Source organism: Eucyclogobius newberryi, unplaced genomic scaffold, assembly GCF_026437365.1.
Source record: "Eucyclogobius newberryi isolate DKJ021-1_F unplaced genomic scaffold, fEucNew1.0.hap1 SCAF_13, whole genome shotgun sequence".
NCBI classification, from domain to species: Eukaryota; Metazoa; Chordata; class Actinopteri; order Gobiiformes; family Gobiidae; genus Eucyclogobius; species Eucyclogobius newberryi.
In genome coordinates, this window is record NW_027315757.1 from 14,566,927 (window position 1) to 14,639,015 (window position 72,089).

The 72,089-nt window shown below is 42.1% G+C and overlaps 2 protein-coding genes across 3 annotated transcripts in view; one reads left to right on the top strand and one right to left on the bottom strand.

Moving 5' to 3' along the window:
• Positions 1-12,239, top strand: part of mmd (monocyte to macrophage differentiation-associated) — a 16,724-nt gene extending 4,485 nt beyond the window's left edge. The window contains exons 1-7 of one of the 2 annotated variants that reach the window (XM_072442125.1): positions 3,119-3,198; positions 3,758-3,839; positions 4,443-4,603; positions 4,736-4,810; positions 7,045-7,146; positions 9,791-9,860; positions 12,008-12,237. In XM_072442125.1, coding sequence (XP_072298226.1) covers positions 3,173-3,198; positions 3,758-3,839; positions 4,443-4,603; positions 4,736-4,810; positions 7,045-7,146; positions 9,791-9,860; positions 12,008-12,214 — 723 coding nt within the window. In that variant the 5' untranslated portion in view covers positions 3,119-3,172 and the 3' untranslated portion in view covers positions 12,215-12,237. Of the gene's footprint in view, positions 1-3,118; positions 3,199-3,757; positions 3,840-4,442; positions 4,604-4,735; positions 4,811-7,044; positions 7,147-9,790; positions 9,861-12,007 lie in introns of those variants that run through there. The other variant, XM_072442124.1, reaches the window with a different exon arrangement.
• A 7,613-nt stretch (positions 12,240-19,852) lies between these two features.
• hlfa (HLF transcription factor, PAR bZIP family member a) lies at positions 19,853-42,985 on the bottom strand. Its single transcript, XM_072442668.1, has 4 exons — positions 42,844-42,985; positions 39,268-39,621; positions 26,534-26,748; positions 19,853-22,089 (listed from the first exon to the last, which is right to left on the bottom strand). Exons 1-4 carry the CDS (start codon positions 42,956-42,958, stop codon positions 21,874-21,876), a joined length of 900 nt encoding a protein of 299 aa, XP_072298769.1. The 5' UTR covers positions 42,959-42,985; the 3' UTR covers positions 19,853-21,873.
• Between the last annotated feature and the right edge of the window lie 29,104 nt (positions 42,986-72,089).

The following is a 72,089-nucleotide window of genomic DNA, read 5'->3' on the forward strand; positions in this document are numbered from 1 at the left end:
AGACCGTAGTTAGACCGGGTTGGACCGGGGCTAGACCGGGGTTAGACCAGGGTTAGACCGTAGTTAGACCGGGTTGGACCGGGGCTAGACCGGGGTTAGACCAGGGTTAGACCGTAGTTAGACCGGGTTGGACCGGGGCTAGACCGGGGTTAGACCAGGGTTAGACCAGGGTTAGACCAGGGTTGGACCAGGGTTAGACCAGGGTTGGACCAGGGTTGGACCGGGGCTAGACTGGGGTTGGACCGGGGTTAGACCAGGATCAGTGTCCAGATCAATGACCAGGGTTTGACCAGGTTTAGACCAGTGTTAGACCAGTGTTAGACCGGGGTTAGACCGGGGTTAGACCGGTGTTAGACCGGGGTTAAACCGGGGTTAAACCGGGGTTAGACCAGGATCAGTGTCCAGATCAATGACCAGGGTTTGACCAGGTTTAGACCAGTGTTAGACCAGTGTTAGACCGGGGTTAGACCGGGGTTAGACCGGTGTTAGACCGGGGTTAAACCGGGGTTAAACCGGGGTTAGACCAGGATCAGTGTCCAGATCAATGACCAGGGTTTGACCAGGTTTAGACCAGTGTTAGACCAGTGTTAGACCGGGGTTAGACCGGGGTTAGACCGGTGTTAGACCGGGGTTAAACCGGGGTTAAACCGGGGTTAGACCAGGATCAGTGTCCAGATCAATGACTCTTGTTTCCATGATGACGGAGAACAAATGGCCTCACGCCTCAGGGCACCAGCAGAGGGCGCTGTTTCTTTGCAAACTGTGGATTTTACTGTACAGAAATCAGGGCCTGTCCATACGACTATGTAAGAAACAAATCACAATTGTGTTAGTCAGAAGGGCTGTCACTAAAGATTATCTTACTAGTCGATTATGGAAAACAAATATTTATATCTGTAAGTTTCAAGGTTCGACCGTTGCCATAGCAATTAACCTTTTTCAAAACAAAATATTATGACATTTGAATGGGAAAAAGTCCTTAATATGTTGAATAAAACAGGGAGCTGAAACTCATAGATACTTTGTGATTCTTTAGCAAATAAAGACTAAAATCTGGTTGGAGGCTTCTAGATCGAGGATGTTTATGAATAAAATGGCTAAAATTTACATTTTGATGTAATAACGCTGCTGTATTTGTATAAAAGTTCAGCTGAGTATGACCGTTTTCTGCCATGTCCATCCCCAATCTCATCCCCATTTCACGCTTTGCAGTCGTGTCTAATGAAGAGAACAAAAACATCTCAGGTGAAAAAAGAAAGAAAAAAATGTGTATTGTGCAGTTAACGACTAATGATCAAGCTACAACCATAGGAATATGTTTCATAATTGAGACGAAATGAGTTGATTCATCGCCGTTCATTCAGTCTTCTTTCAAGCGCTCCTGGACGAGTTTGAAGTGCATAATATGAACTGAATCCTGCGTTTTACTGACGATAGATGATTCAATAACGAGGTTCGTTTTGGTGCTATAGGCGGGTCCTGGGTCTCTAAGACTGGGTTCAATAGATGCGCTGGCGTTTTGAGATCGTGATATTCTTGATGTTTAGAGCGGATGGCCCCGTTCCAAAGATGTTTCTCCAGCTGCCAGATCAATTCAGCTTTGTTCTACGAGCGAATCAAAATCAACATTTGTGCGTTTGCCTTTTGGATATTTCACGGCAAAGTACAGCGACATCCATGAGGGAAGAACGGGCTTTTCACATCCACTTGGAAGCACGACGTGGACACTTTCTAGAACTGAGAACTTATGGGAGACGAACGAACTACTGACTGTAACTAACTGGACACGGGAGTTCAGGAAGGTCTCTGCGTTTTTTTACTGCGGCGTCTTCTGCATTTTCCACAGTTTTGACAGTCGCTCTTTGTGTGTCATAATAGGCTTTGTGCTTTAATCCTCTGCAAGAACCTGAACTTAAAAGTCTGGAAAAGAACAATAACAAGTGTGATTTCTCTTTACGAGCAAGCCTGAGGACCAAGTTTACAATAATAAGAACATTTTTCTAGAATAATTATATTGTAAACGAGGCTATAAATATTTTCTTTTTTTTTGTTGCACGTATTGTATTATTTGATTACATATTATGTCACCATTATGCTGATCTACTGATACAAATGGCCCTTTTTTAATTAAATTGAATATGACATGTCACTTTTCTAGATTTATTTTGGAATTAAAAAAAACGCTGACGCCGGCTGAGCTTGAAATCAACTATTAGTTATCAAAGTCAATATTGGATAAATCTACAAAAAATACTGTTGCAATTTCTCCCCCTCAGTTTGGCAATTTTGGTGACATTTATGGTACTTCCTGGTTGAACGTGAGCAGTTAATTCCACTTGTACCTAGCAACAATCATGTAAACACGTGCCAAAATCCATATAAATTACACACTGTGATCAGACAAACAGTAATACGCGATGACATCTTTACTTTGTTGAAGTTGCGTATAAATTGCCCGCGCTTCTTTCGATGGAGCGTCGCTCATTGATGACATAGACAGAGGGAACGCAGCGTCTACCTCCTGTCATTTTCCAACTTTTTTCTTCACAAACTGCCACTTGCCTGCTGTAAAACTATGACGCATATTTACTGCACTCAAACTAAGCACTAATTAAAAAAACAAACCATAAAAACCTGTTAAATGCACTTTAAATCCTGCTGTAAATGTCGCAAAGTCAATAAAAATCGTACAAACCCGAAGATCATGCCACTTTCACGCTTCCTCCCCAAACCCGCCTTCCTCGTCTCTGATTGGCCCGCGTGCCGGTTTCCACGTCGCTGATTGGTCGCACGTCGGCCGAAAATCAGTCACTGTTGTCGGCTTGGAGGCAACGTTTGCTCCGGGGTCGTGAACGCCGCTCCGCTCGCTTCTTTTTCGGCTTGTCCCGCGTCCCGGGCCTTTGTTTTGTCACATTTATGGACACTTTGGATGAAAACGCGTGGGAATGAGCAGTGTTTATCGCATAATGGTGCTGAGGAAACGACGAAAAGCGCGAGATTGTTGTGGGACGCTGCGATGCTAAGTCGAAGCTAACGCTAACCTTTCTTTTTTTTTTATTATTCAATTTTTGTTTGCTTTCTGTACATTCAATTGTGCATTCGGCTCTTTTTAACCAGTTTTTTTCTGGCTGGCAATTTTTTGTGTGTTATTTTGGTTGTAAAAGGCCCAAACATGAAGCGAATAAACAGCTTCAATAGGTGCGTATCAGTGCGCATGCGTAATGAGTTATTATGACGCTGTAACGGTCTTTATTGTTTGAAAAGATAAGATAAGATAATCCTTTATTGTGTTTTTGTTCAGTTAATCGCTGAGAATATGAGGACTTTTTTAAGATGAATTTCAGCTGTCAAGATCTGACAGGAATGTAAAAGAGTTTCTTTATCCTGTTTTAAAGATTTGTTTTCTGGCCCAAATGCTTAATTTGACAGGACAGTTGTCGTGTGAAATGGGGAGAGGGAGTGGAAAGACATTCGGCAAAGGTCGAGGTCACCACAGTGGTAACGACAGTACCAGAAAACAGTTACTCTAAATTAGTTTTCTGAATATGTTCTGCACATTTTCTGCACGTGTTCAGTTACTTTATTTAACCAGGTGCAATTCAAATGTTTATTATATGTATTGTTGTCATTGTCACTTGCAAATGTTTGTGGTTCTGCTGAAGTCACAGACAGACGCAGTCACAGAGAGACAGAGACAGAGACAGAGACAGTGACAGTGACAGTTCCTTTGTATTGACCCGATGTTTTGCTGCCGCAGGTTCATGAACAGACGAGCGTCCGCAAACTGCCGTTACCAGCCGACCTGCTATGAGCACGCCGCCAACTGCTACACGCACGCCGTAAGTCACGCCGCCAACTGCTACACGCACGCCGTAAGTCACGCAGCGCCGCTGACTGCTACATACACGCGGTAAGTCACGCCGCCAACCGCTACACGCACGCCGTAAGTCCGACGGGAAAGTACAGCTTCAAACACCGTGGAAACGCTCAGCACGTGATCGGGCCGAACAATCGTGGTTTTCAGTTCTGTTTCATCTCATAAAAAGCAAATGAAAATGGACACACTAAAGTCTGAACTCTACTTTTGTCGACAACAAATTAAAAGTTGACCATAAAAAGCACAAAGAGGAGATGCTCGCTCTGGATTTAAATTAAATCACTGACTAAGACTTGAAACCACAGTAAATAAAAAACAACCTTTTAATGAATGATTTTATTAAGCATATTCTCTAATATAAATCTCTAAAATAATTGTTTGTTGTGCTAAAATACACTGACTGATGTCCAGTCAAATAAGTAAGATATTGTGTCTATTATTCATCTTTTATACAAGAAATGACATCCGTTTTGTACCGAATTTCTTGGGGGGGGGGGACACCCAGACCCCCCTTGACCTTGTAACTCTTACATTGTCTTATCATGCCTGTTGTCTTGCGCTCCAGTTGCTGATCGTGCCGGCCTTCGTGGGCATGGCTCTGCTTCACCGACTCTCCGACACGTCGTGGGAGAGAATCACGGCGGTGGTCTACGGTCTGGGCCTCTGCGCACTCTTCCTCGTGTCCACCGTGTTCCACATCATCACCTGGAAGAAGAGTCACATGAGGTCTGAGCCACAATCACTGAGCCTTTGTTTAGTGTCATTGGGTTTGAACTGGTGGTTCTTGTTCTCTCCATGCGCCTGTGCCGTCCTGCTGTAAATGTGTTAGAAGTTAGAAGTGTTTTCTTTGTGTTGAAGGTCCATGGAGCAGTGCTTCCACATGTGCGACAGAGTGGTCATCTACTTCTTCATCGCAGCCTCCTACACGCCCTGGTCAGAAATCACAAACGCAACCAAAACACGTCTGAAATAACATCCCAAACGGGTGCAAAAACAAGCGCCAAGACATGCCCCAAAACACATCTTATACTTGTCCAAAACACACCCATAACATCCAAAAACACATCCAAAAGACACCCCAAAACACATCCAAAAGACACCCCAAAACACATCCAAAAGACACCCCAAAACACATCCAAAAGACACCCTAAAACACATCCAAAAGACACCTCAAAACACATCCAAAAGACACCCCAAAACACATCCAAAAGACACCTCAAAACACATCCAAAAGACACCCCAAAACACATCCAAAAGACACCTCAAAACACATCCAAAAGACACCCCAAAACACGTCCAAAAGACACCCCAAAACACATCCAAAAGACACCCCAAAACACATCCAAAAGACACCCCAAAACACATCCAAAAGACACCCCAAAACACATCCAAAAGACACCCCAAAACACATCCAAAAGACACCCCAGAACACATCCAAAAGACACCTCAAAACACATCCAAAAGACACCCCAAAACACATCCAAAAGACACCCCAAAACACATCCAAAAGACACCCCAAAACACATCCAAAAGACACCTCAAAACACATCCAAAACACATCCAAAAAACACCTCAAAACACATCCAAAAGACACCTCAAAATACATCCAAAAGACACCTCAAAACACATCCAAAAGACACCCCAGAACGCATCCAAAAGTCACCCCAAAACACATCCAAAAGTCACCCCAAAACACATCCAAAAGACACCTCAAAACACATCCAAAAGACACCTCAAAACACATCCAAAAGACACCTCAAAACACATCCAAAAGACACCTCAAAACACATCCAAAAGACACCTCAAAACACATCCAAAAGACCTCCCAAAAGACACCTCAAAACACATCCAAAAGACACCCCAGAACACATCCAAAACACATCCAAAAGACACCTCAAAACACATCCAAAAGACACCTCAAAACACATCCAAAGACACCTCAAAACACATCCAAAAGACCTCCCAAAAGACACCTCAAAACACATCCAAAAGACACCCCAGAACACATCCAAAACACATCCAAAAGACACCTCAAAACACATCCAAAAGACACCTCAAAACACATCCAAAGACACCTCAAAACACATCCAAAGACACCTCAAAACACATCCAAAAGACACCCCAGAACACATCCAAAACACATCCAAAAGACACCTCAAAACACATCCAAAAGACACCCCAGAACACATCCAAAAGACACCTCAAAACACATCCAAAAGACACCTCAGAACACATCCAAAAGACACCTCAGAACACATCCAAAAGACACCTCAAAACACATCCAAAAGACACCTCAAAACACATCCAAAAGACACCTCAGAACACATCCAAAAGACACCTCAGAACACATCCAAAAGACACCTCAAAACACATCCAAAAGACACCTCAGAACACATCCAAAACACATCCAAAAGACACCCCAAAAGACACCCCAAAACATCCAAAAGACACCCCAAAAGACACCCCAAAACATCCAAAAGACATCCCAAAACACATCCAAAAGACACCCCAAAAGACACCTCAAAACACATCCAAAAGACACATCCAAAAGACGCCCCAAAACACATCCAAAAGACACCCCAAAAGACACCTCAAAACACATCCAAAAGACATCCCAAAACACATCCAAAAGACACCTCAAAACACATCCAAAAGACACCTCAAAACACATCCAAAAGACACCTCAAAACACATCCAAAAGACACCCCAGAACACATCCAAAACACATCCAAAAGACACCCCAGAACACATCCAAAACACATCCAAAAGACACCCCAAAACACATCCAAAAGACACCCCAAATTATCCAAAAGACATCCCAAAACACATCCAAAAGACACCCCAAAACACATCCAAAAGACACCCCAGAACACATCCAAAAACACATCCAAAAGACACCCTAAAACACATCCAAAAGACACCCCAAAAGACACCTCAAAACACATCCAAAAGACACCCCAGAACACATCCAAAAGACACCCCAGAACACATCCAAAAACGCATCCAAATGACACCCGAAAACGCATCCAAAAACACGCCCCAAGAAATGCCCCAAAACACATCTAATAACATCCATACACATCCAAAACACATCTCAATGCAGCATTTCCACTATAAACACAGCGTTCCCATGGTAACCGCATCATCTCTCTCTGTTGGCGTCTCAGGCTGAACCTCCGCGAGCTCGGGCCTCTTGCGTCTCACATGCGCTGGTTCGTTTGGCTCATGGCGGCGGCAGGAACCATCTACGTGTTCAACTACCACGAACGGTACGACCCACAGCGCTTAACGGGTTTATTAGGCCCGAGCGCCACAAGCTGGCGAGAGGCCTATTAATCTCGTAAGGCCGTGCGAAGCACGGCTGCGAAAGTGCGCACGTAGTGCGCACAAAATCGAGCGCGAAGCGCTCGCCCACTTCCAAACACTCACTAACGCACTCCTCCACTCATGCACGCCCCGTGCATACTAATTAGTTGTAGGAAAATGGAACATTACCGTTGTAAACGGGCGAAGCCCGTGCAAAAGTTCGCACTAAACGAGCACTTTACATTGGGATGACGACCGCGAAGCGGTCGTCATCCCCATATAAAGCACTCATTTGCGCTAAGTAGCTCACGAATACGTTCCCCATCTCTTGCATGTTCCGTGCATATAAGCATGTAAGGCAAAAATTGAACATTATTACTGTATAGAGGGCCAAAAACACAAAGTGGGCGGAGCCCACTCAAAATTATCGAAAGTACCCGTCAGTGACCAGGGACCCACACCATGAGGTAGGAAAGCGCGAGCGCTTTCCGAAAATGTATAGTTTATGATATTTGAAAAATGGGAAACATTGTTTTCGCATCGGAATATTATTCTTTCTTTCTTTCTTTCTTCTTCTTCTCGGGACCAACCCCCCTATTTTTCACCCAGTGAACATTGACGAAAAGTCACAAAAATTTGCACGCCTCTAAAAATCGTGCCTCTCTACATTCTGGCTATTTCCCTTTTCTAAAATTAAAAAAATTGGCGCGTCAGCGCCCCCAAATGTACCAAAAATGCATTGAGAGATGGGAAATGACCCAAAAAAAATCTGATCGTAGAATCATGAAATTTGGCGCAGAGGTAGATGGTGACAAGAGAAGTAAAAAATATTATTACGGCAACGCCGTCCGCCCAACCAAATGTCGGCCATATTGCTTCAAAAATGGCTAAACATGACTTCGGAGTTTTTCCAAACGTCGTACTTTTACGAACTCCTCCCAGGGCGTTGGCCCTAAAAAGCTGAAATTTGGTGAGAATGCTACTGAGGAGTGGGACATCAAAAGTTATCCAAATTACATTGATACCTCTCACGGTCTCTGTGCGGCGAAGCCGCAAACTGTAGCTAGAATTTCAGAAATCTCCCATATTTAAAATTTCTGCCGTTTGCGCAGATAAAGTCCGAATTGCGTCAAATTAGAATCAGTTGTTAAACTCTTTGCCCTAAACCTACTTGAAGTGAAATAAATTCATTTGGCGCCACAGCGCCCCCTACAGATTTTATATGGAGGTTAAATGTTTAGTTTTGCGAAATTATATGAAATTTGACACACAACTCAATTTTAGCATCCCCATCAAAAAAGTCAATGACTCATGTCATAATTGTTATGGCGTTGCCGTAACGATGACCGAAACCTTTCATGTTATTCCAATGGGGAAATCGCCAGAACATGTTTACACTTTAGACTTTCACAAACTCCTCCCAGGGCGTCAGCCCTATTAACCTGAAATTTGGTGAGACTCATCTTCAAGACCATCAAAAGTTATCCACATTTTCATTCAAAGAGTCACGGTGTCTGTGCGGCAAAGCCGCACATTTTGCCAAGAATTCAAAATAAAATTGCTTTTTGATGGTAAAACAAAGGGGAGAAGATGTGACAGCGTCACAGATTCAGCAGTAGGCGTAATAAAAGGACAATTGGGGCGCGTTAGCGCCCCCTCCTCTTGCGGCGTGGCGGCGGTGTGGCGGCGGCGTGGCGGCGGCGTGGCGAGGGCCGATCATTGCCGCTTGCGGCTATATTTTTATTTATTTTGCTTGTCATGTCTCCCTCTGAATGCAGTGTAGGAAAGAACAACAAGCGACTATTTTAAATTTCAACTTGAGCGCCCTCTTGTGGTTGCCAGTGTGAAAATAAAGAATAAAGCGGGTTCCACACCGCCGCGGCCGAAGCGTCCAGTTTACGTTCAAAGTCTATGGTAAACGCGCGTCGAGCACGTAGTGCGTTATCCGCGGCACGATTTCTTCGTTTTTGCAGCGCGATTGGTGCGTTTTTTTACGCTCTCGGCGCTTTGAACGCGCGTATGAGCCGGCCGAGGCGACGAAAGAGGCTTACGCGACGCGTTCAGATATGTTGAGGTCTCTGCAGCTGAAGCGTAGCAGCCGCCGCAGCAGCCAATCAGAGCTGACGCTCCAGTGACGTACGTACGTACGTACTGCCCCTCGCATTTCCGGTATTCCCCGTGGAATTCCAGTGGCCGGGGCTTCGAGAGCGTGCGTCTGGTGCGTAAACCTTTCAAATGTACACGCGCTCAAATTCTGCGTCGGGCGCGATTAGGCAGGGGCGGTCTGTACGTAGCTTTACATCACATATAAGTCGCTCGCGAGTATAAGTCGCACCCTGCGACTTATAGTCCGGAAAATACAATAATTAAAATGAAAAATGATTTTGAGCTCAACATTAGTATTTGTCTGTTTTTAAATAATCAAACTGTGTAAACGTTGAAGCCGCTCAGATGTCACTGATAAACCCCGCCTTCTAAAGGTTCTACACTTTAAAGGAACGGTCCCAGTGCCGGTGTTTTGTCCTGGTTGATGGTTCCAATCTCTAACCTCATTGCTGGACATGAACTTTGAGGTGTTGGTTTCACATTTGGTGTTGTGTGTTGCAGGTACAAACTGGTGGAGCTGGCCTTCTACCTCACCATGGGCTTCTCCCCAGCGTTCGTCGTGACCTCCATGGTAAAACTCTCCTCGCTCTCTCGCTTTCCTCTTTCTCTCTCCTCTTTCCTCTTTTCTTTTTCCTCTTTCGCTTTCCTCTCACGTCTTTCTCTTTCCTCTTTCCTCTCACGTCTTTCCGCTTTCTCCTTTCTCTTTTCTCTTTCCTCTTTCCTCTTGGTAAATGTGACAATGAGGAAGTGCAGAACAGGAAGATGACTTTAAAAACTCTGAGGAAAAGACGAGATTGCGTCAAAACTAAACTAAAAAACGATGAAATCCAACACGTAATCAACACTTTTATTATTCAAAAAGCTTTTATTTTAAAGTTTTATCTTGCCTTAAGAATGAACAAATATAGATTATTTATTCATCTGTTCCTCCTGGAGGTCCCTTAAACGGGTTAAACTGGTGAGATATTTGTCATTTTATAGAGATTTTTTAAGGGAGTGTCTACAGAGCTGCGGCGCGCGGCCGAAACGACCATGTTATTTTGTGCCGCGGCTCCTGAAACTGCTGCACTATTTGACCACGCCGTTTTAGACCGCGCTAGGTTAAGGTCAGGGTTAGGGCTAGGGTTAGGGCTAGGGTTAGGGTTAAGGTTAGGGCTAGGGTTAGGGTTAAGGTTAGGGCTAGGGTTAGGGTTAAGGTTAGGGTTAGGGTTAGGGTTAAGGTTAGGGTTAAGGTTAAGGTTAGGGTTAAGGTTAAGGTTAAGGTTAAGGTTAGGGCTAGGGTTAGGGTTAAGGTTAAGGTTAGGGTTAAGGTTAAGGTTAGGGCTAGGGTTAAGGTTAGGGCTAGGGTTAGGGTTAGGGCTAGGGTTAAGGTTAGGGCTAGGGTTAGGGTTAAGGTTAGGGTTAAGGTTAAGGTTAGGGCTGGGGTTAAGGTTAGGGCTAGGGTTAAGGTTAGGGCTAGGGTTAAGGTTAGGGCTAGGGTTAGGGTTAAGGTTAGGGTTAAGGTTAAGGTTAGGGCTGGGGTTAAGGTTAGGGCTAGGGTTAGGGTTAAGGTTAGGGTTAAGGTTAAGGTTAGGGCTAGGGTTAGGGTTAGCCATGAGGCTATATGGCAGTGGGTTAGGGTTAGGGGTGACATAAAGTGACATTAGATGAGTTTTGGCCCAGTGTTTGCTGGGTAATTTCAGTTACAAACAGGAAGTGAAATTATAAACCTGAAAATGTGCTGTGATGACATTTTTATAATTTTTGCTAAATTCAAAACATGTGTATCTTAACTGCATTTTAGTTCAGTGAGTGGTTTAACCTGTAGGAGGCGCTTTAAACAGGCGAGATATTTTCCGATCACGACACACAAAGAGGAGTAAATGTGTAACGCTCCTCTGGCGTTTCAGTGATTATGAAACGCTGATAATCTCGAGTGGATTTAGATAAACGTAAAGCGCAGTCGCCACAGCAACGGTCAAAGTGCAGCTGTGAGGGAATGTTCCGCACTGATAAAGAATCAATGGTTCTATAAAAGAGCTCCGGTCAGCAGGAAAGACTGTCCAAGCGTCTTTTCTCGCTCTCATTTCAAATAAAGTCAAATGAATGAAATCTCATATTCTGAAGAAAAAACTTTAAAAGTATTACAAATTTTCATCGCAGAAATAAGGCCTTTTATTTGTAAAAACGATCAGAATTACACAACATTGAATATTGAATTACACATAATTGAATATTATTCAGGACGTTTAAATCTGAAAAATGGACAGAGCAGGTGTAAATGTTTGTCTTCATTTTGTTCGACCAAAGAAATTAGTCTTATTTCATTTTGTTCCTTTTTTGAGTTTTTCATGCTTTTGATGAGCTTCATGTCACAGCCCTGAGGACGCCACGCTGCCTTTACCGTAGTGTTCAGACTATAGAGCGCTCCTGAAAAATGAGCCACCAACCAAATGTACAAAGAAACAAATACATTTTACATATACATCAACGGGAGGCGTGTCCTAGGGAGGCGTGTCCCAGAGAGGCATGTCGCAGAGGAGGCGTGTCCAGAGGAGGCGCGTCCAGAGGAGGCGCGTCCAGAGGAGGCGCGTCCAGAGGAGGCGCGTCCAGAGGAGGCGCGTCCAGAGGAGGCGCGTCCAGAGGAGTCGTGTCCCGGGAAGGCGCGTCCCTGAGAGGCGTGTCCAGAGGCGTGTCCTGACAAACGCATGTTCAAACCTGCCGCTGTGTCCCCCGCAGAGCAACACAGACGGCGTGCAGGAGCTGGCGTGCGGAGGTCTCATTTACGTTCTGGGCGTGTTCTTCTTCAAGAGCGACGGCGTCATCCCCTTCGCTCACGCCATCTGGCACGTGTTTGTGGCGCTGGCGGCCGCCGTACACTACTACGCCATCTGGAAGTATCTCTACACCAGCCCACCGGGGTCCGACACGCCGCGCCAGACGTGACCCCTCCCCCCGCGGGGCCCCGGGCGGTCCACGGCGTGAGGGTCCGGTGTGAAGCGAGGCCCCGGGCGGTCCATGGCGTGAACGCGAGGCCTCGAGTGATCCACGGCGTGAACGCGGGGCCCCGGGCGGTCCACGCCGTGAACGCTGGGCCCTGGCGCCGTTAAAGATCAAAACTGACAGAATAAACTAATGTGACGCGGCCGTGAAAAGATCGTATTCCATTAAAATCTAATCTCTTTAAACTTCAGTATTAGAGAATGACTTGTGTTCAGTCTAAACTAAGAGATGAATAAATTGTCCAAAACGATTAAAACACCAGAAAAATATATAATGATGATAATAGTAATCAGGACGAGCCATAAAAAAGTAGATTTATGTTAAAAAATGTCATGATATTTCTGACATTTCAGTCTAAATTTTAGAGATTCTTTCCATCTGCCAAAACCTAAACTGTGAAATTTGTGGTACAATTTTACAAAAAGATTTAAATAAATCTTCTCTAGAAAAAGAAAACATTTATTCGCTCAGTGTTTTAGATTAAATCAGTTTATTTAATCTAAAAACATCAGACTGAAATAAAATTCAAATGTATTTCGAAAGTTAAATAAATCTTAACATTTGCCTTTTATATTGGTCACATTTTTGTAACTTTAAATGTTAAACAAAAGACACTTGAATAATGTGTTTAATCATTTCTCGTTTGGTGTTTGTTTTGACGATTCTGGAGTAAACCCAATCATGATAAATAATAATGAAATAATTAAGTTTTGTCAAATCGTTGCCAAATCCAAAGAAACGCCAAAACAAAAGTCTTGAAACTGCCTGAAGTTGCCACGGCAACCACGCCTTGTTTACTGTTCAACAAAAGCAAATGTGCGTCTTTATTTGGATTTGTACTAAACTTAATGAACACTTTGAGTTATGTCTCGACACATTTCAGTGTTTCAAATGTGAAAGATTCAAACTTCTGACGTGGATTTGCTTGTGTTTCTCGTGCAGTGACAAAAAGTGCAGTGTATTTTCTATTGGAATAAAATGGATTTTTTTGTGATGTTACATTCCACTAACGAGTCGGGACAAGCTCGTTACTGCTGCTGATGCTGATGAACCGCTGTGTTTGTGTTGAAAGTGTTTTCAGAGACAACAACATGAAACAAATTATTTATTCTGTATTCAGACTGGATTTAGACCTGGTTTAGTCCCGGTTTAGACCCGGTTTGGTCCCAGTTTACACCTGGTTTGGACCCGGTTTACACCTGGTTTGGACCCGGTTTACACCCGGTTTAGTCCCGGTTTAGTCCCGGTTTAGTCCCGTTTTAGACCTGGTTTAGACCTGGTTTAGTCACGGTTTAGACCCGGTTTAGACCTGGTTTAGTCCAAACTGAGATCTGAAGCTTGAACTGTGCATGGTACTCTGTTGTAAAGTGCTGTGGCGCCCTCTGCTGGTGTGGAAAGACGCTGGGTTTGTTCTGAGCCAAAGCTTCTTCCTGTGACTGTGGCGTTTACACGTTTGTGGTACTTTTACTGTGAAAAGAGCGTTTTATGACTTTTGTACTTTGTGATCAGGGCGTGGCATTAACCTGCTGGACTCTGCACCTCAAATGAGACAAATATCAATACAAAGTATGAAACGCGAGACACACCGGGGCAGTTTATACCGTCAAGTGAAGGAATAATGTCACGTAAAACCAAATGGTGTTTATTAGACACATTATGGAAGTGTTCTCATGTTTATTTATCGCCGGAGTTCATTTTCTCAAGCAATGTTTTACTAATAGTTTCAGTGTTCAGTCCACAAATGTCTCTGAGATAGAGTAATTTTCCAACTTTTTTTCTGTCACTCAGAGGCGTCAACGTCTGGAGCACATGCACACGCTCTGGTGGCATGATTAGGTATTACAAGTATAAATAGTAAACTCTACCAATGAAACGTGCCACTTAATAATAAACATGTTAACCTTTTGGTGACCGGTTGTTAATAAGATAACTATGAACACTCCTAAAACAGACTTATGAATATTATTATTATCGTTATGATAAGGCTTATTATTAAAAGACCAGTTCCCTTTGACCTTCTCAACATGTGCCCTTGAGCAAAGTTAATGTCAGGGGAGCACTTGCATGCTCTCTGGTGGCACAATTATGTACTACAAGTATGAACAGTAACACCCCTTAGATTGATGATTATGATGATTAATGGGCCAGGTGACCGTCTGAAAGTCTGCCCTCGAGACCTTGAGCCCTTGACCCTTGAGCAGAGTTAATGCCAGGCCTTGGGATCTGGTGTTCTCAGGACGAGTGGTGAAAACGACTGCATGAAACGACCTTTTTGTACAAATATTCGCTGTGTTCTTTCTACAAACTGGAACCACTGTGTTTTGTACCGTTTGTATATGACTGGACATTCTCTGTATTCTCTGACCGTCGTCCATCCTGGCGCTTTTGTCCTTTGGCTGTTTTACGGTGCTGCCGATTCGTGAATGCTCCTGTAACTTTCTAATATGACAATAAAACAATGTTCCCGATGATGTGGTTTTATTGTGGCGGGGTGGTTTTATTATGGTGGGGTGGTTTTACTGTGGCGTTTTTTTTTTGTTTTTTTTTACTGTATCAGGGTGGTTTTACTGTATCGGGGTAGTTTTACTGTGGCGGCGGGTTTTTATTGTATCGGGGTGGTTTTACTGTGACGGGGTAGTTTTACTGTATCGGGGTGGTTTTACTGTGACGGGGTAGTTTTACTGTATCGGGGTGGTTTTACTGTGATGAGGTGGTTTTACTCAGAGACAACAACATGAAACAAATTATTTATTCTGTATTCAGACTGTGGATTTAGACCTGGTTTAGTCCCGGTTTGGACCCGGGACTATGACAGGGTGGTTTTATTGTGACAGGGGTTTTTTACTGTATCAGGGTGGCTTTACTGTGAAAGGGTGGTTTTACTCTATTGGGGTGGTTTTACTGTATCGGGGTGGTTTTACTGTGTCGGGGTAGTTTACTGTATCGGGGTGGTTTTACTGTGTCGGGGTGGTTTTACTGTGTCGGGGTGGTTTACTGTATCGGGGTGGTTTTACTGTGTCGGGGTGGTTTTACTGTGTCGGGGTGGTTTACTGTATCGGGGTGGTTTTACTGTGTCGGGGTGGTTTTACTGTGTCGGGGTGGTTTTACTGTATCGGGGTGGTTTTACTGTGTCGGGGTGGTTTTACTGTGTCGGGGTGGTTTTACTGTGTCGGGGTGGTTTTACTGTGTCGGGGTAGTTTACTGTATCGGGGTGGTTTTACTGTGTCGGGGTGGTTTTACTGTGTCGGGGTGGTTTACTGTATCGGGGTGGTTTTACTGTGTCGGGGTGGTTTTACTGTGTCGGGGTGGTTTTACTGTGTCGGGGTGGTTTACTGTATCGGGGTGGTTTTACTGTGTCGGGGTGGTTTTACTGTATCGGGGTGGTTTTACTGTGTCGGGGTGGTTTTTCTGTGTCGGGGTGGTTTTACTGTGTCGGGGTGGTTTTACTGTGTCGGGGTGGTTTACTGTATCGGGGTGGTTTTACTGTGTCGGGGTGGTTTTACTGTGTCGGGTGGTTTTACTGTGTCGGGGTGGTTTACTGTATCGGGGTGGTTTTACTGTGTCGGGGTGGTTTTACTGTGTCGGGGTGGTTTTACTGTATCGGGGTGGTTTACTGTATCGGGGTGGTTTTACTGTGTCGGGGTGGTTTTACTGTGTCGGGGTGGTTTTACTGTGTCGGGGTGGTTTACTGTATCGGGGTGGTTTTACTGTGTCGGGGTGGTTTTACTGTGTCAGGGTGGTTTTACTGTATCGGGGTGGTTTTACTGTGTCGGGGTGGTTTTACTGTATCGGGGTGGTTTTACTGTGTCGGGGTGGTTTTACTGTGTCGGGGTGGTTTTACTGTGTCGGGGTGGTTTTACTGTATCGGGGTGGTTTTACTGTGTCGGGGTGGTTTTTCTGTGTCGGGGTGGTTTTACTGTGTCGGGGTGGTTTTACTGTATCGGGGTGGTTTTACTGTGTCGGGGTGGTTTTACTGTGGTAGGCAGGGTGGTTTTACTGCTGTGGGATGGTTGGCCTGGATCGGGGTGGTTTTACTGTGACGAGGTGGTTGGGCCTGGATCGTGATTTGTGGGACAGGACAGATTATAATTTAGAAAAACAATGACATTTCAAATCAGTTTAGTTTTATTACACTAAATCTGTTAAATGTCTAAAAAGCAACAGATGTCAGACAGTATTAATCTGAATAAATGTGGTGAGTCAATTATAATTTTGATCATTGTAATCACAAAAGTGTTAACAAAAAATAATAATTATACACAGTAGTAAACTTTATTTTATTTAAAATCCTTCAGCCACTCAATTTAAACCTTTATTTGGTGGATAATGTATTTTAAAAAGCGTTCTACTGTGAATGAAGTGCTGTGCAATGGCGCCATCAGGTGGGACATTTACATACTACAACAATAAATAAGTGTTTTACTTGTACTACGAGTCTGGACCGGAGTGATTATACATGAAAAGCTCATTAAAGGGTTTAAATTCCAGTCAGTGATGTTTCTGCTCCAACATGTTCGTAATGACACTTCACAGCTTACACCCAAATACACTGATACGGTTAGCAGTACTCTGTTTACTACAGTACATTTAACCTTTACTCCTCATTTGACAATGTAACTTGTCTAAAAGTGTCGACAACTCTAATTATTGCTTTTCTTGCGTCTTTGACACGATTTAGTCTTTAGTTTTTCTTTTTTCCTGTTTATCCGTTGAAAACCCAGATTTTGTGCATTTTAACGACTTCTAACGTCTAAATCCAAATTATAAATCAAGCGTTACGTCCAGACAGTTGCAGGTATTTGAGTGGTAGTTTCCCAAATACTTTTTTACTCTTTATTGAGTAACTTCTACTTGTTTAATATACATCTGAAGTCACTTTTCTCTCACTTGACCAAGTAAAATCTTTAGCTGAAATGAATAAATGGGGTAAAAAAAAACTTACACAAAACACGTCAGAAAAGATTTGGGATTTTATTTTTTGTCGACACAACAAATTACACAGAAAGAAAGAGAGAGAGAGAGAGGGCCGAACAGCACAAAGCAAACGCCTGCATCCTTCTCCTCCACGAGCTTCAAACAGTCCGCTGGTGTTGCCATGAATACCATGGTTACGGGTCGGGCGCTATGTCCCGAAAACACGGAATGAAGAGTCGTCTGTGACACGCGGATTGAGCCGCAAACAGGCCGTAAATGGGCCGCAAACGAGTCTTAAACGAGTCGAAAACGAGTCACACGTATGTTTAACTGGATTTACTGAGCGAGTTACGCTTTTTAAACCTGTTTGTTTGGTTGTACTGGTTTCAATTCGTTGCACTCCATCTGCCTGCGGAGTGACAAACTGCACGTCTAATTAAGTCGTAGAAATTCCACTCTTCTGGCAGAGTAATAATTAAACGTATTGAGACCAGTTGTAATATCCTCAACTTAAAAAACGGTACCACTTTATAATAACGCCTCATTACGAGCTTTATCAAGGTAGTAAACGTGTAGTTATTACAAACAGTTAGCCGAAAAGTCGTAGAACATGTTTTTTGCCGCGATCTCTGGTTTCGATGCCTTAAAACGCCCCGCGCGGCGTAAAAAAACGTGCGAATGTGTGACGACTTTGTGTGGAAACGAGGAACAGTCAGTGTATCCAAGGCACTGATGCTTGAGCGTGCACAGGGTTTATCCTTTAGCCGTATCCTTTAGCGGTGAGGTAGACGTTTCTTGGCGGCGGTGAGGTAATCGTGGGATGTTTAGTCATTGGCTTTTTCCTATGTTCATAATAAATCATAAATATATATAGCAGTAGTTCAAACGGAAACATTTGTATTTCGCAAAACCCGCAGTTTTCCTTTCTCTCTTGACTTTTTTTCATCGGCGCAAAAACAAACGAGGAAAAACGCAAACAGAACGGTCGCACGGAACACGCGATTCAAGCTAGTTTTAAGCTAAGACAAATGCACGGAAGTCTTCAAGGGTCAAAGCCAATTTCAGAAGATGATTCATTAAAACCGTAAGTAGTTTTATAATATGCCTTTGATTATTGGACACCGTAATATTGTTTGTCAAATGTAAATATAACACCATAGAGACATTTATTAAGATCTTAATAAAATTGGTATTGTCTTTTTAGTTGCATTGTGTCCTTTCGCAACTTCCGTACATTTGTCCGAAACGGCGAAAACGCAGGTTGTATTCAAAGTTGAGATGGTTAGCTAAAGCCTTGCGTCGCATCGCACTACAACACGTACAGTAGACGACAAGGACTCAACACGCTTTGCCATTTAGAGACTTACGACGGGAAAAAACAAAATGGCCTCCCAGTGTCCATCACTCAGGTTTAGGGACGAACTACAGCCGCGAGCCGCCCACACGCCGCATCCCTGCCCTTCATAGTAACGTCAGCCCGAAGAAACACACGCTAGCAAGCTGCGCTAAAGCAAGCCGCGCACAGAGAAGCTAGCTGTGACAGTGATTTTCATATGGAAACCCTAAGCAGCCATTTTGAAATGTTGGCATTGTTTGTACGGAAGCCAGAATGGAACAAACTTTTTATTTGCGTTAAAAGCTTAAATCGCTGAATACATTTTTAGTTTTACGACAGTTTAACACTTGAGGTTAGCTGCAGTAATAATTAGCCTAATCGCCAGAGAATTGCAGTTTTTTCCCTATCCTTTCCCCCCCACATTTTGACTACATAAATAATTATAAAATATGAGACTACAAATGCATCTCTAATGCTTTTCGATAATTAGCTCATGTATATCACCCGTTTTAGCCCTTTGAGTCAGACATTGTGGCAGTTTAGAGCTTCCATACGGTACATTCTTACCCTCTTCCTTCACCCTTTTGTCGGATTAAAGCTAACGCCGGCGCGCGCGAGGGTGTTCGTGTGAGTCAATGTTTTAATGCCCCAGAAAGTATGTTTGTCGTGTAAAACTAAGCTAAGAATATAGACAGAATATCAAAATACCACTATAAGCACTGCTATTTATTTATTTTTTCATCATATTTTTGGATCTGTTGTGCCTTTAAAATACATAAATGTGTAGGAAAAATACTGTACAGAAAGAACGATTTATACAAACATATTTTTGTAACCAATATAATTCTCTCTCTTGTGAGTTTTGGTCGTGATCGGGTGAACCACAGTATCGGACAACACCATCCGACTCTGAGCAACCGTTTACATTCATGCAGCCAAACCACGCCCAGAACACAGAGACGCACAGTGTCTACAAAAGAAAACTGCCCATCATTAGAGTCGTCAGAACCATGCAACGGTTAGCGGAAAAACTAAAATTATTAACAACAACGTTTAGCCAAAGAATAGCATTTATGAACGATTCAAAGGGACGGTCGCGGTTTTGATTGAAAAGGCTAAATCCTGCGTTAGCTTAGCCAAAAAAACAAATGTTTAAATTGTGTAAACCCACTCAAAGGTTCCCGCCCCTTTAAATCTGAAACAAGGAAGAGGCTAGACATTGACAGTTTTATCAATACTAAACAGTTATATCAACAGAATATATATTTATATACATATATATATATATATATATATATATATATATATATATATATATATATATATATATATATATAAACAACAATCTTCCATCTGAGAAATAAAAGGTAGATAAATACGATGCAGAGGAACAATTTTTTTCCCCCCGTTTTGAGCGTGAAAACATTGCACCGGTTCAGATTGTGACACACGCAGTAGTGCAGTTAACAAGATGACAGACAGGGGGAGCACTGGCAGAAAACGCATGCGCAAGTTCAAATCACTTCAAGGTTTTGCTTTTAGATCTATAATAATTTATTTTTTATTTAATTGTTTTATGTATTTTGACTCAATTTTCAACATATTCTGACAATTTAAGATGTGTTGTTCCAGGTACAAGAGTAACAGAACCCCATATATCCTGATATCAAGCTTTAATAATCTAAAACTGCTCAAAATTTGGAATTGAAGTCGTTTGAACTTTTTAAACAGACATTTTTTGCAGTGCAGCGGTGAAAGTGAAATTTTGTGAGGTTTTTTTGGATTATTGCACAAGATTGAGGCCGGTTTGCAGATTGCACATGTCACAAAATTAAGCACTTTGTATTAATATTACTGGGGTTTTGAAGGTAAAAGGAGAAGCAAGTTTGCAACAGATTTTTTTTTTCTTATTTTACTTTTTTTTTTACAGCATACAGTGAATTTGGCTAAAGCTTTACTTAAAAATAACAAACTGTGAAAGTAGCAAGCACTTTATTTAATCAAAACTGAGTCAAAAAGTGCTTTGTAATGAAATAAAACAAGAAAAATTGCGTATTCTGAGCTAGAAACACGATAAAAGCGTTTATTTACAGCTGCGTCGCCCGTTGCTTCTTCTTTAACAATCAGACCAAAGTTTGAGACATATTTTTGTAGAAAGAGAGAGAAACAGAGGGAATAGGTCCAAACGTCCCGTAGAAAATGGTACACGCTGCAAAAATACCTCTCTGTACCAGTTAAAATGACGAAAAGATGAGTAAAATTTACCAGTTTTGCCTCATTTACCAATAACTTCGTACATTTGACTCGATGATTTTTCACATGATAGAATTATCTATATTAATAAGTCAATTTCAAGTAGAATTTTGTTTGAAAATGTTTGATAAATATGGGTTTTATGGTAAGAAAAGGTCTATTTCAAGCAAACATTTGATTATTTTAAAACGAGCGACGCACAAATTCACTAAAGTCGAGAGTTGGAGTCATTTTAACTGGACGATGGTGTTTGTGTACTTTGTGTAGTTCCTGTAGTGTGTAGTTCGTGTAGTTTGTGTAGTGTGTGTTTGTGTACTTTGTGTAGTTCGTGTAGTTTGTGTAGTGTGTGTAATGTGTGTACTTTGCGTAGCGGACAGAGAGGAGGCAGGGCTGGCTGGTGAGAGGCGTGGCTCATTGGGACTCCTCACAGTACGACAGTGGGAAGTATGGATGTGTAAATATATATATATATATATACCATCTATGCATATACTTAGAACCATGTTTACAGAAAATAACAAACGAGAGGTCGAAGCTTATGTCGAAGTCAAAAGTGACACTAAAAATACCAGATGTACAACGAGGGAGCGGCGGCAAATACAAGGACTATCTACGTGACGTAAAGTGACTTGAATTCAGAAGAAGTTTGGGTGAGTCGGGTTCTGTTAAAGCTGCCGGAGTCGAGTTAGAACGAGTCGGGTCGACCATCAAACTGGACAAAACGTCGCAAAAGTGTTGCGCGTTTTTTATACGAAAACGTCAAAAAAGGACGATTTTGGGGAAAATTCTGTACATTTTAACACAGAATTTAGCCTCGTTTTTGTCTTTTATTTTGACGGCGTTCGACCGATACGTCCCGGCATCGAGAAGTACGGTCGAACATCGCCATGATATCGATATTTCAGTTTCCGATATCGTGCGGCCCCAATTCAAGTCGGTTTCACTCACGTGGACAGTGTGTTTTTTGCCGTGGATTGGTTTGATTTCGGGCGGGGTCAGGCAGTGCTACAGAAAAAGAAGCACATTGTCCTTCAAACATGAGGGAGCGTTGGGTGTTTTTAGGGGGCGGGCCGACGCGGGGGGGGGGGGGGGGGGGGTCTCACAGGGGCCCGTGCCGAGCCTCGTATTTGGCCACGACGTTTTTGCAGCGGCCCAGCTCCTTGCGCAGGTCTGCGACCTCCACGCGCAGCGCCCCGTTCTCCTTTTCCAGGAACGAGGCGCGGATGGCGATCTGGTTCTCCTTGAGGCGCCGCGCATCCCGGGACCGCTTGGCCGCCACGTTGTTCTTCCTGCGGCGAGCCCAGTATCGGTCGTCCTGGGGGGAAACGGAGAGTCGGGCGTTAGCGAAGACAAATGTGTCGCTTCACAGTGCGCCATCAACGTCAAACAGATATTTACAATAACAGAGAAATCGAGCATAATAATAATAATAATAATAATAATAATAAAAGTAATAATCATAATCATAATAATGTGGGCGTGTACCTTGAGGTCCTCTGGGATGAACACTTTGCGTGCCTTGTAATAATAATCATAAATATAGCCGCAAGCGGCGATGATTGGCCCTAGCCACGCCGGCGCCGCCGCAAGAGCAGGGGGCGCGTTAGTGCCCTTATTTTCCTTTTATTACACCTACGGCTGAATCTGTGATGCTGTCGCGTCTTCTCCCCTTTGCTTTACATATGAAGGGAAAAGTTTGCAGCTGCGCCGCACAAAGTCTGTGGCTCTTAGAATGAAAATTTTGATAACTTTTGATGGCCCACTCCTGAAGAGTCTAAGAAAATTTTAGGTTAATAGGGCAAACGCCCTTGGAGGAGTTCGTAAAAGTATAAAATGTTCCTACGCCGTAACAAATGTGACATGGGTGTTTTTGGCTTTTTTACTGGCATGCCAAAATAGAATTTGGTGCAAAATTTGATACATTTTGGGAGAACTAAATTTTGTGGTCCCCATTCAAAAAGCAATTTAATTTTAAATTCTTGGCAAAATGTGCGGCTTTGCTGCACAGAGACCATGACTCTTAGAATAAACATTTGGATAACTTTTGATGGTCCACCCCTGAAGATGAGTCTCACCAAATAGGCGTTCGTAAAAGTATAAAGTGTCAGCACGTTCAAATTTCAGAGATCTGGTGATTTCCCCATTGGAATAACATGGGAGGTTTCTGTCATCGCTACGGCTACGCCGTAACAAATATGACATAAGTCTGGTTGACTTTTTTGATTGGGATGCCAAAATGGAATTTTGTGCCAAATTTCGTAAAATTTCGCACAACTAAACATTTACCCTCCATATAACATTTTATTTCACTCTGTAGGGGGCGCTATCACGCAAATTAATTTATTTCACTTCAAGTAGGTTTAGGGAAAAGAGTTTAACAACTGATTCTAATTTGAGGCAATTCAGACTTTATCTGCGCAACAGCAGCAAATTCTAGCTACAGTTTGTGGCTTCGCCACACAGAGACCGTGACTGATATCAAAGTAATTTGAATAACTTTTGATGTCCCACTCCTCAACATAATTTTCACAAAATTTCAGCTTTTTAGGGCCAACGCCCTGGGAGGAGTTCGTAAAAGTACGACATTTGGAAAAACTCCCGAGTCATGCCTAGCCATTTTTGAACCAATATGGCCGACATTTGGTTGGGTGGACGGCGTTGCCGTAATAATTTTTTTTTACTTCTCTTGTCACCATCTACCTCTGCGCCAAATTTCATGATTCTATGATCAGATTTTTTTGGGGTCATTTCCCATCTCTCAATGCATTTTTGGTACATTTGGGGAGATAAAAAGGAGATAGACAGAATGTAGAGACGCACAATTTTTAGAGGTGTGCAAATTGTTGTGATTTTTCGTCAATGTTCACTGGGTGAAAAATAGGGGGGTTGGTCCCGAGAAGAAAGAAAGAAGAAGAATATTCCCGATGCGAAAACAATGTTTCCCAAATATCATAAACTATACATTTTCGGAAAGCGCTCACGCTTTCTTACCTCATGGTGTGGGTCACCGACGGGTACTTTCGTTAATTTTGAGTGGGCTCCGCCCACTTTGTGTTTTTGGCCCTGGATACAGTAATAATGTTACATTTTTGCATTACATGTTTATATGCACGGAACATGCAAGAGATAGGGAACGTATTCGTGAGCTACTTAGCGCAAATGAGTGCTTTATAAGGGGATGACGACCGCAAAGTTTAGTGCACACTTTTGCGCGGGCTTCGCCCGTTTACAACGGTAATGTTCCATTTTCCTACTACTAATTAGTATGCACAGGGCGTGCGTAACTGGAGGAGTGCGTTATTGAGTGTTTGGAAGTGGGCGAGTGCTTCATGCTCAATTTTGTGCGCACTGCGTGCGCACTTTCGCAGCTGTGCTTTACACGGCCTTACGGAACTGATAGGCCTCTCGCCAGCTTGTGGCGCTCGGGCCTAATAATGTGGGTGTGTACCTTGAGGTCCTCTGGGATGAACACTTTGCGGGCCTTGTAATAATAATCATAAATATAGCCGCAAGCGGCAATGATCGGCCCTCGCTACGCCGCCGCCACGCCGCCGCCACGCCGCAAGAGGAGGGGGCGCTAACGCGCCCCAATTGTCCTTTTGTTACATCTACTGCTGAATCTGTGACGCTGTCACATCTTCTCCCCTTTGTTTTACCATCAAAAAGCAATTTTATTTTGAATTCTTGGCAAAATGTGCGGCTTTGCCGCACAGACACCGTGACTCTTTGAATAAAAATGTGGATAACTTTTGATGGTCCACCCCTGAAGATGAGTCTCACCAAATTTCAGGTTAATAGGGCTGACGCCCTAAGAGGAGTTTGTGAAAGTCTAAAGTGTAAACATGTTCTGGCGATTTCCCCATTGGAATAACATGGAAGGTTTCGGTCATCGTTACGGCAACGCCATAACAATTATGACATGGGTCTCATTGACTTTTTTGATGGGGATTCTAAAATTGAGTTGTGTGTCAAATTTCATATAATTTCGCAAAACTAAACATTTAACCTCCATATAAAATCTGTAGGGGGCGCTGTGGCTCCAAATTAATTTATTTCACTTCAAGTAGGTTTAGGGCAAAGAGTTTAACAACTGATTCTAATTTGACGCAATTCGGACTTTATCTGCGCAAACGGCAGAAATGTAAAATTTGGGAGATTTCTGAAATTCTTGCTACAGTTTGCGGCTTCGTTGCTCAGAGACCGTGACAGGTATCAATGTAATTTGGATAACTTTTGATGTCCCACTCCTCAGTAGCATTTTCACCAAATTTCACCTTTTTAGGGCCAACGCCCTGGGAGGAGTTCGTAAAAGTACGACGTTTGGAAAAACTCCGAAGTCATGTTTAGCCATTTTTGAAGCAATATGGCCGACATTTGGTTGGGCGGACGGTGTTGCCGTAATAATATTTTTTACTTCTCTTGTCACCATCTACCTCTGCGCCAAATTTCATGATTCTACGATCAGATTTTTTTGGGGTCATTTCCCATCTCTCAATGCATTTTTGGTCCATTTGGGGGCGCTGAAGCGTCAATTTATTTTTATTTTAGAAAAGGGAAATAGCCAGAATGTAGAGAGGCACGATTTTTAGAGGTGTGCAAATTTGTGTGACTTTTCGTCAATGTTCACTGGGTGAAAAATAGGGGGGTTGGTCCCGAGAAGAAGAAGAAGAAGAAAGAAAGAAAGAAAGAATAATTTTCCGATGCGAAAACAACGTTTCCCATTTTTCAAATATCATGAACTATACATGCGCTTTCCTACCTCATGGTGTGGGTCCCTGGTCACTGACGGGTACTTTCGTTAATTTTGAGTGGGCTCCGCCCACTTTGTGTTTTTGGCCCTCTATACAGTAATAATGTTCAATTTTTGCATTACATGCTTATATGCACGGAACATGCAAGAGAGTGCTTTATATGGGGATGACGACCGCTTTGCGGTCGTCATCTCAATGTAAAGTGCTCGTTTAGTGCGCACTTTTGCACGGGCTTCGCCCGTTTACAACGGTAATGTTCCATTTTCCTACTACTAATTAGTATGCACGGGGCGTGCGTGAGTGAAGGAGTGCGTTAGTGAGTGTTTGGAAGTGGGCGAGCGCTTCGCGCTCGATTTCGTGCGCACTACGTGCGCACTTTCGCAGCCGTGCTTTGCACGGCCTTACAAGATTAATAGGCCTCTCGCCAGCTTGTGGCGCTCGGGCCTAATAATGTGGGCGTGTACCTTGAGGTCCTCTGGGATGAACACTTTGCGGGCCTTGTAATAATAATCATAATAATGTGGGCGTGTACCTTGAGGTCCTCTGGGATGAACACTTTGCGGGCCTTGTAATAATAATCATAATAATGTGGGCGTGTACCTTGAGGTCCTCTGGGATGAACACTTTGCGGGCCTTGTAATAATAATCATAATAATGTGGGCGTGTACCTTGAGGTCCTCTGGGATGAACACTTTGCGGGCCTTGTAATAATAATCATAATAATGTGGGCGTGTACCTTGAGGTCCTCTGGGATGAACACTTTGCGGGCCTTGTAATAATAATCATAATAATGTGGGCGTGTACCTTGAGGTCCTCTGGGATGAACACTTTGCGGGCCTTGTAATAATAATCATAATAATGTGGGCGTGTACCTTGAGGTCCTCTGGGATGAACACTTTGCGGGCCTTGTAATAATAATCATAATAATGTGGGCGTGTACCTTGAGGTCCTCTGGGATGAACACTTTGCGGGCCTTGTAATAATAATCATAATAATGTGGGCGTGTACCTTGAGGTCCTCTGGGATGAACACTTTGCGGGCCTTCTTGATCATGGGCTGTGGTTTGAGTTCCTCAGCGCTGAACTTGCGTTTGCGCGGGTCAAACATCTCCTGTCCCGGGACGCTGGACAGAGCCAGGTCGGCCGGGTCGGGCTCATAAGAGAGAGGAACCTGGATGGACTCGGGGTCGATGGGGCTGGGCGTGTCCCGAGCAGAGGGCAGCGCTGTGGGGGAGGAGCCACAGGGTTATTCATATAGTATTATTATAACTGATTTGTTTAGTCAGAGGGTCAAGTGATGACGTAAACCTCCAAGGTTTAGTCCTGGTTTAGTCCTGGTTTAGTCCTGGTTTAGTCCTGGTTTAGACCTGGTTTAGTCCTGGTTTAGTCCTGGTTTAGTCCTGGTTTAGTCCTGGTTTAGATCTGGTTTAGTCCTGGTTTAGACCTGATTTAGACCTGATTTAGTCCTGGTTTAGTCCTGGTTTAGACCTGGATTAGTCCTGGATTAGTCCTGGTTTAGTCCTGGTTTAGTCCTGGTTTAGACCTGGTTTAGTCCAGGTTTAGATCTGATTTAGACCTGGTTTAGACCTGGTTTTGACCTGGTTTAGACCTGGTTTAGACCTGGTTTAGACCTGGTTTAGACCTGGTTTTGACCTGGTTTTGACCTGGTTTTGACCTGGTTTTGACCTGGTTTAGACCTGGTTTAGACCTGGTTTAGTCCTTAAAGCAGAACACGTGGTTCCTCTGTTCACATTATATAATACATATAATGACATAATGACAGAAAATACTTTAATACAATAAGAAAAGGTCAGATGAATTATGGGTAATACAGCAGCAGAGATTTAACCCAGAATCACATGTTCTTTCAAACTGAGGAGTTTTTAGGTCACAAATGTCACAGAAGAAGAAGAAGAGCTGCTGCTGCTGGGACACGCTCACGCTACAAGCTACACGCTACACGGGACAAAGAGCTGCTGCTGGGACACGCTCACGCTACACGCTACACGCCACACGCTACACGCCACACGCCACACGGGACAAAGAGCTGCTGCTGGGACACGCTCACGCCACACGCTCACGGGACAAAGAGCTGCTGCTGGGACATGCTCACGCTACACGCCACACGCTACACGCCACACGGGACAAAGAGCTGCTGCTGGGACACGCTCATGCTACACGCTACACGCCACACGCTACACGCCACACGCTCACGGGACAAAGAGCTGCTGCTGGGACACGCTCACGCTACACACCACACGCTACACGCCACACGCTCACGGGACAAAGAGCTGCTGCTGGGACACGCTCACGCTACACGCTACACGCCACACGCCACACGCTCACGGGACAAAGAGCTGCTGCTGGGACACGCTCACGCTACACGCTACACGCTACACGCCACACGCTACACGCTACACGCCACACGCTCATGGGACAAAGAGCTGCTGCTGGGACACGCTCACGCTACACGCTACACGCCACACGCTCACGGGACAAAGAGCTGCTGCTGGGACACGCCACACGCTCAAAGGACAAATGTGTTTGTCACAGTTTGAAATGTGAATCTGAAGAATGATTTTAAAATTCTAAATGAAAAATCCACCTCAAATCTTAACTTTTATTTACAAACCTAACTGTACCATAATTGTGAAAAAATATAACGTCTGAAATAAACATTTGACAAAAACATATTGTCCGTGCGCCGCATTCTCGACCGTGACCACCGTGAGGCGCTGCAGGACCGTATTTGACCGCTCATCGCCCCCCTTGCCGCTCCCCTCAACGCTTGCCTCGCCACCCCCCTCGCCGCCCGCCTCGCCGCACGCCTCGCCACCCTTGCCGCCCGCCTCGCTGCCCGCCTCGCCGCCCCCCTCGCCGCCCCCCCTCACCGCCCGCCTCGCCGCTCGCCTCGCTGCCCCCCTCACCACCCGCTTCGCCGCCCGCTTCGCCGCCCGCCTTGCCGCTCGCCTCACTGCCCCCCTCGCCGCCCGCCTCGCCACCCTTGCCGCCCGCCTCGCTGTCCCCCTCGCCGCCCGCTTGGCCGCCCACCTCGCCACCCCCCTCGCCGCCCGCCTCGCCGCCCCCCCCCCTCACCGCCCGCCTCGCCACTCTCGCCGCTCGCCTCGCTGCCCCCCTCACCGCCCGCTTCGCCGCCCGCCTTGCCGCTCGCCTCACTGCCCCCCTCGCCGCTCGCCTTTCTGCCCCCCTCGCCGCCCCCCCTCGCTGCCCGCCTCGCCACCCTTGCCGCCCGCCTCGCTGTCCCCCTCGCCGCCCGCTTGGCCGCCCCCCTCGCCGCCCGCCTCGCTGCCCGCCTCGCTACCCGCCTTGCCGCCCGCCTCGCCACCCTTGCCGCCCGCCTCGCTGTCCCCCTCGCCGCTCGCTTGGCCGCCCCCCTCGCCGCCCGCCTCGCCGCTTGCCTCGCCACCCGCCTCGCCGCCCCCCCCCCCCTCACCGCCCGCCGCGCCACCCTCGCCGCTCGCCTCGCTGCCCCCCTCACCGCCCGCTTCGCCGCCCGCCTTGCTGCTCGCCTTTCTGCCCCCCTCGCCGCCCGCCTCGCCGCCCCCCTCGCCGCCCGTCTCGCCACCCTTGCCGCCCGCCTCGCTGTCCCCCTCGCCGCCCGCTTGGCCGCCCCCCTCGTCGCCCGCCTCGCTACCCCCCTCGCCGCCCGCCTCGCCGCTTGCCTCGCCACCCGCCTCGCCGCCCCCCCCCTCACCGCCCGCTTCGCCACCCTCGCCGCTCGCTTCGCCGCCCCCCTCGCCGCCCGCCTTGCCGCTCGCCTCACTGCCCCCCTCGCCGCTCGCCTTTCTGCCCCCCTCGCCGCCCGCCTCGCCGCCCCCCCTCGCTGCCCGCCTCGCCACCCTTGCCGCCCGCCTCGCTGTCCCCCTCGCCGCCCGCTTGGCCGCCCCCCTCGCCGCCCGCCTCGCTGCCCGCCTCGCTACCCGCCTTGCCGCCCGCCTCGCCACCCTTGCCGCCCGCCTTGCTGTCCCCCTCGCCGCTCGCTTGGCCGCCCCCCTCGCCGCCCGCCTCGCCGCCCCCCCTCGCCGCCCGCCTCGCCGCTCGCCTCACTGCCCCCCTCGCCGCCCGCCTCGCTGCCCCCCTCGCCGCTTGCCTTGCCGCCCGCCTCGCTGTCCCCCTCGCCACCCGCCTCCCCGCCCGCCTCGCTCCCCTCGCCGCCTGCCTCGCCACTCGCTTCACAGGACAAACTTGTGATGTTTTCCAGATACAATCACAGAGTCAGCTGCTTTTCCTCAGGACAAACTCTTATTCAATGTTTCTAGTGTTTCTAATGTTTCGAACGAGAATGAAACGGAAAAAAAAGATTTGATTGCAATTATTCAAACGGAAATGGAGATTAGATTTGGATTTTAGCCGTTTAATCTCAATATTCAGCGGTTTAAACTCGACCAGCATCTTAAATGTTTGTGAAGTGAAATGTGAGGAAAGACGGTGGAATTATTCAATCAAAATGTCAAAAAAGAATTATGAAAAAGAATTTCAGATTTTCACCATTAATACACTTTATTTGTACCGTATTTCCTGGACTATAAATTGCACCTTTTTTCATAGTTTTGGCCGACTTATACTCCAGTGCGACTTATACTCCAGTGCGACTTATACTCCAGTGCAATTTTTTTGGCTGGTGCGACTTATAGTCCAGAAAATACGGTAAATATTGTAAAAGACACAATAAAACACTTCCATAAATGCTGTTTATAAAGTTTTTGTTGGTTTTTTTACGTGATTTTGAAAAAACAGTTTTTACTTCATCACTTTGAGAATTCGCTCCAGGACAAGAACGTTCCCTCGAGAAACAAACAGGAAGTGGACGTCCTGTTCCTGCGCAAACTGAAGCTGCACCCAAGACCTCTGCTATTAGTACTAATACTACTACTGCTACTAGTACTAATACTACTACTGCTGCTACTAGTACTAATACTACTACTGCTACTAGTACTAATACTACTACTGCTACTAGTACTAATACTACTACTGCTGCTACTAGTACTAATACTACTACTGCTACTAGTACTAATACTACTACTGCTACTAGTACTAATACTACTACTGCTGCTACTAGTACTAATACTACTACTGCTACTAGTACTAATACTACTACTACTAGTACTAATACTACTACTGCTGCTAGTACTAATACTACTACTGCTGCTACTAGTACTAATACTACTACTGCTACTAGTACTAATACTACTACTGCTACTAGTACTAATACTACTACTGCTGCTACTAGTACTAATACTACTACTGCTACTAGTACTAATACTACTACTGCTACTAGTACTAATACTACTACTGCTGCTACTAGTACTAATACTACTACTGCTACTAGTACTAATACTACTACTGCTACTAGTACTAATACTACTACTGCTGCTACTAGTACTAATACTACTACTGCTACTAGTACTAATACTACTACTGCTGCTACTAGTACTAATACTACTACTGCTACTAGTACTAATACTACTACTGCTACTAGTACTAATACTACTACTGCTGCTACTAGTACTAATACTACTACTGCTACTAGTACTAATACTACTACTGCTGCTACTAGTACTAATACTACTACTACTACACGTACTATCAGTCTTAAAGCAGGTCCTTCACACACCAAACTTTACAATCTCATAATCAACATTATTCTGATTTGTAAGTTTTTTGGCATTTTTTTCAGTCGGATTGAGTTAAATAAGGAATAAAACATGTGTTTGTATCTAATATATATCTAAAAGAAGCAAAAAATCCCATTCATTTTTACTTGAATGATTTTTTGTCAGAAACGTGGAAAACTAAATGAACGTGGAAAGTACAGAAACCTGCGTAAAAGTCTAAAGTATTCCATGTAAAAAGAACTCCAGTCCTTTCCTTTCCGTTCAGCCTGTATTAATCATTTTAATACAACTACGACTGGCTGCAACTTCTACTGTTGTATTTATTTAATCATGAAGTTTTGTTAAAATTTACAAAAAAATTCACCGTTAAGACAGTAAAATGCATAAAACTGTATCGTAGTTTGCGACATTTTGAACACAACGCTTTATCACTGTTACTACTTATTTAGTTGTTTTAGTGTTTTTTTCTTCTGGTTCACGAGGATTTGAAGCTGATCCGTTTTGAAGCCGGATTAAGAAACAACAGGCTCCAGTGTCGCCATAACTGCACAATAAAGTCGTTATGTGAGCAGCGCTTTTACAGTCGCTCAGAGATTAACAACATGGAACTGTTTTCAGGTGATTCATAAGAAACAAGAGTTAAAGACGCTTTGTTAAAAAAGAAAAAACGTCCTTAAATAGAAAGAGCGGCTTAAGATTTAACTTTCCTGTCGTTTATAATAGTGTCTTGAAACCCTGGAGAGGTCGACGCCCACGGCATTCTGATGATAAACAGTCTCTCAGCCAGGGACAATAGGAGGCTAATGGCCTATTAAAGGACTAAGAGGAAACAAAGAGGGTTAGTTTCTGGTGAAACCAACAACACTTTTTCAGAGTAGGATAAATATATTGGTTCTCAGTTTGAGAATGACTCTCTAATGAGAATCAAAACGTTTCATATTTTCCTAAAACAGAGTCCAGATGAATCTTTTTCTACAGTAAAGCAAAATGTCAAAAAAGAATAAACTTTTTAAGATTTTCAACAATAATACATTTTAATTGTGGTAAATATTCTCCTTTTATGAAGTATTTAAAATGTCTCACTGTTCAATAGATGTAATCAATCGGCTTTGACCTTTGACCTCCAGTGACCTGAGTTCACTGGTGCAAAATGGCCGCCGCCGAGCGAAAGCCTCTTAACGATCTAAACTGGACCAACGCCAGCGACGCCCAAAATATGCCCGTCCTGATTTACATCAACCTCTGACCTCGAGAAAAAACACGGGTGAAAACACGAGAGAAAAAAGAGGAAAAACAGGGGTATAAACAAGAGTAATACAGGAGTAAAAACAAGAGTAAAACAGGAGTAAAACGGGTAAAAACAAGAGTAAAACGGGTAAAAACAGGGGTAAAAACAAGAGTAAAACAGGGGTAAAAACAGGTGAACCAGCCGCAGTGGTAGAAAAGAGGGTAAACAACAGAAGTTATCTCTGAAGCAGACTTTGGATCACACGCAGCTGAACTCATGACCTGTTTCTAAGTCAAAGTGCGCTGTAGTAAAAGGTTTAAATCTACTCAAATCAACAGTTAGTTGTAATTAAATCTAAACTAGATCTAAATCTAAACTAGGACAAAAACATCTGTAGTTCAGACGTGACTTTTAAACATGAACTGAGCGTGTAAATGTCATGTATGTTTTGTATGTTTTGTGTTTCTGCTCCGTCACAATGATATTAGAGTTTGTTTTCATTCTAAATAAAGCTGCAGCTGAAGGGGGCGGAGCCAGGGCTGTTCTGAGTGCGCTCAGTCGACACGGCTTTGTTCACAATAAAACAACACTGAGATCATGTGACTCGGGCAGCAGCTCAGCAGAGTCCACGTGAGGGGGGAGGAGAGGGAGGGAGAGAGAGAGAGAGAGGGAGAGAGGGAGGGAGGGAGGGAGAGAGAGGGAGAGAGAGGGAGGGAGAGAGTGAGGGGGGAGGAGAGAGAGGGGGGGAGGAGAGAGAGGGGGGGAGAGAGAGAAAGAGAGAGTGAGAGAGGGGTGAGAGGGGGAGGGCGAGAGAAAGAGGGGGAGGATAGAGAGAGGGAGAGAAGGGACAAACTGTGAAACAGAGCGAGAGCTGCTGCCTCTCAGGTTCATGTTCAGGACGTCTCCTGCTGCTGCACATGTGGAGCCAGCCCCTCAGCTCACATGCACTCTCACCCTTCACGTGCACTCTCACCCTTTACGTGCACTCTCACCCTTTACGTGCACTCTCACCCTTCACGTGCACTCTCACCCTTCACGTGCACTCTCACCCTTTACGTGCACTCTCACCCTTCACGTGCACTCTCACCCTTCACGTGCACTCTCACCCTTCATGTGCACTCTCACCCTTCACCCTTCACGTGCACTCTCACCCTTCATGTGCACTCTCACCCTTCACCCTTCACGTGCACTCTCACCCTTCACGTGCACTCTCACCCTTCACGTGCACTCTCACACTTTACGTGCACTCTCACCCTTCACGTGCACTCTCACCCTTTACGTGCACTCTCACCCTTCACGTGCACTCTCACCCTTCACGTGCACTCTCACCCTTCGCCCTTCACGTGCACTCTCACCCTTCACGTGCTCTCTCACCCCTCACCCCTCACCCTTCACGTGCACTGTCACCCTTCACGTGCACTCTCACCCTTCACGTGCACTCTCACCCTTCGCCCTTCACATGCACTCTCGCCCTTCACGTGCACTCTCGCCCTTCACGTGCACTCTCACCCTTCACGTGCACTGTCACCCTTCACGTGCACTCTCACCCTTCACGTGCACTCTCACCCTTCGCCCTTCACATGCATTCTCACCCTTCACGTGCACTGTCACCCTTCACGTGCACTGTCACCCTTCACGTGCAGTCTCACCCTTCACGTGCACTCTCACCCTTCACGTGCACTCTCACCCTTCACCCTTCACGTGCACTCTCACCCTTCACGTGCACTCTCACCCTTCACCCTTCACGTGCACTCTCACCCTTCACGTGCACTCTGATCCTTCACGTGCACTCTCACCCTTCACGTGCACTCTGACCCTTCACGTGCACTCTCACCCTTCACGTGCACTCTCACCCTTCACGTGCACTCTCACCCTTCACGTGCACTCTCACATGTGACGCCGCAGATCTGAGGCCAATAGTAAAAACACAAATCTATCATTCGTCATAACTGACCCAAAGATCTAAACGACAGCAGATTTTCACGCTTCGAGAAGGAACAAGGAGAGAACATCATGTTAATGACATAACTACAGCAGCTCATGAAGAAACTGTGGAACGCAGAAGGAACGCAGGAGTAACGCAGGAGGAGCGCAGGAGGAGCGCCGGAGGAACGCAGGAGTAACACAGGAGGAGCGCCGGAGGAACGCAGGAGTAACACAGGAGGAGCGCCGGAGGAACGCAGGAGTAACGCAGGAGGAGCGCAGGAGTAACACAGGAGGAGCGCCGGAGTAACACAGGAGGAGCGCCGGAGGAGCGCAGGAGTAACGCAGGAGGAGCGCAGGAGGAGCGCAGGAGGAACGCAGGAGTAACACAGGAGGAGCGCAGGAGTAACACAGGAGGAGCGCCGGAGGAGCGCAGGAGTAACGCAGGAGGAGCGCAGGAGGAGCGCAGGAGGAGCGCAGGAGTAACGCAGGAGGAGTGCAGGAGGAGCGCAGGAGTAACGCAGGAGGAGCGCCGAGGAACGCAGGAGTAACGCAGGAGGAACGCAGGAGGAGCGCAGGAGGAGCGCCGGAGGAACGCAGGAGTAACGCAGGAGGAACGCAGGAGGAGCGCAGGAGTAACGCAGGAGGAGCGCAGGAGGAGTGCAGGAGGAGCGCAGGAGTAACGCAGGAGGAGCGCCGAGGAACGCAGGAGTAACACAGGAGGAGCGCGGGAGGAGCGCAGGAGGAGCGCAGGAGTAACGCAGGAGTAACGCAGGAGTAACGCAGGAGGAGCGCGGGAGGAGCGCAGGAGGAGCGCCGAGGAACGCAGGAGGAGCGCAGGAGGAACGCAGGAGAAACGCAGGAGGAGCGCGGGAGGAGCGCAGGAGGAGCGCAGGAGTAACGCAGGAGTAATGCAGGAGGAGCGCAGGAGGAGCGCCGGAGGAACGCAGGAGTAACGCAGGAGGAGCGCGGGAGGAGCGCAGGAGGAGCGCAGGAGGAGCGCCGGAGGAACGCAGGAGTAACACAGGAGGAGCGCAGGAGGAGCGCCGGAGTAACGCAGGAGGAGCGCGGGAGGAGCACAGGAGGAGCGCAGGAGCGCAGGAGGAGCGCCGGAGGAACGCAGGAGAAACCTACAGGACGGACCTTAACCCTGCTTCATCTTCCACATGTTTCAGGACAAAACCAGGTCCAAACCCACTTTCTTCAGCTTTAACCGTCTTAGTCCTAGTTTAGGGAGTTTAGTCCTAGTTTAGTCCTAGTTTAGTCCTAGTTTAGTCCTAGTTTAGTCCTAGTTTAGTCCTAGTTTAGGTAGTTTGGTCATAGTTTAGTCCTAGTTTAGGAGCGCAGGAGTAACGCAGGAGTAACGCAGGAGGAGCGCAGGAGGAGCGCCGGAGGAACGCAGGAGTAACGCAGGAGGAGCGCGGGAGGAGCGCAGGAGGAGCGCAGGAGGAGCGCAGGAGGAGCGCCGGAGGAACGCAGGAGTAACACAGGAGGAGCGCAGGAGGAGCGCCGGAGGAACGCAGGAGTAACGCAGGAGTAACGCAGGAGGAGCGCAGGAGTAACGCAGGAGGAGTGCAGGAGGAGCGCAGGAGTAACGCAGGAGGAGCGCCGAGGAACGCAGGAGTAACGCAGGAGGAGCGCGGGAGGAGCGCAGGAGGAGCGCAGGAGTAACGCAGGAGTAACGCAGGAGTAACGCAGGAGGAGCGCGGGAGGAGCGCAGGAGGAGCGCCGAGGAACGCAGGAGTAACGCAGGAGGAGCGCAGGAGGAGCGCAGGAGGAACGCAGGAGTAACGCAGGAGGAGCGCAGAAGGAGCGCAGGAGGAGCGCAGGAGAAACGCAGGAGTAACGCAGGAGGAGCGCGGGAGGAGCGCAGGAGGAGCGCAGGAGCGCAGGAGGAGCGCCGGAGAAACCTACAGGACGGACCTTAACCCTGCTTCATCTTCCACATGTTTCAGGACAAAACCAGGTCCAAACCCACTTTCTTCAGCTTTAACCGTCTTAGCCCTAGTTTAGGGAGTTTAGTCCTAGTTTAGTCCTAGTTTAGTCCTAGTTTAGTCCTAGTTTAGTCCTAGTTTAGGGAGTTTAGTCCTAGTTTAGTCCTAGTTTAGTCCTAGTTTAGTCCTAGTTTAGATAGTTTAGTCCTAGTTTAGTCCTGGATTTGACCTTTTTTTCTAACTTTAGTAATGATAAAGTAAAGTTAATGTTACATTTAGCTTTTGTAGAGTACTATTCAGAATGAAATCCCCTTATTTTGCTCCTAATGTTGTTCTTTCTCAGTTGTTCTGAATATTTAGTGTACTCTCGAATACTCTTGTCGTTCCTCTTCACGTCGTGCTGTAATAATATAACAACCTTTCCTCTTTATCTGGCGCCGTTGGCCAACTCTTTCCACGATCTCTGAAAACGCAAATAAAAGCGCTCAATCTGGAGTTTGACCTGTTCAGCCGCCGGGTCAAAGATTCACGTTCCAGGAGCAGAAACGAGGAAGAAATTAGAATAATAAACGGCTAAACGAAGTCGAGAATCTGCGAAGAACTTCACCGACTAAAGATTTGACTCAAAATATCTCAAAACTAACAACTAAAGACGTTCCACATGACAAAAAACAACAAAGACGTCCTTTTCCTCAAACTTATCAACCCCAGTTTTTGTCTCGTTAAAAACAACTAAAAATGCCTTAATTTATGACAATTCACAACCAAATTGTCACGTTTCTTCCTCCAAACTCCACTGACCCTTGACCTTTCCATTCAAAAATCCCAGAATCTCGATTTCGAGCCGAGTCAGAGTCAAACCGAACTCGCGATGCCGTAAAACCCACCGGATTTCACGCAAAAAAGACAACTATTTCAACAGAAGCAGAAAGAAGCGGTGGATTCAGCTGTAAAACGCCAGATTCACATTCATTGGCAGTAAAAAAGCAGCTAACAAGGCGCTTCATTGTGTGCACCGCCCCAGATAAACGCGGCGTAATTGGAATGTTTGCGCGCATCCTCAGATCGCCTCGGCGCTCTAACGGGATAATCACCGGAATGATGATGATTGTGCCTCAGAACGTCCACCCGCAGACGCGCACTCCGAGCAGCAGGTGGCGACGTTCACTTCGGGGTCGCGTCGGGGTCGAAGGGCGATCGGGAGGAATTTAAATGTGAGCGCTTCAGATGTTTCATTGTGAGGAACCCTAACCCAACAACAACAACAACATCCTGTTTTCTAACACGTTTAAAATCCTCACATTTGTTTTACTTGAACCAAAAAATACTTGATTTAGATTTAAAAAAAACGTATCATTTGTTTCAGCCATATTGTTATTATCTATATATATTATCCTTTTGTTTCTATGGGGAACGTTCTGGTTCTAAGGGGCCCCCAGGAGTCACGTCTCGACCGGCTCTGGCCCATAACTACAAACAGAACATAACTAATGTTTTATAAATATATTAGGTCCACGTCATAATTGAATTATACTTTTTAATCCTGAAGTCGATCTGAGCGTTTCATAAAAAGACATTCAGTAATTCCAGTGTGTGTGTGAGGGGCGTGGCTAAAGCTAGCGTGTGTGAGGGGCGTGGCTAAAGCTAGTGTGTGTGAGGGGCGTGGCTAAAGCTAGTGTGTGTGAGGGGCGTGGCTAAAGCTAGTGTGTGTGAGGGGCGTGGCTAAAGCTAGTGTGTGTGAGGGCCGTGGCTAAAGCTAGTGTGTGTGAGGGCCGTGGCTAAAGCTAGCGTGTGTGAGGGGCGTGGCTAAAGCTAGTGTGTGTGAGGGGCGTGGCTAAAGCTAGTGTGTGTGAGGGCCGTGGCTAAAGCTAGTGTGTGTGAGGGCCGTGGCTAAAGCTAGCGTGTGTGAGGGGCGTGGCTAAAGCTAGCGTGTGTGAGGGGCGTGGCTAAAGCTAGCGTGTGTGAGGGGCGTGGCTAAAGCTAGTGTGTGTTAGGGGCGTGGCTAAAGCTAGTGTGTGTGAGGGGCGTGGCTAAAGCTAGTGTGTGTGAGGGGCGTGGCTAAAGCTAGCATGTGTGAGGGGCGTGGCTAAAGCTAGTGTGTGTCAGGGGCGTGGCTAAAGCTAGTGTGTGTGAGGGGCGTGGCTAAAGCTAGTGTGTGTCAGGGGCATGGCTAAAGCTAGTGTGTGTGAGGGGCGTGGCTAAAGCTAGCGTGTGTGAGGGGCGTGGCTAAAGCTAGTGTGTGTCAGGGGCGTGGCTAAAGCTAGTGTGTGTGAGGGGCATGGCTAAAGCTAGTGTGTGTGAGGGGCGTGGCTAAAGCTAGCGTGTGTGAGGGGCGTGGCTAAAGCTAGCGTGTGTGAGGGGCGTGGCTAAAGCTAGTGTGTGTCAGGGGCGTGGCTAAAGCTAGTGTGTGTCAGGGGCGTGGCTAAAGCTAGTGTGTGTGAGGGGCGTGGCTAAAGTTAGCGTGTGTGAGGGGCGTGGCTAAAGCTAGAGTGTGTCAGGGGCGTGGCTAAAGCTAGTGTGTGCGAGGGGCGTGGCTAAAGCTAGCGTGTGTGAGGGGCGTGGCTAAAGCTAGTGTGTGTCAGGGGCGTGGCTAAAGCTAGTGTGTGTGAGGGGCGTGGCTAAAGCGAGCGTGCACAGGAACAGTTTTGCCTCATTTCTTTGACTTCTCTGCATGTGAGGGGCGTGGCTAAAGCCTCTACGCCGCGTTTGAACCTCTCTTTATGTCACGCTTTGGATCATGTCAGACGCATTATGACCTGGAAATATCAGATGTAAACAGGAAACAGCTGTTGCTAATGCGCTTTGCTAGTTTTGTGTCGCTAAGGCTCCACATATAAGTTAGCATCAGTGGAATCACGGCACTTTAACACAAGATCAAGTCAGAGTTTGCTTCTTGTTTTTGGCCTGAGTCTGCGTTCTCTCTCTTCCAATCATCTGGCTGTGCTGTGAAGCCCCTCCTCCTGAGAAACACCGCTCTACCCCGCCCCCAAACCCGTGCGAACCCACTACACCTTTAGCGTACCTGAGGGCGGGCTGTGGATGCAGGCCTGCGCCGCCATGGCCGAGTGCACCGAAGTGGTGGCGCGGCTGCTCAGGTCGACCACGGAGGGTGTGTGGGGCGTGTGCGGGGATGGCGGCGGGGGAGGGGCCTGCGACTGCGGCGCCGGGGCCGAGAGGTCGCCGCCCACCGTGTTGGCCGGGATGCCGTTCTCCGACAGGAACTCCTCCAGGTCCATGTACTCCAGCTGGAAGTTGTCGCCGTCGTAGGGCAGCTTCTTGTCCCAGAGCGTGGGCCCCAGGAAGGCGGACTGAGGGTGACTGGCCACGCCGCCCTCGTCCTCCAGCTTCTTCTCCTTCTCATTGTCCTTTCCGAAGCCTGCAACAGACGCAAACACCACACGATTACATCACACAACCTCAAACGCACTGAACACCATTATATTTCACATTTGACTCAACATTTTGCCCGTTTGTCCCAGTTTTATCCATTCGTGTAAAGTTTATAATTGTACTTCCTGGTTGGACGTGAGCAGATATGACATAGAGGTGATTCCACAGCTGTTACCTAGCAACCAGCCAAAGTCCACATAAATGACACAATAGTTCTGATCTGACACAATAATACCATAAAACACCTTTATTTAGTCCAACCATGGTTTAAACTGTCTATGTGTCGCACATTGATGACATCACAGAGGGACTCAGCTCTACGTCCTGTCATTTTAAACAAAGATTTTTTTTTTAAATGTCTTCACAAACTGCGACTTAAGGAAAGTAAAAGGTCAAATTAGATTAATTTGGTCACATTTCTATCATATTTTCTACTTTCTAAAGTGGAAAAAGTACCATTTAATATAAGATAAGTTACAAAGTGCTTGAAATAAGAAGTATTTTGCTTGTTAGTAGTATATTTACCTTAAAGTAAGATTGCCAGTGGAACAAGCATAAAATATCTTGTTTTGCGTAAAATAAGAAAAATACAAGTGCTTTTTAACTTGAAATTGTTTAAAAATGATAATAATAATTAACATATAAGAAAATCTAAATATACTAAAATGTAGATAATATGACTTAATTTGATCACTTTAAACATAATGTCTCATTTAAGATGGTCCCCTCTCCTCACAGTGACCTCATTTGACCCAGGACGTGCTGGTGACCCACACGAGTTCAATTATTTGTACTTTTTTGAGAAATAAGTGGGTTTAATTTTAATTTCCCAATAATAACAAAAGAATGTAAAGCATATTTTAATTGAAAACTGTATATTTATAGTAAAAAAAATGTTCAAATAGCACAATAAATAATTCACATAAATGTTATTGATGCTGTAAATTATGACTTTTTCACGTGGTTATTTTGGAAACGTGAGAAGTTTGTGACCTGGACTCTGAAGCTTCTGGTTTGACTTGACCCACAGACAGACTCCACCCTGTTCCTCTGCATGTGGAGGCGGGGCTTTGGCTTTGTTTACATCGGTCGTTTCTGTGAATGAGCTCGAGCGAACGGCGTCTGGGGAACTGAACCGGCGACCCACGTATCCAAACGACACGCGCTGTTTATAGACGAGATCACCACGAGGACGAAAAAGATACAAATCTGTTCAAGAAGAAGGTTTAAAGAGGAACTGGGACCAGGATTGGACCAGGAACCAGGACTGGACCAGGACTGAATCAAGTCCAAACCAGGACTAAACTACACCATAAAGAAAACCAAGTCTGGTCTAAACTCCATCATGTGTTTTATAGAAGAACCTTAGATTAAACCAGGTCAAGAACCAAAAGCAGATTTCAGACAAAGATAAATGTTTTTGACGGCACAAGAAAAGAGACTAAACCAGTTTACGCTAAACAAGATCAGATCTTAGCAAGGACTAAACCAGGTCTAAACTGGGACTAAACTTAGACTAAACCAGGTCTAAACAGGGACTAAACCAGGACTAAAAAGTGTGTTAAAAAAGGTAAAACTGGCTATAAACCAGGACTGAGCCAAGACAAAACTCGAAAACAACAAAACTCCAGTCCTTTGTTTGTTTGTTTGACAAGGTGTAATTTGTCTTTATAAATGAATCAAACACAAGAATAATTAAAAGACATGATGAATTTCTTTAACGTAAAACTCTCAAAACGACCGCGTTCACCATAGAAACCTCCACTTTTAAACCTCTTTATCTCTGTATTATCACTTTATCTGCTGTTTGGTTTCATCTTCTGTTTCATGTGTTTTCAGGTCAACGATGACGCACACGAGACGTTTCAGCGCCTGAAACGTCCCGACATCAGAGCGAGTCCAGTGAGAAACATTCACTTTTAGTAATTTTAATATTATTCAAACGTTTGACACATTTACAGCCGAATCACAAACGTTTTTTACTTTGATTCAATAATTCCACTGTTTTTATTATAAAACGTCTTTTATTTGCATTTTACAGTCGCTACAGTCCAGATATTTATCAAATTAGTTCATGATTATAAAGTTTAAAACGAAGAATATTTCATGTAGATGCAAAAAAGAAAAAATTGACATTGGTAAAAGAAAGAATACTTAGTTTATTACTTATTTTAAATGTTATAACTAGTTTATTACGATCACTGAAGTCATTTTAACTCGTTAATAATCGAGTTTTCGCAGATATCGGTGTCGTAAATGCCCCCAGTCCAAGTCTCAGGAAGTCCAAAAAACGACTCGTTTACACCGCCACGAAAGTGCGTCCAGTTTGAGCTCTGTCAGAACGTAAACGACTGAACGTGTACGTTAATAACTGGGTCAGAGTCATAGCATTAGCCGCCGAAAGACATTATTATTGTGGTATTGTTATCATTATCTGGACTGTACCGACTCTAAAAGACATTTCTATGACAAACATTAAACCAAAATGTGAAAAAGGAATGATTAATTTCAGATTTTTCACGCTTTATTCGTAAACATTTACCACAGTTCAACATTTATTTGGTTGATAATGTATTTAAAAAGTCTCAATTTGCAACAGAAATAATTGTTTGACTGATCTACTACAAACGTGTGTTATTTATACTTACTTTTTAACTCAAATACAACTTAATTGTGTCACGTTTTATCATTTCAGCTCGTTATTTGAGTGATTTTAAGGTGTTTATGAGGTTTAAACCGCGTGAGTCGCTCCACCTGTAGCGCGCAGAGAACACGTCAAGTGCGAAACTGCGCCGTCTGCTGGCGGAAAGTGTCACGACAACTGTTTATAACCTTTACGGTAAAAACGACTTAAAAAACGGCACTTTTGTGAGCGCGGATCGCGCGCGTGTTGAACGCGAAGTCACAAGTCATAAAAACAACAACAATTCCGAGTTTATGCGTCGCACTCATGACGCTCCAGAACTAATGCGATTACGGCAAATATTTAGGCACGAAACGCGGTTGAAACGCGCCCGGTGACGAGAAACACGGCAAAACAACAACAACAACAAACAACAACATCAGTTCGTGTTTCTTCGTTTAAAAACTGCAGAGCGCGCGGCGGGTTTGATGCGCAACAGACGCGTCAGGAGCGACACGATGGAAGCGGCGCTTCTGCTGGCTGGACACGGGGGACGCGGCTGGACACGGGGGACATCGCACTCACCGTCGTCATGGTGGAACGGCAGCTTGAGCGGGTTCTCCAGCAGAGACTTGAGGACGCCGTGAGTCGGCGGCAGGAACGCGGCGCTGAACGGAAGCGGTCTGGCCATTTTCTCCATCAAGTCTCACGATCAAGGAGAAAAACACACCGCGGGAGAGAAAGACAAAAACCCAACGACAACGACGAGTCCTCCGCGACGCGCGTCAAGAGTGCGCTGCTGTCCCCGGCGCGGGAGGTGCAGGAGGTGCGGGAGGTGCGGGAGGTATCGGTGGGTGCTCCTGGGTGCTCCTGGGTGCTCCTGCGTGTCTGACAGGCTCGAGCGCTTCAGGGCACTGGGAGGCGCGGAGAGGGGCGGGGCATGGGCGTATGGGGAGGAGCCACACGCTTTTTATTAGCAGAGGGGGAGGAGCCACGCTGTTTCATTATAACGCCGCGGAGCGAAGCCACAGCGCGAGGGAGCGTTCACACTGCGCACGCGCGGTGGCCAACTTCAGATGTTGTTTTGAAGAGTTTATGAAAGAAACGCCACTTATACAGAGACGCCGGGTCTATATCGGGTCTATACCGGGTCTATACAGGGTTTATACCGGGTTTATACCGGGTTTATACCGGGTCTATACCGGGTCTATACAGGGTCTATACCGGGTCTATACCGGGTCTATACAGGGTCTATACCGGGTCTATACAGGGTCTATACCGGGTCTATACCGGGTCTATACAGGGTCTATACCGGGTCTATACCGGGTCTATGCAGGGTCTATACAGGGTCTATACAGGGTCTATACCGGGTCTATACCGGGTCTATACAGGGTCTATACCGGGTCTATACAGGGTCTATACCGGGTCTATACAGGGTCTATACAGGGTCTATACCGGGTCTATACAGGGTCTATACAGGGTCTATACAGGGTCTATACAGGGTCTATACAGGGTCTATACAGGGTCTATACCGGGTCTATATCGGGTCTATACAGGGTCTATACAGGGTCTATACCGGGTCTATACAGGGTCTATACCGGGTCTATACAGGGTCTATACCGGGTCTATACAGGGTCTATACCGGGTCTATATCGGGTCTATACAGGGTCTATACAGGGTCTATACCGGGTCTATACAGGGTCTATACCGGGTCTATACAGGGTCTATACCGGGTCTATACCGGGTCTATACCGGGTCTATACCGGGTCTATACAGGGTCTATACAGGGTCTATACAGGGTCTATACCGGGTCTATACAGGGTCTATACCGGGTCTATACCCGGTCTATACAGGGTCTATACCGGGTCTATACAGGGTCTATACCGGGTCTATACAGGGTCTAAACCAGGACTAGACCAGGTCTGGGACATGGCCGAGCTCTACGACTGACCCAGACTGAGACCGGGTGTGAACACAGCGCATTCAACCAACACTTTTCTGACAGTTTAAACCATGGTTGGACTAAATAAAGGTGTTTAATGGTCTTATTGTGTGTCAGACCAGAACTGTTGTGTCGTTTATGTGGAGTTTGGCTCTTGTTTACAGTCTGGTTGCTAGGTAACAGCTGTGGAATGACCTCTATGTCATATTTGTGGTCACGTCCAACCAGGAAGTACAATTATAAACTTTACACAAAAACATAGTAGAAAAAGCTTCAGTTGTAGTCATCTGGACTCAGTTAGAAAAAATAGACGTTTCGACTCTCATCCAAGAGTCATTGTCAATAAAAGAATTTAGATCGAGAACTCCGATATTAATACTGTTCTGTGGTAAGACCCGCCCATTGGGAGGAGCCTTCCTGAAGTAGAAGGAGTTGTTTGTTTCAACAGAAACTCCCCCCTTGTATCTACCGAGCTAGCCTATTCAGACCTTTAATGGGCTATTAGAATCCTCTTTGTCTTTGTGAGACCCTGGCTCAACCACCCTGAGTACCTGATTAGCATCTGAATGTCCTGGTCCTGGTCCTCTACCTTTCCAGGGGTTCAGTATACCATTATAGATACCTAGATACATATTTTGACACCCTTCTCTGTTCAGTTCAACTGAACAGAGAAGGAAGGGTGTTTCTATCCTTTATGTGTCTGGCCTGTCGGAAAAATTGCAGAGAATTTTTAGACAACATGAAGTCCCTGTTTATTTTAAACCAGGAAACACTTTAAGACAAAAACTGGTTCATCCTAAGGACAAGTTGCAATGCAGTGAAGAAAGCTGTAAAGAACGGTACATAGGTGAGACAAAACAGCCTCTACACAAGAGGCTTTATCAGCACAGAAGAAATACAAGTTCAGGACCTCAGAGCGCCGTGCATCTCCATCTTGAAGCCTCTAATCACTCGTTTGAAGACGGTGAGGTGAAGGTTTTAAGCAGGGAGAAAAGATGGTTTGAAAGAGGAGTCAAGGAAGCTATTTTTGTTAAAAAAGTAAGACCTTCTTTAAACAGAAATGGAGGGCTTAGGTTTCATCTTCCTGTTATTTATAATGGAATACTGAACCCCTGGAAAGGTAGAGGACATTCAGATGCTAATCAGGTACTCAGGGTGGTTGAGCCAGGGTCTCACAAAGACAAAGAGGATTCTAATAGGCCATTAAGATTCTGAATAGGCTAGCTCGGTAGATACAAGGGGGGAGTTTCTGTTGAAACAAACAACTCTTTCTACTTCAGGAAGGCTCCTCCCAATGGGCGGGTCTTACCACAGAACAGTATTAATATCGGAGTTCTCGACCTAAATTCTGTTATTGACAATGACTCTTGGATGAGAGTCGAAACGTCTATTTTTTCTAACTGAGTCCAGATGACTACAACTGAAGCTTTTTCTACTATGGAACACGCCTGGACGAATGAGGGATTACACCGACATATTTACACAAAAACAGTCGAAACATTGAGATCAAATCTGAAATATAAATGTGTTAATTATATGTTAGTGAAATATGCACTTTAGACAGAACTTACACTTTATGTTACAAAATCTGACTTATATCTATGTTCATAACAGTTAATGCAGTAAAATGCCACTAATATCTGTACGTGTTGTAATGTTACGTAAAGCACGCTCTGGAGCCAGTTTCACGGGGTCAAAGTTCAAACACCGCCCGCGTGTCGTGAAACTGCGGGCGTGAAACCGCCGCTGCTCCGCTCCGCAGCGTTGTTCCGGCCCCGCAGACGCGCACAGCTCGCGGCATGTGCGGAGGACGGACTCCGCGTGACGTCAAAGGGACGGAGGGGGCGTGGTCTGCTGCGTTCAGGGCGCGCGGGAAGAACAGCACACGGCGGAGGGCTGCGCGTGCGCTTCAGGGACGGCGGGAGACGGGAAGACGCGGGAAGAATCACGGACTGAGACGTTTAGTGGAGACGACGCGGGTTTAGAAGAGTTCTGAGGGTGTTAGAGATGTTAGAGTTAAGTTGACAATATCGCATTTACAGTTTAATACTCTCCGATAAAAACACAGACTTTATGTGTCACCGCGGGTCATTTTCGCACGTTTATGACAATAACACGACGGGAAAATGATCAATAACATTCAGACGTTCACATTATCACAGAATCATATTAAAATACGTTAAAATCTCTTAAAACTGTAACAAAAACAAAAGGTTCTCTTCAAATGATCGGCTGATGGAACCAAACAGTTCCTGTGACCGGTGCGTCGAGAGGGACTGACATTCAGATGAGTTTGGTTATGTTAAAGGCGGTATGGACAATTTTTCGGCGATGTGAGAACGCAGGCGGAAGTGCGCATGCGCACTCCCCCGTGTGGACCGATACAACACACGTGCGTTTGTTTATTAGCGCAATGGAGCGCATCGCATCGCTCGTCTCCCGTAGATTTCTGTCCACTTCTGCGTCAGCTCGAACTGTCTTTCTCCGTCTTCATTTTGCCCCGTACACTGAGGGAACTATATTCTGATAGATCCATGCGCTTAGGCACGCGGAAACGTGGAGACGAGCCTGACGCGGCTGCAGGTGAGCGATAGGTGCGTTTTATGATTGATACGTGGCAGGACAAATGATTTATCCACGCCACGAGGAAATATGATAAAAAATTGCTGAAAAAAATCGTCCATACCACCTTTAATATGTGTTTTTTGTGTTTTCCATAATAATAATAATAATAAATATAGCCGCAAGCGGCAATGATCGGCCCTCGCCACGCCGCCGCCACGCCGCAAGAGGAGGGGGCGCTAACGCGCCCCAATTGTCCTTTTATTATGCCTACTGCTGAATCTGTGACCCTGTCACATCTTCTCCCCTTTGTTTTACCATCAAAAAGCAATTTTATTTTGAATTCTTGGCAAAATGTGCTTTGCCGCACAGACACCGTGACTCTTTGAATAAAAATGTGGATAACTTTTTGATGGTCCTGAAGATGAGTCTCACCAAATTTCAGGTTAATAGGGCTGACGCCCTAAGAGGAGTTTGTGAAAGTCTAAAGTGTAAACATGTTCTGGCGATTTCCCCATTGGAATAAAATGGAAGGTTTTGGTCATCGCTACGGCAAAACCATAACAATTATGACATGGGTCTCATTGACTCTTTTGATGGGGATGCCAAAATTGAGTTGTGTGTCAAATTTCATAAAATTTCGCAAAACTAAACATTTAACCTCCATATAAAATCTGTAGGGGGCGCTGTGGCTCCAAATTAATTTATTTCACTTCAAGTAGGTTTAGGGCAAAGAGTTTAACAACTGATTCTAATTTGACGCAATTCGGACTTTATCTGCGCAAACGGCAGAAATGTAAAATTTGGGAAATTTCTGAAATTCTTGCTACAGTTTGCGGCTTCGTCGCTCAGAGACCGTGACAGGTATCAATGTAATTTGGATAACTTTTGATGTCCCACTCCTCAGTAGCATTTTCACCAAATTTCAGCTTTTTAGGGCCAACGCCCTGGGAGGAGTTCGTAAAAGTACGAAGTTTGGAAAAACTCCAAAGTCATGTTTAGCCATTTTTGAAGCAATATGGCCGACATTTGGTTGGGCAGACGGCGTTGCCGTAATAATATTTTTTACTTCTCTTGTCACCATCTACCTCTGCGCCAAATTTCATGATTCTACGATCAGATTTTTTTTGAGTCATTTCCCATCTCTCAATGCATTTTTGGTACATTTGGGGGCGCTGACGCGCCAATTTTTTTTATTTTAGATAAGGGAAACAGCCAGAATGTAGAGAGGCACGATTTTTAGAGGTGTGCAAATTTTTGTGACTTTTCGTCAATCTTCACAGGGTGAAAAATAGGGGGGTTGGTCCCGAGAAGAAGAAGAAGAAGAAGAAGAAGAAGAAGAAGAAGAAGAAGAAGAAGCTTCGCCCGTTTACAACGATAATGTTCCATTTTCCTACTACTAATTAGTATGCACGGGGCGTGCGTGAGTGGAGGAGTGCGTTAGTTAGTGTTTGGAAGTGGGCGAGCGCTTTGCGCTCGATTTCGCGCACTTTCGCAGCCGTGCTTCGCGCGGCCTTACGAGATTAATAGGCCTCTCGCCAGCTTGTGGCGCTCGGGCCTAAAAATACTTATGTCATAGTTTGAAGTTTTTAAATGTTATGATTTGGGCAGTTTGGATATCAAAGTCTTATTTGCACATGAAAGCTTTAAATCCCACATTTTTAGCATGATTTAAACTGTTTTTAACCCTTTTTTAGTCACAATGGTTTATTTTGTTTCTTCATTAGGCCCGAGCGCCACAAGCTGGCGAGAGGCCTATTAATCTCGTAAGGCCGTGCGAAGCACGGCTGCGAAAGTGCGCACGTAGTGCGCACGAAATCGAGCGCGAAGCGCTCGCCCACTTCCAAACACTCACTAACGCACTCCTCCACTCACGCACGCCCCGTGCATACTAATTAGTTGTAGGAAAATGGAACATTACCGTTGTAAACGGGCGAAGCCCGTGCAAAAGTTCGCACTAAACGAGCACTTTACATTGTCGTCATCCCCATATAAAGCACTCATTTGCCCTAAGTAGCTCACGAATACGTTCCCCATCTCTTGCATGTTCCGTGCATATAAGCATGTAATGCAAAAATTGAACATTATTACTGTATAGAGGGCCAAAAACACAAAGTGGGCAGAGCCCACTCAAAATTATCGAAAGTACCCGTCAGTGACCAGGGACCCACACCATGAGGTAGGAAAGCGCGAGCGCTTTCCGAGATGTATAGTTTATGATATTTGAAAAATGGGAAACATTGTTTTCGCATCGGAATATTATTCTTTCTTTCTTTCTTCTTCTTCTCGGGACCAACCCCCCTATTTTTCACCCAGTGAACATTGACGAAAAGTCACAAAAATTTGCACACCTCTAAAAATCGTGCCTCTCTACATTCTGGCTATTTCCCTTTTCTAAATTAAAAAAATTGGCGCGTCAGCGCCCCCAAATGTACCAAAAATGCATTGAGAGATGGGAAATGACCCAAAAAAAATCTGATCGTAGAATCATGAAATTTGGCGCAGAGGTAGATGGTGACAAGAGAAGTAAAAAATATTATTACGGCAACGCCGTCCCCCGAACCAAATGTCGGCCATATTGCTTCAAAAATGGCTAAACATGACTTCGGAGTTTTTCCAAACGTCGTACTTTTACGAACTCCTCCCAGGGCGTTGGCCCTAAAAAGCTGAAATTTGGTGAAAATGCTACTGAGGAGTGGGACATCAAAAGTTATCCAAATTACATTGATACCTGTCACGGTCTCTGTGCGGCAAAGCCGCAAACTTTAGCTAGAATTTCAGAAATCTCCCAAATTTAACATTTCTGCCGTTTGCGCAGATAAAGTCCGAATTGCGTCAAATTAGAATCAGTTGTTAAACTCTTTGTCCTAAACCTACTTGAAGTGAAATAAATTCATTTGGCGCCACAGCGCCCCCTACAGATTTTATATGGAGGTTAAATGTTTAGTTATGTTTAGCGTAATAAACGCGCCCCCTCCTCTTGCGGCGTGGCGGCGGTGTGGCGGCGGCGTGGCGAGGGCCGATCATTGCCGCTTGCGGCTATATTTTTTATTTCTTTTCTTTTCATATTTCCACAGCACATCACTGACTAAAACATATTTTTTTTATGTGGTGCAGACTTTTTGTCGAGACAATCAAATCGGGCATTTTTTCACCTGGCTTCACCTCGACGCTCTTGTGACTCGGAAAAATAAATAAAATATAAAAATAAAAATACAGATTGATCCCAGGTTTCGCAGCAGCTCAGCTTTGGCTTTTTGACTCACGAGCTTTTAAGAATGAGAATGAAATGCAGAGGGTGTTTATAACGAGGCAATAACTCTGAATATGAGAGGTTTAAGACAGAATGTTCAGAAAACGTGAGACGTTTGACACGTCGTCAATCACTTCTAATTAACTTTAGACACGTTTTTAAAGGATTGTCACGCGTCCTCAGGGTTTGAGGAGCAGCACATGTACTTATTACAGCTCTGCTCTTATTAATGATATGTCATAGCTGTCAACTTATTAAGGAGGCTATGCGTGAGATTAAGACACGCCCCCACCACTTTAAGCACTGTGTACATAGGGAGAATTGGCCAATTTTTGACCCCCCTCCTTCCCTAGATGCGTACATACTAAATGGATGGCCCCGCCCCGTAGGCTTCTTCTTTGAGTTTGAGTTGAACCACTGACGGATAGATACGTTTGAAGAGATTTGTTTTTCAAGATCTTTATGGCCTTTGCTATCGATGCAACTGACGCTCCGAGTCCAAACTGTGCATCGAAAACTATGTTTCTCTGCGATGACACGAGGACTGTGTCCACTCTGTTTTAAATCATGACTTATACCTGGCCGCGCCACTAAACTTGGGCTTTTTCAGTGGAACAGGTTCACAGCTGAAAGCTCGCGCGCTGAACACGCTTGTGATTGTTGTGACCTAGTTTCGTGTCAGCAGTTGCCTGACCAGCCATTCCCAACACTTTTTGACAGACTTTTCAAAACCTGAGGGTCTGGGATCCAACCCAGTCGCGCCAATTTCCAAAGGGAGTGATTGACAGGCGGATTAACCAATCAGACAAACGCATTGTCCGTTCGTGTCTAAACAAACATGGTGAATTACGAGGAAAGAATACTGACTGAGAAACATTGCCGACTTCTGCTGAGTCAACAAGCGACGCACTAAACTCTGTCAATCTGAGGTAAATTAAGTTATATATTTTGTTCTGAACGTTCCGAAAATATTTGAGAGACGTCTTCTGCATGTGAGAGACACGTGACACAAAGTCTTCTGCATTTGAGAGACACGTGACACAAAGTCTTCTGCATGTGAGAGACACGTGACACAAAGTCTTCTGCATTTGAGAGACACGTGACACAAAGTCTTCTGCATGTGAGAGACACGTGACACAAAGTCTTCTGCATTTGAGAGACACGTGACACAAAGTCTTCTGCATGTGAGAGACACGTGACACAAAGTCTTCTGCATTTGAGAGACACGTGACACAAAGTCTTCTGCATTTGAGAGACACGTGACACAAAGTCTTCTGCATTTGAGAGACACGTGACACAAAGTCTTCTGCATTTGAGAGACACGTGACACAAAGTCTTCTGCATTTGAGAGACACGTGACACAAAGTCTTCTGCATGTGAGAGACACGTGACACAAAGTCTTCTGCATTTGAGAGACACGTGACACAAAGTCTTCTGCATTTGAGAGACACGTGACACAAAGTCTTCTGCATTTGAGGGACACGTGACACAAAGTCTTCTGCATTTGAGAGACACGTGACATAAAGTCTTCTGCATGTGAGAGACACGTGACACAAAGTCTTCTGCATTTGAGAGACACGTGACACAAAGTCTTCTGCATTTGAGAGACACGTGACATAAAGTCTTCTGCATGTGAGAGACACGTGACACAAAGTCTTCTGCATGTGAGAGACACGTGACACGAAGTCTTCTGCATTTGAGAGACACGTGACACGAAGTCTTCTGCATTTGAGAGACACGTGACACAAAGTCTTCTGCATTTGAGAGACACGTGACACGAAGTCTTCTGCATTTGAGAGACACGTGACACAAATTAGCGGCGATGGTTGGAGCGGTAAATGCTGGAAAGTCTTTTTGACGCCCCCCAATGGTCGATTCCAGACCGAGACGCGTTCGAACAGAATGTCAGCAGTAGATCTACGGTGGCCTGTTGGAAGCGTTCACATTTTCTGATGATAGTGACAGTTCTGGACGCAATCGGGAAGATTGCGTCCAAAAATGTACCGAATTGAAATTTATTTTGAAATTTATTTTCAAAAGTCTTCAAGTCTTACAGGTATGTAGAAGATGGTTTTGGTAAGAAAAATAACTGTTTAACTTGAACTTTCTTGAATAACAGTTCTTGAGTATCTGTTTACATGTTTTAATGTATATTTCTGTAACATAAATACAAGTTTAAATATATTAGCTCAGAGTCTGTAGCTAAAACAATTCCAGGTCTAAAACTGGACTATTCTAGGGCTAAACCAGGTCTAAAACTGGACTATTCTAGGGCTGAACCAGGTCTAAAACTGGACTATTCTAGGGCTGAACCAGGTCTAAAACTGGACTATTCTAGGGCTAAAGCAGGTCTAAAACTGGACTATTCTAGGGCTAAACCAGGTCTAAACGGGACTATTCAAGGACTAAACCCGGTCTAAAACAGGACTATTCTAGGGCTAAACCAGGTCTAAACGGGACTATTCAAGGACTAAACCCGGTCTAAAACAGGACTATTCTAGGGCTAAACCAGATCTAAAACAGGATTATTCTAGGGCTAAACCAGGTATAAAACGGGACTATTCTAGAACTAAACCAGGTCTATAACAGGACTATTCTAGGGCTAAACCAGGTCTATAACAGGACTATTCTAGGGCTAAACCAGGTCTATAACAGGACTATTCTAGGGCTAAACCAGGTCTAAAACAGGACTATTCTAGGGCTAAACCAGGTCTATAACAGGACTATTCTAGGGCTAAACCAGGTCTAAAACAGGACTATTCTAGGGCTAAACCAGGTCTATAACAGGACTATTCTAGGGCTAAACCAGGTCTAAAACTGGACTATTTTAGGTAGAGCTGGGTTGAAATAATCGATTTTCCGATTTTTTATCGATTCGCATATTAATGACCAATTATCGATTCGTACGTCCAAAGATCGAATTTTTTTTTTTTTTTTTTTTTTAAATTTTTAATTATTATTTTTTTTAATTATATTTTTTTAAATTAAAATTCTTTTCTACTTTTCCCTCAGTGAACTTCAATCTACCTTCGAGAAAGATAATTCAGGACTCCTGGATTATCTTTCTTGAAGGTAGATTGACCCTTAACCTTTTCATCAGTCTTCCATCAGTAACTACCGATACTTGTAAGATTTGCTGTTTAATATTGATATAATACTAGTTTTAATATGTTGCTTCTCTACACAGTCATGAAGTGAAGGAAACGGTTCAAATAGATTTTTCATTTTTAATAACATCAACCCCCGGATCGAATCGAAATCGGAGCGAATCGGATGGGATCTGAGAAATTGAAAAAAAAACTATTTTGAAACGTAAAAATCGGAATCGAATCGATTCTTGAAATTTGAATTGAAACCCAGCTCTAATTCTAGGGCTGAAACAGGTCTAAAACAGGATTATTCTACAGCTAAAACAGGTCTAAAACAGGATCATTCTACAGCTAAAACAGGTCTAAAACAGGATCATTCTACAGCTAAAACAGGTCTAAAACAGGATTATTCTAGGGCTAAAACAAGTCTAACACTGGACTATTCTAGGGCTAAACCAGGTCTAAATGGGACTATTCTAGGACTAAAACTGGACTATTCTATGGCTAAAACAGGTCTAAGATGGGACTATTCTTGGGTCAAACCAGGTCTAAAACGGGATTATTCTAGGGCTAAACCAGGACTAAACCAGGACTATACGTCACATTTGGCGCTGCACGGAGCACAAGGGCGTTAACCGTGTCCAGCGGTGCAGAACATGACGACTTAAAGGTGCGGCTTTGTTGCGGTGAAACTGTTTGCTTTGTTCGCACACTTACAGACTAAAGCTTCACTATGGAATATCTCAGCCTAAACATGTACAGCACCGTCAGAGCAGGAACAGGATGCTGCGTTTCTCTACAATCATGAGAATTATACAGAATTACAGTGAAACTTCAACAGTCGTATTTACTGTAAATGAATCTTATTGTATTTGTATTTGTAGTAGTAGTAGTAGTAGTAGTAGTAGTAGTAGTAGTAGTAGTAGTATTTGATGGTTATTGACAGTATTACTGCTCTTCATATTCATTCAAGTGGATCATGTCTGAGTATTTCCCACGTACAATCTACTTTATCAATTAAAAAAAATGAACTGTCAACGCGTATTTCAGATTTTTTAAATTTTAATGTAAATTAATTGATATGTATATTGAGTTGTAAATAGACAACGTGGATGACATTTTGTTCATTGTAAACCTCAATATCTATCTAAAAAATAGAAACTTCCTGTTCAAAACAGCAAAACTGACGTGATAAGCCCCGCCTCCTCATAGTGACGTTTCACCGTAACAAGCAGATTGTCATTCACGTGTGCTTATTTTTGAAAAAGTTACATTTTAGAGCTCTGCACGTGTCACTCAGAGTCTTAATTTGTTAAACAATGACAGAAAGTACAGGGATGTGGGCGGGGACAGGGGGTAGGTGAGCCTCAGTTGCAGGACAAAACTGGACCAAGTCAAACTCAAGAGAGAGAGAGAGAGGGGGGAGAGAGGGGAGGAGAGAGAGAAGGGGAGAGAGAGAGAGGGAGAGAGAGAGAGAGAGGGAGAGAGAGGGGGGAGAGAGGGGAGGAGAGAGAGAAGGGGAGAGAGAGAGAGAGAGAGAGAGGGGGAGAGAGGGGAGGAGAGAGAGAAGGGGAGAGAGAGAGAGAGAGAGGGGGAGAGAGGGGAGGAGAGAGAGAAGGGGAGAGAGAGAGAGGGAGAGAGAGAGGGAGAGAGAGGGGGAGAGAGGGGAGGAGAGAGAGAAGGGGAGAGAGAGAGAGGGAGAGAGAGAGAGGGAGAGAGAGAGAGAGAGGGGGAGAGAGGGGAGGAGAGAGAGAAGGGGAGAGAGAGGGAGAGAGAGAGAGAGAGGGAGAGAGAGAGAGAGAGAGGGGAGAGAGTTAGAGAAAGGAGAGATCAGGAGTTTAGTTTCGTCTCGTTCCTCGTGATCTCAGGGTCAGGTTCAGGTGTGTAAACATCGTTCTTCTTTTACTCACTCGACGATCCTTTGATTAAAGAGAAAACGAAACCATCTGAAAAAGAAGACGAGAGCTTCAGGTCAGCACAGGGAGGAGGGCGTGTCCCAGGTGTGGTCAAGCCTGGGGTCAGAGAGTGGGAAATAAGAAAACTATGTTTAGAGTTCATTAACAATCGTATCACATTGTTATTATTTTACAAAAACATAACTTGGGCAAAACACTGACAATAAAGTCACTATCCTCCAGAAAGAAACGTCCATCCATTTTCTACCGCTTGCAGACTCCACCCAGAGAGATCATGTGATGTTGGTCTGGTCCGGGAATCGAACCCACGATATCCTTCTTGGGAGGCAAGAGCGCTAACCGCCTTTGCCACCGTGCACCATTTATTTTGAGCAACTACTTCCTGTTTAGCGTTTTGGCGGAAATAGCTTGACAGAAAAAGACGCTAAAAAACGGCAAAAAGTCATATGAAGCACAATTGACACGGTTTTTTCGTATTAGCGACCCGTCTGAAGAGGCACAAGGTACGTTTTACGTTACATTAAAGCTCAAATGTTGTATTTTGTGTAACCAAAGCCCATGTTATTTAAGTTTGGTGATACAGTTAAACAGTTAATTGATGTGTATTAATTACGATGTCATATCAAGCTAACTTTTCTGTTGTTTTGCTAAGGTGTAAGAGCATGGCATTTTGCATTTACGCACTGTCTTTTTGTGTTTCCCAGCTCTTACGGTGTATTTTGAAGATTTATTGCCATTAAATCAAAAAATCATCAGTAAAGTGTCGACCTTCAGTATTTGTTACTGCTACAGTAACAAATAAACAAGCTCTTGAAGTCATTGTATTGAGTTCATTTTGTTATTTTTTTTAATTATTTTTTTAAGTCGTAGAAATATCATAAACATAACTCGTCTCGTCGTGTGTAAATCTCTGCTTCTCTAAACTGCGCCGTTCTGTTTGAGTTTCTGTTTCATAATCATGTCAAATATAACAGATATTATGATATTTCCCTCTAAAATCTGTGTAACTCGGGGAGGCGGAGCTCTGGAAGGTCGCCGGGGTTGTGACCTCGAGCAAGACACTTCAGCTGTTTGTGGACTGAAACAGGATTAAAGACATATCTAAAAATAAAAATAGAGAATAAAGAAGGGGAAAGAAAGTTAAAAATCCTATTTCGTCCAATATCGGTCAAATATACTTTTAGGTTTAATCCATATGTTGTTGTTGTTGTTGAATCCATTTAGCACTGATTTAAGCAAAGAGAACACCCCGGGCCTGATGAACACCCCGGGCCTGATGAACACCCCGGGCCTGATGAACACCCCGGGCCTGATGAATCACTATCACCTTCTCTTTCCCATTCCATGTTTATATATTCAGCAGCTTCATGGTCCCGACGATTCATGCATTTAACGTTCTGATTTGGTTATTGTTTTTGTTGTTGATTTGCTTTAAATTGCCACAGATTGTGCGTTTGCCACAGATTGTGCGTTTGCCATGTGCACTTTCCTCGCTCTCGCTGCGACAGACGGACGAGGGATGATGAAATGGACCATAATAATCTGTCCTGACCCTGAGCCTCAGAATGAACCGCTCTTACGTAACTAGGCAACCGTCAGACCGGTACCAGGCCGGGACCAAACACCTGGACTTTTAAAACATGTACGCATCGAGAACCACACGTGACGTCCTCTCATTCAGGCGTTCCCGCATCAGGATGTGTGTTAGCGCTCCATCTACAGGGAATTACAATGTTGAAATTTTTAAAAAAGCTAGCTTGCCATGACATGCTAATGCAAATATGCAGCTAAGATGGAGGCGATTCGAGTCTGTGATGATTTATGGAGTTAAAAACAAAGAACTCCAGATCTATAACTTTTGACTGTCACAAATCTGGGAAATTTGAAGCCAAGAGTGTTTGTGAGGCTCAGAGAAGGAACAGAGAAGATGAGCCCATAAACAAGTTGAAATAAGTGTGAATTAGGGTCAATATAATTATGTTGTCGATGTTAGAACGTGGTTAAAAGAGAGATTTTTTCAGAAAATGAACTGAAAAACTGAATCTGGAATAAACTCTTGCTGATCATTTTATTTACTGCACATGAGAGTTCACAATCTTTAACTTGAACTACCGTATTTTCTGGACTATAAGTTTCACCTTTTTTCATAGTTTTGCCCGGGGTGCGACTTATACTCCAGAGCAACTCATTTGTGATGTTATTATTCTTTATGTTCACACTGACAACCACAAGAGGGCAAGACGACGCAGAAGAAGAATCTGCACTTCCTCTTCCTCTGGAGTTTGTGGAGTTGTTTAGAAGTGACACAGAGGAAGAAGAATTCAGTGGATTTAGTGATTTGGGGTAAAACTGATGCTTTGGTAAACTTGTTAGCATGTTCTTTATGCTATAGTTATCTGAATAACTGTTCATATGTTACGTTAACATACCAGACACTTACCACAGTTCTGTCTGTGCCTCATGTAGCTGAAGGTGTTAGCGTTAGCATACGTACACCTATTCACCATGTTCTCTCATCTCTTATTATTTTAAACTGAATTTCAAGATCTTGGTCTTGGATATGATCAAATACATTTCCCCCAAAAATGTGACTTATACTCCAGTGCCACTTATATGTGTGTGTTTTTTCTTCCCTATGATGCATTTTTTGGCTGGTGCGACTTATACTCCGGAAAATACAGTACATATTTTACCACACATATCCCAACATACCTTCGTCACAGTGAAGCTCTGCATTAAATCATGTTGGGTAGTAGAATATTACAGTTTTTAAACATTGGTCAAACGGAATAAATGTCCAACATTTCAACAACATTAACGTTTGGCTTTTTTCAGTCATTTTCTTTGCCCAAATCTTACAATAATACCCACATTTACAATAATCCCAGGTCATTTCCTACTTCCTTCTTCTTTTCCGTAAATCTGAGGGCTTCGTCCGGGGTGTGGCCGAACACAAAGGGGGCGTGTCTGGAGTCAAATGTTTCCTGGAGCGACATCTGGACCTGGTTAAACAGCATTCAACAGTTTTATGACTCCTTCAGCGCCGCCAAGTACAGAACCTGTTCCGTTTAGTTTATGAACGCTGAGAGAAGACGGCGAGCTTTGTCCCAGTTTTTGTTTCATGTGGATCGGGCCGGTAACGACAGACTTAAACTCTTCAGTGTCACGTGAACCTGTTTCATCTTCATAAGCTCTAGTCTGATGTACAGTAATCATGACATTTCCTCTTCGTTTCCCGTTACATACCTGGCTCCTCCCCCTCTGCACTTCCTGGTTGTGAAGAGACTGTCACGGATCTGGCAGCGCGGCACACACAAGGCTCTTTATGACAGACGTGTGACCAATTGTACCTGGATTATACTTTTTAATCCTGAGTTCGATCTGATAGAGTCACAAAAAGACGTTTAGTGTCCCAGTGTCCAAGTGTGTGAGGGGCGTGGCTAAAGCTAGTGTGTGTGAGGGGCGTGGCTAAAGCTAGCGTGCACAGGAACAGTTTTGCCTCATTTCTTTGACTTCTCTGCATGTGAGGGGCGTGGCTAAAGCTAGCGTGCACAGGAACAGTTTTGCCTCATTTCTTTGACTTCTCTGCATGTGAGGGGCGTGGCTAAAGAACCTCTCTTTATGTCATGCTTTGGCTTTGGATCATGTCAGACGCATTATGACCTGGAAATATCAGATTGTGGCTCTTGACAAAGCGAGTGCCGTGCGGCTATAAACAGGAAACGCGCTTTGCTAGCTTTGTGTTGCTAAGGCTCCACATAGTCGTTAGCATCAGTGGAAACACTGCGCTTTAGCATGAGATCAAGTCAGACTAATGATTTTTTGTGTTTCTCTGCTTTTTATCTCTTGTTTTGGCCTGAGTCTGTGTTCTCTCTCTCGTCCAATCATCTGGCTGTGCTGTGAAGCTCCTCCTCCTGAGCTAAAGTCAGGAGCCAAAGTGACCAGACCGGCCAAAACATCTCAGGGGCCACTTTGGATCCCTTAAATACGTCGGTCCGGATCACTCCAGGCGGCCTCACTGATCTGCTCCAAAGAGAACCAGTGGAAATGTGGCTGATGGCCAAGGTGATCATCTCCCGAGCACACACGGTTACGGTTGACGACAACCCCTGCCCCCTCTCCATTGACTCAAATACATCCCATAATACTGCCCAGTGTCTAACAACCATTCTTATGTTGGCAGAGGGGAGGGGCAACATTTATAAAACTGGAAATCAACAAATATTTAAAAGATTAAGATGTATGATTATTGAACATTTATTACAATAGCGTGACGTCGTGTGGTGGAATAATATCGCTCTTTGTGGATGTTGCTTGTCAATCGTGCTAGCCGTTAGCTTGAATGCGTTTAACCGTTAGTGAAACTACAGTCAGTCATAAACAGCACAGCAGTTAGCGCAGTTGGAGCCGTTAGCGCAGTTAGCATGCTCTCCCCGGCAGTGGCATAACCCGAGCACGTGGGCCGTGTTCGCCGCTGTCCTGCACGGCTGTTTGACGGCGATATTCCGATGTTTGAGTGGGAAAAGCTCAGGAATAGTATTGTTCCAGCGTGGAGGGGACGAGCGAGAGCGTGGACGGCCCACGCGCCTGGCTCCTGAGGGCCGAGCGCGGGGCCCACACACAGAAGACAGAGCTATATTTACACTCATGAGTCCTGATGCTGCTGTTGTGTAACGGGACCACAGCAACAATACATTTAGTTTATATAAGATGGGTTTATTATTGGAATCAAAGGACAATAAATACAGTTTAAACCAATTGAAACGGCTCTGGAATGTGTGAACAATGTATTTAGTTAAATAAAATATATATATTTGTGAATAATAGGCTGTGTTGTGCCCATCTTTGTCTCTTAAAGGTACAGTGTCTGGTTTTTACTGATTCGAATGTGAAAAACACACATTTTAAACACACTTCTCACTGACCTCATGCGTCCCACGTCCAGCGCCGTGGTCTCATCTTCACCTGAACACGTCTGCGCTGGTCCTTTATCACACGCTCAAAAGTACATGAACGAGCTGTTTTTCACCTTTAAAAACTGTAAACACCAGGTGCAGCGGCTGCACGTGAAAGTACTGATACAGAGCAGTTTTCGAGCGTTAAACGTGCTGACCCGTGCGGCGTGGCGGGCGACTGGAGCCGGTCCCGGTCACTTTGGTATATTCATGTACGTCTTCTTGTTTCCTGAAGTTTACGAGTCAGATCTGGGCAAACGACTGGAACCGGTTCAGTCTCTTTCGGTCCTGCTCTTTGTGACGGGTCGAGACTCGTTTATTCTGAACTCCAGCTGCTGACGCTAACACCGGCGCTAACATAAAACATGCTACGTTTCTATGGCAACCGATCCTACACGTTATAGATTGAATCATCCCTTCAAAACAACACACGATATAATCGCAGTATCAAAATAGATTCTGCACAAAGACAAATAGACAAACAGACAACAACTCACAAACTTGACAATAACAGCAGACGAGAGTCTCTGTATTTACATGTTAATGACATGGTTATTATTAAAGTGCACATGACGTGTTGTTGGCGTAATCCCTCATTCGTCCAGGCGTGTTCCATAGTAGAAAAAGCTTCAGTTGTAGTCATCTGGACTCAGTTTGAAAAAATAGACGTTTCGACTCTCATCCAAGAGTCATTGACAATGACTCTTGGATGAGAGTCGAAACGTCTATTCATTGACAATGACTCTTGGATGAGAGTCGAAACGTCTATTTTTTCAAACTGAGTCCAGATGACTACAACTGAAGCTTTTTCTACTATGACGTGTTTACAATGTGTTTAAAAGTGTGATGTATGTAAACATCACGTGCTCAGCTCTGGTTCATAGACTCATATTTTGGACTTTGTGTGAGTGTTTTTTAGGTTGCCTTCATTTCAATTTCATACATTTTGTTTGTTTGTTTTTTTATCAGTGAAAAAAGTACAGTATTTTATTTGACCCGACGGCCCTGACCTGGCGATCCTGACCCGACAGTCCTGACCCGACGGTCCTGACCCGACAGCCCTGACCCGGCGATCCTGACCCGATGGTCCTGACCCGACGGCCCTGACCCGACGGCCCTGACCCGGTGGTCCTGACCCTATGGCCCTGACCCGACGGCCCTGACCCGGTGGTCCTGACCCGACGGCCCTGACCCGACGGCCCTGACCCGGTGGTCCTGACCCGACGGCCCTGACCCGGTGGTCCTGACCCGGCGGTCCTGACCCGGCGGTCCTGACCCGACGTGAGCGACAGGAATAGTTCTGAGAGAAGGACTTTGGTAAAAATAGAGAAGAGGCAGATTAAGCTCTCAAATCCCTCAGTGTCCTGGAAAACGTCACCATGGGTTACGGTAACGGCAGTAAACATGTCAGATCCAAACACGTGTCACCAACATGTCATCATTTAAACATGTCATCTTTTTAACATGTCATCATTTAAACATGTCATTTTAACATGTCATCATTTAAACATGTCATCATTTAAACATGTCATCATTTAAACACGTCATTTAAACATGTCATCATTTAAACATGTCATCATTTAAACATGTCATCATTTAAACACGTCATTTAAACATGTCATCATTTAAACATGTCATTTAAACATGTCATCATTTAAACATGTCATTAAAACATGGCATCATTTAAACATGTAATTTAAACATGTCATCATTTAAACATGTCATTTAAACATGTCATCATTTTAACATGTCATCATTTAAATATGTCATCATTTAAACATGTCATCATTTTAACATGTCATCATTTAAACATGTCATCATTTAAACATGTCATTTAAACATGTCATCATTTAAACATGTCATTTAAACATGTCATTTAAACATGTCATCATTTAAACATGTCATTTAAACATGTCATCATTTAAACATGTCATTAAAACATGTCATCATTTAAACATGTCATCATTTAAACATGTCATTTAAACATGTCAATAAAACATGTCATCATTTAAACATGTCATTTAAACATGCCATCATTTAAACATGTCATCATTTAAACATGTCATTTAAACATGTCATCATTTAAACATGTCATCATTTAAACGTGTCATCATTTAAACGTGTTATCATTTAAACATGTCATCAACGTGTTATCATTTAAACATGTCATCATTTAAACATGTCATTTAAACATGTCATCATTTAAACGTGTCATAATTTAAACATGTCATCATTTAAACATGTCATCATTTAAACATGACATTAAAACATGTCATCATTTAAACATGTCATTTAAACATGTCATCATTTAAACATGTCATTTAAACATGTCAATAAAACATGTCATCATTTAAACATGTCATTTAAACATGTCATAATTTAAACGTGTTATTATTTAAACATGTTATCATTTAAACATGTTATCATTTAAACATGTTATCATTTAAACATGTCATTTAAACATGTCATCATTTAAACATGTCATTTAAACATGTCATCATTTAAACATGTCATCATTTAAACGTGTCATAATTTAAACGTGTTATCATTTAAACATGTCATCATTTAAACATGTCATTTAAACATGTCATCATTTAAACATGTCATCATTTAAACATGTTATCATTTAAACATGTCATTTAAACATGTCATCATTTAAACATGTCATTTAAACATGTCATTTAAACATGTCATCATTTAAACATGTCATCATTTAAACATGTCATTTAAACATGTCATCATTTAAACATGTCATCATTTAAACGTGTCATAATTTAAACGTGTTATCATTTAAACATGTCATCATTTAAACATGTCATTTAAACATGTCATCATTTAAACTTGTCATCATTTAAACATGTCATCATTTAATTATGTCATTAAAACATGTCATCATTTAAACATGTCATTTAAACATGTCATCATTTAAAAATGTCATTTAAACATGTCATTTAAACATGTCAATAAAACGTCATCATTTAAACATGTCATTTAAACATGCCATCATTTAAACATGTCATCATTTTAACATGTCATCATTTAAACATGTCATTTAAACATGTCATCATTTAAACATGTCATTTAAACATGTCATCATTTAAACATGTCATCATTTAAACGTGTCATAATTTAAACGTGTTATCATTTTAACATGTCATCATTTAAACATGTCATCATTTAAACATGTCATTTAAACATGTCATCATTTAAACATGTCATCATTTAAACATGTCATTTAAACATGTCATTTAAACATGTCATCATTTAAACATGTCATCATTTAAACATGTCATTAAAACATGTCATCATTTAAACATGTCATCATTTAAACATGTCATTTAAACATGTCAATAAAACATGTCATCATTTAAACATGTCATTTAAACATGTCATTTAAACATGATATCATTTAAACATGTCATTTAAACATGTCATCATTTAAACATGTCATTAAAACATGTCATCATTTAAACATGTCATCATTTAAACATGTCATTTAAACATGTCAATAAAACATGTCATCATTTAAACATGTCATTTAAACATGCCATCATTTAAACATGTCATCATTTAAACATGTCATTTAAACATGTCATCATTTAAACATGTCATTTAAACATGTCATCATTTAAACATGTCATCATTTAAACGTGTCATCATTTAAACGTGTTATCATTTAAACCTGTCATCAACGTGTTATCATTTAAACATGTCATCATTTAAACATGTCATTTAAACATGTCATCATTTAAACGTGTCATAATTTAAACATGTCATCATTTAAACATGTCATCATTTAAACATGACATTAAAACATGTCATCATTTAAACATGTCATTTAAACATGTCATCATTTAAACATGTCATTTAAACATGTCAATAAAACATGTCATCATTTAAACGTGTTATTATTTAAACATGTTATCATTTAAACATGTTATCATTTAAACATGTTATCATTTAAACATGTCATTTAAACATGTCATCATTTAAACATGTCATTTAAACATGTCATCATTTAAACATGTCATCATTTAAACATGTCATAATTTAAACGTGTTATCATTTAAACATGTCATCATTTAAACATGTCATTTAAACATGTCATCATTTAAACATGTCATCATTTAAACATGTTATCATTTAAACATGTCATTTAAACATGTCATCATTTAAACATGTCATTTAAACATGTCATTTAAACATGTCATCATTTAAACATGTCATCATTTAAACATGTCATTTAAACATGTCATCATTTAAACATGTCATCATTTAAACGTGTCATAATTTAAACGTGTTATCATTTAAACATGTCATCATTTAAACATGTCATTTAAACATGTCATCATTTAAACTTGTCATCATTTAAACATGTCATTAAAACATGTCATCATTTAAACATGTCATTTAAACATGTCATCATTTAAAAATGTCATTTAAACATGTCATTTAAACATGTCAATAAAACGTCATCATTTAAACATGTCATTTAAACATGCCATCATTTAAACATGCCATCATTTTAACATGTCATCATTTAAACATGTCATTTAAACATGTCATCATTTAAACATGTCATTTAAACATGTCATCATTTAAACATGTCATCATTTAAACGTGTCATAATTTAAACGTGTTATCATTTAAACATGTCATCATTTAAACATGTCATTTAAACATGTCATCATTTAAACATGTCATCATTTAAACATGTCATTTAAACATGTCATTTAAACATGTCATCATTTAAACATGTCATTTAAACATGTCATCATTTAAACATATCATCATTTAAACATGTGGGACAATAAAGGATTATCTTATCTTATGTCATCATTTAAACATGTCATTTAAACATGTCATCATTTAAACATATCATCATTTAAACGTGTCATAATTTAAACGTGTTATCATTTAAACATGTCATCATTTAAACGTGTCATAATTTAAATGTGTTATCATTTAAACATGTCATCATTTAAACATGTCATTTAAACATGTCATCATTTAAACGTGTCATAATTTAAACGTGTTATCATTTAAACATGTCATCATTTAAACATGTCATTTAAACATGTCATCATTTAAACATGTTATCATTTAAACATGTTATCATTTAAACATGTCATTTAAACATGTCATCATTTAAACATGTCATTTAAACATGTCATCATTTAAACATGTCATCATTTAAACGTGTCATAATTTAAACGTGTTATCATTTAAACATGTCATCATTTAAACATGTCATTTAAACATGTCATCATTTAAACATGTCATCATTTAAACATGTTATCATTTAAACATGTCATTTAAACATGTCATCATTTAAACATGTCATTTAAACATGTCATTTAAACATGTCATCATTTAAACATGTCATCATTTAAACATGTCATTTAAACATGTCATCATTTAAACATGTCATCATTTAAACGTGTCATAATTTAAACGTGTTATCATTTAAACATGTCATCATTTAAACATGTCATTTAAACATGTCATCATTTAAACTTGTCATCATTTAAACATGTCATCATTTGATTATGTCATTAAAACATGTCATCATTTAAACATGTCATTTAAACATGTCATCATTTAAAAATGTCATTTAAACATGTCATTTAAACATGTCAATAAAACGTCATCATTTAAACATGTCATTTAAACATGCCATCATTTAAACATGTCATCATTTTAACATGTCATCATTTAAACATGTCATTTAAACATGTCATCATTTAAACATGTCATTTAAACATGTCATCATTTAAACATGTCATCATTTAAACGTGTCATCATTTAAACGTGTTATCATTTTAACATGTCATCATTTAAACATGTCATCATTTAAACATGTCATTTAAACATGTCATCATTTAAACATGTCATCATTTAAACATGTCATTTAAACATGTCATTTAAACATGTCATCATTTAAACATGTCATCATTTAAACATGTCATTAAAACATGTCATCATTTAAACATGTCATCATTTAAACATGTCATTTAAACATGTCAATAAAACATGTCATCATTTAAACATGTCATTTAAACATGTCATTTAAACATGATATCATTTAAACATGTCATTTAAACATGTCATCATTTAAACATGTCATTAAAACATGTCATCATTTAAACATGTCATCATTTAAACATGTCATTTAAACATGTCAATAAAACATGTCATCATTTAAACATGTCATTTAAACATGCCATCATTTAAACATGTCATCATTTAAACATGTCATTTAAACATGTCATCATTTAAACATGTCATTTAAACATGTCATCATTTAAACATGTCATCATTTAAACGTGTCATCATTTAAACGTGTTATCATTTAAACCTGTCATCAACGTGTTATCATTTAAACATGTCATCATTTAAACATGTCATTTAAACATGTCATCATTTAAACGTGTCATAATTTAAACATGTCATCATTTAAACATGTCATCATTTAAACATGACATTAAAACATGTCATCATTTAAACATGTCATTTAAACATGTCATCATTTAAACATGTCATTTAAACATGTCAATAAAACATGTCATCATTTAAACGTGTTATTATTTAAACATGTTATCATTTAAACATGTTATCATTTAAACATGTTATCATTTAAACATGTCATTTAAACATGTCATCATTTAAACATGTCATTTAAACATGTCATCATTTAAACATGTCATCATTTAAACATGTCATAATTTAAACGTGTTATCATTTAAACATGTCATCATTTAAACATGTCATTTAAACATGTCATCATTTAAACATGTCATCATTTAAACATGTTATCATTTAAACATGTCATTTAAACATGTCATCATTTAAACATGTCATTTAAACATGTCATTTAAACATGTCATCATTTAAACATGTCATCATTTAAACATGTCATTTAAACATGTCATCATTTAAACATGTCATCATTTAAACGTGTCATAATTTAAACGTGTTATCATTTAAACATGTCATCATTTAAACATGTCATTTAAACATGTCATCATTTAAACTTGTCATCATTTAAACATGTCATTAAAACATGTCATCATTTAAACATGTCATTTAAACATGTCATCATTTAAAAATGTCATTTAAACATGTCATTTAAACATGTCAATAAAACGTCATCATTTAAACATGTCATTTAAACATGCCATCATTTAAACATGCCATCATTTTAACATGTCATCATTTAAACATGTCATTTAAACATGTCATCATTTAAACATGTCATTTAAACATGTCATCATTTAAACATGTCATCATTTAAACGTGTCATAATTTAAACGTGTTATCATTTAAACATGTCATCATTTAAACATGTCATTTAAACATGTCATCATTTAAACATGTCATCATTTAAACATGTCATTTAAACATGTCATTTAAACATGTCATCATTTAAACATGTCATTTAAACATGTCATCATTTAAACATATCATCATTTAAACATGTGGGACAATAAAGGATTATCTTATCTTATGTCATCATTTAAACATGTCATTTAAACATGTCATCATTTAAACATATCATCATTTAAACGTGTCATAATTTAAACGTGTTATCATTTAAACATGTCATCATTTAAACGTGTCATAATTTAAATGTGTTATCATTTAAACATGTCATCATTTAAACATGTCATTTAAACATGTCATCATTTAAACGTGTCATAATTTAAACGTGTTATCATTTAAACATGTCATCATTTAAACATGTCATTTAAACATGTCATCATTTAAACATGTTATCATTTAAACATGTTATCATTTAAACATGTCATTTAAACATGTCATCATTTAAACATGTCATTTAAACATGTCATCATTTAAACATGTCATCATTTAAACGTGTCATAATTTAAACGTGTTATCATTTAAACATGTCATCATTTAAACATGTCATTTAAACATGTCATCATTTAAACATGTCATCATTTAAACATGTTATCATTTAAACATGTCATTTAAACATGTCATCATTTAAACATGTCATTTAAACATGTCATTTAAACATGTCATCATTTAAACATGTCATCATTTAAACATGTCATTTAAACATGTCATCATTTAAACATGTCATCATTTAAACGTGTCATAATTTAAACGTGTTATCATTTAAACATGTCATCATTTAAACATGTCATTTAAACATGTCATCATTTAAACTTGTCATCATTTAAACATGTCATCATTTGATTATGTCATTAAAACATGTCATCATTTAAACATGTCATTTAAACATGTCATCATTTAAAAATGTCATTTAAACATGTCATTTAAACATGTCAATAAAACGTCATCATTTAAACATGTCATTTAAACATGCCATCATTTAAACATGTCATCATTTTAACATGTCATCATTTAAACATGTCATTTAAACATGTCATCATTTAAACATGTCATTTAAACATGTCATCATTTAAACATGTCATCATTTAAACGTGTCATCATTTAAACGTGTTATCATTTTAACATGTCATCATTTAAACATGTCATCATTTAAACATGTCATTTAAACATGTCATCATTTAAACATGTCATCATTTAAACATGTAATTTAAACATGTCATTTAAACATGTCATCATTTAAACATGTCATCATTTAAACATGTCATTAAAACATGTCATCATTTAAACATGTCATCATTTAAACATGTCATTTAAACATGTCAATAAAACATGTCATCATTTAAACATGTCATTTAAACATGTCATTTAAACATGTCATCATTTAAACATGTCATTTAAACATGTCATCATTTAAACATCTCATTAAAACATGTCATCATTTAAACATGTCATCATTTAAACATGTCATTTAAAAATGTCAATAAAACATGTCATCATTTAAACATGTCATTTAAACATGCCATCATTTAAACATGTCATCATTTAAACATGTCATTTAAACATGTCATCATTTAAACATGTCATTTAAACATGTCATCATTTAAACATGTCATCATTTAAACGTGTCATCATTTAAACGTGTTATCATTTAAACATGTCATCAACGTGTTATCATTTAAACATGTCATCATTTAAACATGTCATTTAAACATGTCATCATTTAAACGTGTCATAATTTAAACATGTCATCATTTAAACATGTCATCATTTAAACATGACATTAAAACATGTCATCATTTAAACATGTCATTTAAACATGTCATCATTTAAACATGTCATTTAAACATGTCAATAAAACATGTCATCATTTAAACATGTCATTTAAACATGTCATAATTTAAACGTGTTATTATTTAAACATGTTATCATTTAAACATGTTATCATTTAAACATGTTATCATTTAAACATGTCATTTAAACATGTCATCATTTAAACATGTCATTTAAACATGTCATCATTTAAACATGTCATCATTTAAACATGTCATAATTTAAACGTGTTATCATTTAAACATGTCATCATTTAAACATGTCATTTAAACATGTCATGATTTAAACATGTCATCATTTAAACATGTTATCATTTAAACATGTCATTTAAACATGTCATCATTTAAACATGTCATTTAAACATGTCATTTAAACATGTCATCATTTAAACATGTCATCATTTAAACATGTCATTTAAACATGTCATCATTTAAACATGTCATCATTTAAACGTGTCATAATTTAAACGTGTTATCATTTAAACATGTCATCATTTAAACATGTCATTTAAACATGTCATCATTTAAACTTGTCATCATTTAAACATGTCATTAAAACATGTCATCATTTAAACATGTCATTTAAACATGTCATCATTTAAAAATGTCATTTAAACATGTCATTTAAACATGTCAATAAAACGTCATCATTTAAACATGTCATTTAAACATGCCATCATTTAAACATGCCATCATTTTAACATGTCATCATTTAAACATGTCATTTAAACATGTCATCATTTAAACATGTCATTTAAACATGTCATCATTTAAACATGTCATCATTTAAACGTGTCATAATTTAAACGTGTTATCATTTAAACATGTCATCATTTAAACATGTCATTTAAACATGTCATCATTTAAACATGTCATCATTTAAACATGTTATCATTTAAACATGTCATTTAAACATGTCATCATTTAAACATGTCATTTAAACATGTCATCATTTAAACATATCATCATTTAAACATGTGGGACAATAAAGGATTATCTTATCTTATGTCATCATTTAAACATGTCATTTAAACATGTCATCATTTAAACATATCATCATTTAAACGTGTCATAATTTAAACGTGTTATCATTTAAACATGTCATCATTTAAACGTGTCATAATTTAAATGTGTTATCATTTAAACATGTCATCATTTAAACATGTCATTTAAACATGTCATCATTTAAACGTGTCATAATTTAAACGTGTTATCATTTAAACACGTCATCATTTAAACATGTCATTTAAACATGTCATCATTTAAACATGTCATCATTTAAACATATCATCATTTAAACATGTCATTTAAACATGTCATCATTTAAACATGTCATTTAAACATGTCATCATTTAAACATGTCATTTAAACATGTCATCATTTAAACATGTCATTTAAACATGTCATCATTTAAAAATGTGGGACAATAAAGGATTATCTTAACTTATGTCATCATTTAAACATGTCATTTAAACATGTCATCATTTAAACATATCATCATTTAAACGTGTCATAATTTAAACGTGTTATCATTTAAACATGTCATCATTTAAACGTGTCATAATTTAAATGTGTTATCATTTAAACATGTCATTTAAACATGTCATCATTTAAACGTGTCATAATTTTAAACGTGTTATCATTTAAACATGTCATCATTTAAACATGTCATTTAAACATGTCATCATTTAAACATGTCATCATTTAAACATGTCATCATTTAAACATGTCATTTAAACATGTCATCATTTAAACATGTCATTTAAACATGTCATCATTTAAACATGTCATCATTTAAACATGTGGGACAATAAAGGATTATCTTATCTTATGTCATCATTTAAACATGTCATTTAAACATGTCATCATTTAAACATATCATCATTTAAACGTGTCATAATTTAAACGTGTTATCATTTAAACATGTCATCATTGAAACGTGTCATAATTTAAATGTGTTATCATTTAAACATGTCATCATTTAAACATGTCATTTAAACATGTCATCATTTAAACATATCATCATTTAAACGTGTCATAATTTAAACGTGTTATCATTTAAACATGTCATCATTTAAACGTGTCATAATTTAAATGTGTTATCATTTAAACATGTCATCATTTAAACATGTCATTTAAACATGTCATCATTTAAACGTATCATAATTTAAACATGTTATCATTTAAACATGTCATCATTTAAACATGTCATTTAAACATGTCATCATTTAAACATGTCATCATTTAAACATGTCATCATTTAAACATGTCATTTAAACATGTCATCATTCAAACATGTCATTTAAACATGTCATCATTTAAACATGTCATCATTTAAACATGTCATTTAAACATGTCATCATTTAAACATGTCATCATTTAAACGTGTCATAATTTAAACGTGTTATCATTTAAACATGTCATCATTTAAACGTGTCATAATTTAAACGTGTTATCATTTAAACATGTCATCATTTAAACATGTCATCATTTAAACCTGTCATTTAAACACGTCATCATTTTAACATGTCATCATTTTAACATGTCATCATTTAAACATGTCATCATTTAAACATGTTCTTAAATGAGCACAAATTCTTCCTGTTCAGTTATATATATTTACCGTATTTTCCACTATAAGTAGCACCTTTTTTCATAATTTTTGCCGGGGTGCGCCTCATACTTATATTTATACTTATATACTTATACTTGTTTTTTTCTCTCTATAATGCATTTTTTGGCTGGTGCGACTTATACTCTGGAAAATACAGTGTACTTTTAATTGATTTTCTTCTCTGAAATCCATTTTAAACAGGTTTTCATCTTAAATGTAAATCATTCACATTGGATAAATTGGAAGATTTATTTTATTTGTATTATTCTTTATTTAAATAGTTTTTTTTAC

Excerpts from the sequence above, each read along its gene's own strand:
- hlfa (XM_072442668.1), bottom strand. The coding sequence starts at position 42,958 with ATGGAGAAAATGGCCAGACCGCTTCCGTTCAGCGCCGCGTTCCTGCCG. Across the intron at positions 26,749-39,267 it reads CATCCACAGCCCGCCCTCAG|CGCTGCCCTCTGCTCGGGAC; the intron begins GTACGCTAAAGG and ends CCTCCCCCACAG. Across the intron at positions 22,090-26,533 it reads TCATCCCAGAGGACCTCAAG|GACGACCGATACTGGGCTCG; the intron begins GTACACGCCCAC and ends GTTTCCCCCCAG.